This window comes from Notolepis coatsorum, assembly GCF_963971535.1.
Source record: "Notolepis coatsorum genome assembly, chromosome: 14".
NCBI lineage: Eukaryota > Metazoa > Chordata > Actinopteri > Aulopiformes > Paralepididae > Notolepis > Notolepis coatsorum.
The window spans coordinates 27,023,644-27,095,732 of record NC_140178.1 but is presented as its reverse complement, the minus strand read 5'-3'; the positions used below and the strand labels follow the sequence as shown (position 1 = coordinate 27,095,732).

General features: G+C 43.2%; 2 protein-coding genes across 2 annotated transcripts in view; one reads left to right on the top strand and one right to left on the bottom strand.

Annotated features, from left to right (window-relative positions):
• The first annotated feature begins 19,212 nt into the window (after positions 1–19,212).
• On the top strand, positions 19,213–55,798 carry hlfa (HLF transcription factor, PAR bZIP family member a). Its single transcript, XM_084328429.1, has 4 exons — positions 19,213–19,460; positions 21,411–21,734; positions 49,879–50,096; positions 52,177–55,798. Exons 1-4 carry the CDS (start codon positions 19,346–19,348, stop codon positions 52,390–52,392), a joined length of 873 nt encoding a protein of 290 aa, XP_084184555.1. The 5' UTR covers positions 19,213–19,345; the 3' UTR covers positions 52,393–55,798.
• A 9,266-nt stretch (positions 55,799–65,064) lies between these two features.
• Positions 65,065–72,089, bottom strand: part of mmd (monocyte to macrophage differentiation-associated) — a 16,824-nt gene continuing 9,799 nt past the window's right edge. The window contains exons 6-7 of the mRNA XM_084328383.1: positions 71,766–71,835; positions 65,065–67,544 (exon numbers count right to left, since the gene is read on the bottom strand). Of these exons, the coding sequence (XP_084184509.1) occupies positions 67,341–67,544; positions 71,766–71,835 (274 nt within the window). The 3' untranslated portion in view covers positions 65,065–67,340. The remainder of the gene's footprint in view (positions 67,545–71,765; positions 71,836–72,089) is intronic.

Here is a 72,089-nt window from a genome sequence, read left to right as displayed (position 1 = left end):
ATGAGTGCTCCTGCTAGAGTCTTCAGGGTATCCTTGTTTACCAGAGAGGAGATCCGGTAAGAATCTTGTTCGTTGGTGGCCTTTTTTGATTTATTGGATGCCATTTTGTCACAGGAAAGAGGAGAGAGACAGAGGGAGATTCGAGAGAGAGAGAGAGAGAGAGAGAGAGAGAGAGAGAGAGAGAGAGAGAGAGAGAGAGAGAGAGGAACAGACAGAGAGGAATGAGAGATGAGATAGAAAGAGAGGGAGATGAGAGAGAGCCAAGGAGAGAGAAAGAGAGGAACAGATGGAAAGAGTGAGAGATGAGAGTGAAAGAGAAACAGAGACATGTGGTGAGCAACGTGTCTGTCCTCCATGCTGAGGGATGCACAAGGGAGATAGAGTGTGTGTGTAGCGTTGTGCATCTGTGTGTGTGTGTGTGTGTGTGTGTGTGTGTGTGTGTGTGTGTGTGTGTGTGTGTGTGTGTGTGTGTGTGTGTGTGTGTGTGTGTGTGTGTGTGTGTGTGTGTGTGTGTGTGTGTGTGTGTGTGTGTGTGTGTGTGCGTGTGCGTGTGTGTGTGTGTGTGTGCAAACGGTAAAAGGACTATAGCGCTTTTAACCAAAGCTCTTTAGAACTTATGTCTGACAATCACTCATTCACTCACACACAGACGGCGGAGGCAACCGTGCAAGGTGCCAACCTGCTCATCAGGAGCAGTTAGGAGGTTAAGTGTCTTGCTCAAGGACACTTCGATGCTGGGAGGAGCCAGAACCAATTTAATTAGGGCAAGGTGTAACACTAAGGACATGGTGTAACACTAAGGGCAGGGTGCACTTCAAGGGAAAGGTGCAATATGAAGCTTTCTGAAGCTTTTTTTTGTTTACCTACTTATGCATTTTGGTTGTATGTCTCTATGCATTGTTATATTTGTCTGATGTCCCTTTTACTAACTGAATGAATGGATGATTGTATAACTAATCTTTCCGCCTGAGATAATTACAACTAACCTCAGGCCGGACCCGGTCTTGTGGTCAACCTCCCAGAAGTCTGTATTCATTGTGGAACTAACTGTACCATGGGAGGCTGCAGTTGGTGAAGCATATGAACGTAAACGACTGAAGTACTCTGACATAGCAGCCGAGGCAGAACAACGCGGCTGGCGTGCCCAGGTGCTTCCGGTGGAGGTTGGTTCTAGAGGATTTGTTGCCATGTCCACAACCAAGCTTCTTAAGGGGATGGGAGTGCGAGGACAGGCATTCCGACAAGCTGTCAAAACACTGTCAGAGGCTGCCGAACGAAGCAGCAGATGGCTATGGATTAAGAGAAAGGACCCCAACTGGGCTGCAAAATGACCATCGAGGGGTAAAAGCAGAGGGGGGCACACCTGGGACGCCAGGTGTTGCCGTTGAGCCCTTCGGAGGTGTCGTGACTCGTGGGCCTGTCAACGAAACACCAATGAAGGAGGGTGCTCACCTGAAGACCCCAGTGAAGCTTTTACCACTACCCCATTCAAAAAAGTGCTGATTATCTAAGGGATTGTAATATCTAGTCCTATAAGCTCAACCAATATATATATATATTTTTCACATGTTATCGCAGACTGATGCAGCACTGATGTTCTTAGTAAATGTTCCCCTCTGGGACAATAACGTTTATTCTTTCTTATCTTATGAGTATTTTGTTCCTCGTGCACTCTTCTCAGTAAATCGATTTTTAAAAAGAAACTCAAATCACACTTTCAGCTGTTGCCTTAATGTGTGTATTGCATTTGTTTATGGGTTTTTACCGATCTATGCATTCATTGTTTTATGTATTATGTTGTGTGGACCCCAGGAAGACTAGCTGGGAGCCACGGCACCAGCTAATGGGGATCCTTAACACTTTGAGCACCACGCCGGGTTTTCCTTTTTACCGGCTGAATGCCACCATCGGCGCCAATGTTAACGTTAATATCGCCTAATCTATGTTTTAAATGATGGCTATGTGTCTAATCTGCCCATCGCATTATCAAAGACTATTTTCCAGTCAGTGCTGTCAAGGCAGATTGTTTTTTTATGGCGGCATTTCCGTTTCAGAGCATTTAGAAAAGCACCCGTTTTCAGATAAAAAACAGCCCATTCTGGAGCATTCTATGAAAATCGCCTTTTACTGGAATATTCCACAACGTTGATATTCGTCTGCCTTTTTATGAATCGTTTTCAAATAAACGCTAGATGATCAATATTATACGTGCACGCAAGCACATTCGAGCCGCGCACGGATAATCACCCCGTTGATTTCCTCATGGACTTTTACAGTGAAACCGAAAGAAGACATTTCACAAAACAGCTTATAACTTCATCAAACTTACTCTGATTATCCTAACACTGATAACATAGAGTCCTTACCTGACATCAGATGGTATCCAACTGGTATATTCCAATTCCTGATCACCATTCGAAAAAATCGATACGTGTATGGATCCAACGCGATACAGTAGAACTCCATGATCAGCGGGGATCTGAGGTTCCAGAATGAACTGTGGTAACCCCGGCTGGATCAGTGGACTGGAAAATGTGGAGTACCGGATTTTTTTCCACATTCATTTTCATTGAGTCCATTCCAAAATCACTTATGTCATCTGGGAGACGACAGGGGGCGCTTTTTTCCACAATGATCGCCGGCGCCGCTCGGCTATACTCGGGTAGGCTCGGGTGATGCAATATGATTTCAGATCGCTAAAAAAATTAAATAAAAAAATTCCGAGAAATCTCGTGAGTGGCTTTCAACCACCTATAAAAAAACACGAGATATCTCGTGAGTGGCACGGAAAGAGTTAATAAATATATATTTTTTTTTTAGACAGACCCTGAGAGGAACACCAGATATCTCTGCCTCAGACGAACAGATGGGATGGGACACAGGGCTGTGTGCCATTCTGAAAATGTAAATGATAAATATAACATACAATAACACCCTTGTCCTATAACATAGTACTTACCTCAGCGTTTATGTGGGGTAGAGCTTCCCTATAAGCTGCAAGCTAAGGGATTCACCAAAGCAGCTTGATTTTTCCTCTTGCAGGTATTCTCAGTTGAATCGAATGTTCACCCAATGGAACATAAGCTACTCCATGATGCATGGAAGGCGCCGCAGGATCAATCAATCAATCGACCGACTCAGCAACAAATCAGTCGGTAATCAATATGATTGTGTATTCCATAAAAGCCATCATTTCTGCACCGGTCGATACAATCCAATGTGAATGTAATATGTTAAGGGGTGGTAGTAAATCAGTTTCAATTCATTTCTCCAGTGACCTTCTGCAATTCCTATATCAGTGTGAGTCAAATGAAATGCAGCTTGGGTTTGTACTTGTGCAAATATCGACCAGACCTTGAGCTGCGGGACTTGATTTGAATAGTATTGACCCAGTTTCCAACAGGTATTGTTCTCTGGGTTTAGTCCCTGGTGCCCTGGTCATCTCTCCAGAGACAACTTAAATAACATGAGAAATAAACAATAACAACGTGAAACTTGAATAATGTGAGTAAATAACTTAACTAATGTGAACACTTTATTATTGTGGGTGCATATTAAAATGTATGCATGTGTATGTGTATGTGTGTATATATGTATTTAATATAATATGTATTTAATATAATATTTCTTCCTACTCCTTTCCGGGCATGTTAAGTTAACACTTTGGCGACCGATGGGATGCGTCTAATATAGTGGTTGAGGACCAGGGAATGTAAACAAACATGTGGGTTTTTGTACAACTATATCTATGCTTTATAGTGTTGCTATCTGTCCATTCTCATTGTCAATTGAGTTCATAAACCGTCCCTTCAAAATGGCTTAAAGAAAAAAAAATGCATCGGTAGGTTGTCATTTTATAGCGCCGTGAATATAAGCTTTATCGCAGATTTTGTCTCGTATATTTTCTGGAAAGCTAATTATGGAGCTAATAGCTACTAACGTTATATTCAACGGCATTTCCGTTTTATATATGCTAAAGAAATAACACAAACTGCATATGATCCGGGCTGTCCCAGAACATGTATACATGAAAGGGGGGGGGGGGGGGGGGGGGGGGCGGGGGACGTCGTTTAGTATTATTGATTACCAATACAGTGTCCGTGTAACTAGCCACATTCACTGATCGACTGCTTGCGTGCCACAGCAAGCTCTGATCCGGCTGTAATTTAGGTGAAAAAAGTCTTACTGTGAGTCCGTGGGATACCCCCGGGCATTTCCCCGTTATCGATCGGCATCTGGTAGATCGATATGTCCATTGGCTGATGATAAATCCCATTATTCCATGGTGAAATCTGCTATTCGAAACGTAATCCACGGTGTATTGTGTTGGTTCAGGATCCGGCTACGATGAAACTGAAACTGAATGAAAAAAATTAAGTTTTTCATTCGCCCACAGGGCATACTGCAGTGGAGCGATGGCGCCCCTAAGAGGATCTGGCCGGTATTGCATGTTCTCGATTCCACAGACTAGGGTAGATCTGCAGAGCCGGTCGACGACCTTGAGCCGGTTATTAAAATGGAATAACAGCAATAACAAATGCCACGGCTATATACGTGCCTCTGGTCCACAACGCATGGCACCGAAACACGTATATATACGTGGACGGTCCTTAAAGTGTTAATATTGTTTATTTGTTTTTAACTATTTAGGTTGTTATTATTATTATTATTATTATTATTATTATTATTATTATTATTATTATTATTATTATTATTATTATTATTATTATTATTATTATTATTATTATTATTATTATTATTATTATTATTATTATTATTATTATTATTATTATTATTATTATTATTATTATTATTATTATTATTATTATTATTATTATTATTATTATTATTATTATTATTATTATTATTATTATTATTATTATTATTATTATTATTTCAATTCTTTAATAGCAGATAAAGATTGTATTCAATAAAAAAATGCAAGATTCAACAACAGGTCTCTTATGCCGTATATTCAATGTATCTGTCCCTTTGAGAACAGTATCATGGGGATCAGGATCATATTATGTGAGGACAGGGATCTCGTATGAAGGCTTTACTGTGCCTGCACCTGAGTACATACATTGCATGCACTCATCTGTGTTTCACTACACACATGAGTGCATGCTTACCAACTGTCCGTCTGCAACACTACTATCACCGACATCTAAGAAGGGAGATCCCCCCTTGAATGGCCCTTCTAAGGTTTCTCTCCTCCACATTGCCTGTGGTGCATTTTTTCCTATTGTTAGGTTTTAGTGAGTTTTTCCTTACCTTCTGCGTCTGTCTGGGAGTGTTCGCATTGCATTAATTTATTTTGCGTTTATTTAAAATGTGTTGGACCTTATGGTGTTCTTGTTTTGTTTCTTGACTTATTGTGATGTTTCTTCTTGACTTGTTTAAAGAAGACGTGTCCGGCCCATGGGGACATTAACGTGTGTTGTCGGGCCTTACAAATAAATTTGATTTGGTTTGATTTGTAACCCTATAGAGCTGGATTCCCCCAACAAACCTGGGTAAGCAAAGGCTGTACTGTACTAGCCGCACAGTAGCTTAGTTTCCAGGGCACAGAACATGAGAAACACAGACCATACCCTGAGTGAAGGAGGGTAATACCTAGGCCGGGGCTTCAATTACACGATATATTTATACTCACATGTATGCAGGAGGAAAATGTGATCGCATCGACTTTTACCTCCACGCTCCCAAAGTGTCTATTAAGTAGCCCACCCGTTGACCTTGTATTCAAAGGCCAAATCAATGCAATTGATTCTCTCCGGGTCTTCGGAGACAAGCTTGACTGAAGCTGACCGATGGGTCAGTAAACAGCATTTGTCAGCAAGTTGACATACGGAAAACACATGTGTTGCAACTAATCCACAAGATCATCACAATAAGGATTATCTTTCTTGACTAATAACATTTAATACCATGCATGTAAAGAGCTATGCAAAGAGCTATCTAAAGAGCATGTGACACTAAATACCTGCATGCTAGATAGCTACATATCAAGAGTGAAGAATGGAGTAGCATCCATCCATGCAGCCTCTCCCTCTGCTGTTTCCACAAGAGTAACTCTCACAGCAGCAGGACAGGCTCCAGGAATAGACACAGATTGTGTATATCTGTGAAACGCTTGTTTCACCTGCACCTCTCTTGACACGTGTGGGCAATGGAGTGTTTAGGGGCTTGCTGAGTGCTTAATGCAGTGTGTGGGACGTGACGAACAGCCTCCACCTGAACATCTCTCATCTCTGGTGAAGGGGGGAGAGGGGCGGGCAGGCAGCAGCACCAGGCAGCAGCACCAGGCAGACAGCACCAGGCAGACAGCGCCAGGCAGCACCAGGCAGCAGCACCAGGCAGCAGCACCAGGCAGACAGCACCAGGCAGACAGCACCAGGCAGCAGCACCAGGCAGACAGCACCAGGCAGACAGCACCAGGCGCAGACAGCACCAGGCAGACAGCACCAGGCAGCAGCACCAGGCAGGCAGCACCAGGCAGCAGCACCAGGCAGACAGCACCAGGCAGGCAGCACCAGGCAGCAGCATCAGGCAGACAGCACCAGGCAGGCAGCACCAGGCAGGCAGCACCAGGCAGACAGCACCAGGCAGACAGCACCAGGCAGCACCAGGCAGCAGCACCAGGCAGGCAGCACCAGGCAGCACCAGGCAGACAGCACCAGGCAGCACCAGGCAGACAGCACCAGGCAGCACCAGGCAGCACCAGGCAGCACCAGGCAGGCAGCACCAGGCAGACAGCACCAGGCAGCACCAGGCAGACAGCACCAGGCAGCACCAGGCAGACAGCACCAGACAGCACCAGGCAGCACCAGGCAGCACCAGGCAGACAGCACCAGACAGACAGCACCAGGCAGACAGCACCAGGCAGACAGCACCAGACAGACAGCACCAGGCAGACAGCACCAGGCAGCACCAGACAGACAGCACCAGGCAGCACCAGGCAGCACCAGGCAGCACCAGGCAGACAGCACCAGACAGACAGCACCAGGCAGACAGCACCAGGCAGCACCAGACAGACAGCACCAGGCAGACAGCACCAGGCAGCACCAGGCAGACAGCACCAGACAGACAGCACCAGGCAGACAGCACCAGGCAGCACCAGACAGACAGCACCAGGCAGACAGCACCAGGCAGCACCAGGCAGACAGCACCAGACAGACAGCACCAGGCAGACAGCACCAGGCAGCACCAGACAGACAGCACCAGGCAGACAGCACCAGGCAGCACCAGGCAGACAGCACCAGGCAGACAGCACCAGACAGCACCAGGCAGACAGCACCAGGCAGACAGCACCAGGCAGCACCAGGCAGACAGCACCAGACAGCACCAGGCAGCACCAGGCAGACAGCACCAGACAGCACCAGGCAGCACCAGACAGGCAGCACCAGGCAGGCAGCACCAGGCAGCACCAGGCAGCACCAGGCAGCACCAGGCAGCACCAGGCAGGCAGCACCAAGCAGACAGCACCAAGCAGACAGCACCAGGCAGGCAGAACCAAGCAGGCAGAACCAAGCAGGCAGCACCAAGCAGACAGCACCAGGCAGCACCAGACAGCACCAGGCAGCAGCATCAGGCAGACAGCACCAGGCAGGCAGCACCAGGCAGGCAGCACCAGGCAGACAGCACCAGGCAGACAGCACCAGGCAGCACCAGGCAGCAGCACCAGGCAGCACCAGGCAGCACCAGGCAGACAGCACCAGGCAGCACCAGGCAGACAGCACCAGGCAGCACCAGGCAGCACCAGGCAGCACCAGGCAGGCAGCACCAGGCAGACAGCACCAGGCAGCACCAGGCAGACAGCACCAGGCAGCACCAGGCAGACAGCACCAGACAGCACCAGGCAGCACCAGGCAGCACCAGGCAGACAGCACCAGACAGACAGCACCAGGCAGACAGCACCAGGCAGACAGCACCAGACAGACAGCACCAGGCAGACAGCACCAGGCAGCACCAGACAGACAGCACCAGGCAGCACCAGGCAGCACCAGGCAGCACCAGGCAGACAGCACCAGACAGACAGCACCAGGCAGACAGCACCAGGCAGCACCAGACAGACAGCACCAGGCAGACAGCACCAGGCAGCACCAGGCAGACAGCACCAGACAGACAGCACCAGGCAGACAGCACCAGGCAGCACCAGACAGACAGCACCAGGCAGACAGCACCAGGCAGCACCAGGCAGACAGCACCAGACAGACAGCACCAGGCAGACAGCACCAGGCAGCACCAGACAGACAGCACCAGGCAGACAGCACCAGGCAGCACCAGGCAGACAGCACCAGGCAGACAGCACCAGGCAGACAGCACCAGGCAGCACCAGGCAGACAGCACCAGACAGCACCAGGCAGCACCAGGCAGACAGCACCAGACAGCACCAGGCAGCACCAGACAGGCAGCACCAGGCAGGCAGCACCAGGCAGCACCAGGCAGCACCAGGCAGCACCAGGCAGCACCAGGCAGGCAGCACCAAGCAGACAGCACCAGGCAGGCAGAACCAAGCAGGCAGAACCAAGCAGGCAGCACCAAGCAGACAGCACCAGGCAGCACCAGACAGCACCAGGCAGCACCAGACAGCACCAGGCAGGCAGAACCAAGCAGCACCAGGCAGCACCAGACAGCACCAGGCAGCACCAGGCAGCACCAGACTTCCAAACTTCACAACCATAAGAAGCAACAATAGATGAAACAGACAATGACAACACAATATGTGTTACGTGGAGACAAACCGGGATCCACAAACCGGCTGGGAAAATGTCTGATACGGATGAGAATCGATCTGCTGTTACCATAACAACTACCCTTGAGCCCTGCATCCCCAGTGGCTCCAGTGCAGTATGGGGTTGTAATGGTGTCCAGTTGGGAATGTGTGTAATTGACCTATTTCAAGCCTATCTCAACAACATTTGCTTCCCCTTCGGACAGACCTTTGTCTGAGTTAAGCAACAGTTATGATTGGAGGATCAAGAAAAGAGGGCGTGGCTTGAAGTAGGTCAATTGTGTAAGAGTGAGCAGGGTCTCGCTGGAAGAAAAGAGCAACTGCACTGCAGTCCAACTTCCCAGGATGAGTTCAAGGGATAAAATTAAATAAAAGTTGTAACAGAACATTTAGTGTGTTACAGTATTCCTTATGGCTGACGTCTGCTATCTGTTAAAACCCTGTCCCTGCTTTTAATCTCAACGTTCTACTGATTCTGAGAAGTGTCCGCTAATGAAGCAGGAAATCGATATTGGCGGCGCAAGGTTTGCAATTATTCTTGTTTTCCAAAACAAGGCAGATCTAACCTAAGAGTGGGGGGGCGGGGGGTCGATATGATGTCACACAAGCAATCAAACAATCTATCTAGTATTAATCAGTGTATCCGAGACATCTGGGTACTTTCATCATATTGCAACGTCGTCACGGTGCCTCCTCTCAGTCTCAGGTTGCTGTGTGGATTTAAACGCCTCACGCCTCACGCTGGAGACCCAGATCTGCTGTGAAATGTTTGCAAAAGAAAAGGACATCCAGCCCACTCACTCGCCTAAAAATAACTAAAACTATGTGAACAACACAAAACAAATATATATATATATATATATATATATATATATATATATATATATATATATATATATATATATATATATATATATATATATATATATAAACGGACCCAATTGACCACATTCACACGGCGGCCATTTCTCCTCTTATGTTGTGCTCAGTTTGTGATTCCTTTCCCAACCTGAGCACAACATAAGAGGAGAAATGGCCGCCGTGTCAATGTGGTCCATTGGGTCAGTTTTTCATTTCATTTTTTATGTTGTTCACATTGTTTTAGCTGAGCACGACACACAAGAGCAAAATGGCCACCGTGCGAATTATGGTCAACGCCTGCAAGGGATCAAGAGACGCTAGACGCCAAAAAGATTTCTTTCTCTGAAAAAAGGATCATAGGAAACGTCATAATCCTGCAGGGCCTGAAGCCGAGGGAACGATGTTGGAGCTGTTCCAGCGCAGGGGAGATGAAGAGTACTCCTGTTATATAACACTTAGCACAGCAATTACACGGACTCCGTGGTTATCCGCTCGCTCGCGGACCAGCTCTCTCTCAGAGTGCTGCACTGCGGGGCCCTCCCTTCCTGGGAAAGCGCTCTAATCGCCGCCGGAGTGGAGCGTTCACTCAGGCTTCTCTGAGGTTTTTGAGTTTATCAGTCGTTATAATTGTCTTGCACATGTTTCTGCATTGTGTGAATATTGATGGGGAGTCATCTTAGGCTTTGCTAATCACTTGCTTTGGTTAACCCTTTCACTACCACACTACAGAAGGTTAACTGTGCGACGGCGAGCTGCTCGCACCGGGTGCCGTCTTTGCAAAGGCACACAAGTTCCCGTTGGTGCTTTAGAGGTGAGACGACAGATTAAAGGCACAATCCAGGGTTTCTTTTGGGTCGTGTGAATATGGGGTATTTTCTCAAACGCTCTCGTAGTTTGCTGCGGTATCTATTTTACTGCAAGTTTTACAAAAGAAATATAGATGTAAATAAACATTTCACAGCCAGAAGAATACAGCAATTCCAATTAAAAGCTTGTATTCACCTGGTGTCTAGTATTAGTCCTTGTATCGAAAACTCTATTAGATACAAATATTTCTCCATTCCTACTTTTTTGGTGATGGAGCTATCCATTTTGTTTTTACATTTGGATTATGGATAATGGATTATGGATTGGGTCTTTAAATCAGCTGTGAGATGTGAGGAATGGATTGTTTGAGGAATCGATCCACATTCTGACAGGCTTCAACTCAGCTCCTGCCATGGATGACAACGATGGAGCTCCATTCCTGCTGAGCTGTCTCTTCTTTAGGCCGGAGCAGCCTCAACAGGGAGCCAACGCACAGGGCCAGCAGCTCAGAGCAGCCTCAACAGGGAGCCAACGCACAGGGACAGCAGCTCAGAGCAGCCTCAACAGGAAGCCAACGCACAGGGACAGCAGCTCAGAGCAGCCTCAACAGGAAGCCAACGCACAGGGACAGCAGCTCAGAGCAGCCTCAACAGGAAGCCAACGCACAGGGACAGCAACAGTAGGATTAACAGGTTTAATTGCACCATCAGATTTAGATCATTATTGTGAGTATGTCCACGTGTACCTTACATGGGTTACTTATTTTAAAGTAGTATTTGTATTAATTAATTATTTAAAATATATAATCATTATTTATGTATTATTATTATTATTATTATTATTATTATTATTATTATTATTATTATTATTATTATTATTATTATTATTATTATTATTATTATTATTATTATTATTATCACCGTTACTTTTTCCCCCTTTTTAAAATTAATTTATGTATTTATTTATTTATGTATTTATGTATTTATGTATTTATGTATTTATTTATTTATTTATTTATTTATTTATTTATTTATTTATTTATTTATTTATTTATTTATTTATTTATTTATTTATTTATTTATTTATTTATTTATTTATTTATTTATCTATTTATCTATTTATTTATTATTATTGTTTATTTATTTTGTATCACCATTACTATTATTTATTTAATTTAGTTTAGTTTGAAAGAATATTCATGTAATAGAAGCACAACAGTGATATGATTTGTCATGAACGTGTAGCATTGAGGCCTTGCACAGAATGTTTGTGTAGTCCTCTTTCTTCCAACATGGCTAACTGTAACCACTTGGTAACCACTTTCAAAACAAATGCCTCGTTTCTGTACAGCGGTAGAGTATGGTAAACATTAGAAAAGTGTGATATTACTGTTCTACTGTGAATTGTTTACAAGATCCAGTAATAAGACACAGCAGCAGATTTCTGTTTAAATATTTCCCATAGATCAACACATGATTTGCACATGGAAACCATTGTTTCTTCCAACATGGTGGACTAATGTGTTGCGTTTTTTAATAACACTATTTCAACAGCACCATGGAATTAGAATCAGAATCTAATATTTGAATTATATGGTCAACACGCCCAAAATTCAGATTTTAATAGAATTCACCCAAATGCAAATATTTTCTTTATCTGTACAAGGAACATGAATGAAAATTAAAAGAGGGAAATAAGCTTAGAGAATTCTTAATAACGTGATATGCTCATCCTGTGAGAGGCAATTACTTTCCATGAAATCACATAATCTTTCTGCTTCTTTAGATGACATTGCAGGAACACACACACACACACACACACAAACACACACACAAACACACACACTCGCACGCATGCACACCAAACACACACACTCGCACGCACGCACACACGCACGCACACACACACACACACACACACACACACACACACACACACACACACACACACACACACACACACACACACACGCACACGCACACACACGCACACAAGTCAAGCTTTGTAGTACAAAGTCATGGTAAGAAATTATATATTTTTTATCTGCTCTTTGAAATTCCCTCCATATCTGTCCTTTATCAATGCTGCCCCAGTGGTTCAGAGACGCGCCGCTGTGTTCAGATTCACACTCTATATCTACAGTCACACATCAGACTTTTGATGATAGGCTTCAAATTGATATCACTCTACTAGTACAAATAAGAATAAAAGGAATGATAATAACAAAAAAGAGAGAATTCCCCCCCCCCTGTCCTTCATCACGTAGACCTACAGGAAGATGATGGGCCCATAGAGAGAGAGACCGAAGACGCCCGAATTTCGCCAAGAGGATCGATAAAGGAATATCTTATCTTATCTTATGACTCTACTATGATCTCTGTACTATCAGAGAGCGTAACATATTACATGGAGGCACACTAGAGGACTATATAAGATAATAGAAGTATTTCAGCGTTCCCACTTTGCTTGCAGCTGATTGACGGTTTGTGATGAATCTATGTATCTGAATGGAGTTCTTCTCCGCACGAGGAAGATGCCCTGTGGTACCGCCCCTTTGCCCTCATTGGCCAAAGTGCTCCTTCTATGATATGAAATTATTATATTTGTATATTTTATTGTAGTTATTCTGATCTCAAACATGAATGGCTCTCCTCTCCTCTCCTCTCCTCTCTGAGATGTGTTGAAATCACATTGGATAAACTCTGGATATACTGTTGGTAACAACTGCTAAGTCGAACCCAACATATGCCACTGTATGGAGACTTTCTACGTCGAATCCAACATATACTGTTGTGCATATTTCCCACCCATGATTGATTGATTGATTGAAAACTTTATTAACAGATTGCAGAATGGGTACAATACAGTACAGCTCAATACACACAATTGTTAAGGGGATGCAGACCAGAGAAAGACTTTCGTCTTTTTTACATCAGGGTCCCCCATTTTCAATTCATCAGGACATATATGACATACATGACATACAGATAGACAGTACTGCTACATCTATACATTTATGACATACCAGATTTGCAAATACAGTACTGTTTGTGATACGAAAAGAGTCAAGAAAAGGGAGTATATACATTTGACGTAAAAACTGTACATTGGAGGAGGTTGGGTGGGGTTGTGTGGGGGGGGTTGGGTACATTGGGATATTGACAACCATACTGGGTAATTTACATTGGAGGGGGTTGGGGGGGGGGGGGACACTGTACAAACAAGCAAAACTGTACATGGGGGGGGGGGGAACACACACACACTGTACAAACAAGCAAAACTGTGCATTGGAATATTGATACCTGCCCAGATGCTCCTGAAGTTGTTTAGCCCTTCACCCCCTCCCCCCCAACTATCAGTCTTGGAAGTGAATACAAGTTCAAGTTGTCTGTCTTTCTGAGTAGCATTAAGCAACATTTCACTTTGGTTCAATGCTAACATGAAGAAGAGCTGATGGCATCAACCTCTAACATCACCTGCTCTGTGCGTATTGACCAACAGTATTCAGGCTTTCTGAACAATGTGGATCCCGACCCATAGTTTAAGAAACATTGGACCTCATGATCGAACAGACTTACAAGAAAGTTACGAAGATAGTTACGTACACGTTCGATCATGAGGTCCATTGTGTTCAAGTGTACATTTGTACAGCCCTGTCTTATTTTCTATTCTATTGTATTTGTATTCTAATTTAGTTGATATATTCCATTTTATTTTATGCTACTTTCATTTAAAAAAATATTTAATATACTCCTACTTGCTTTGTAAGTGTTAATATTTCTCTGTTAATCTTGATACACTGATTTTTACCATAGACCTCCAAATAATCAGGCTATGAATTTACATATTGACACTGCCACAACATTTCGCACTGCATTCTGTCTAAATGTTTTTATATATACAGTATATATATATATATATATCCTCAGGTTATGGCAAATGTCTACCTAGATCCTAGACCTAGCCAACCCGTCAGCTCCAGATCCCTCAGATCAAATGCCCAACTGTGTCTGAGGGTCCCGTGGGCCAAACTGGTGACAAAGGGTTACCGGGCCTTTGCAATGATGGCGCCCACACTGTGGAACAAGCTCCCTCTCAACATCATGTCTGCCAACACCGTACAGACTTTTAAGGCCTTGCTTAAAACCCACCTTTTCGCTCTGGATGATGACTGAGTTACTTTGCTGTTGTGTTGTGTGTGTCTGAGGTGTACTTATGTTCTCTGTCTATCCGTCTGCCTGGTTCCCTGTCTCCTTTGTCCTGTCCATTTATTCGTATTTTCCCCGGGCTGCGCCCCGGACCGATGTAAAAATTGGCTGGGGCGCGCATTATAAATTAAAATATCATATCATGTCATCCATGGGAATTGTGGCTGACGAATACATCCCAAACACAAACCACAGTAGCCTGTAGCCTATGTAGTGTAGCAAGGCCTTTGCCCCTCCTGTGGTGTTCAGGTCTGTGAGACCTGTTTTCAATCTTTACTAAAAGAGAAATGATACAATAATAATATTTTATTATTATTATTATTTTTTTTTACCTGAGACTCATTGGCCTTGCCTCATCTTCTGTGAGCACATTTCTATTGAGTGCACACTGTGACCCCCTGCCCCCCTACACATTTATATTATATATGGTGTTCAGGTCCACTGAACCCATGTGGAAATTGTAGGTGAAAACAATTAGATATGGTAAATAATATTAAACAAAAGGGTTCACTGTGTACCTTCACTGTCTGCCTCTACCTTGTTTCATTTATAGTTTTCAAGATAAACATGATTTATCACGTCTTTAATTACAATGGATTATTTTTGTTTTTTTAACAGACATCACATTTGATCACAAAAAACAGATAGCACTTTTATTGATTTAGTGATCTAGTAGAGGTAAATGGCTAATATTAACCATATGCTGTCTATATTGCGTGTCATTGAGATAAAGTTAACATCTGTTATGTATTTCTTACATGCATTGTTATGGCTTTATTGTTTTAAAATCCCAGTAATGCTGTGGGTCCACCAGACCCGTGAACATTGAGTGACAAAAACGTGAGCGCCACACACAGGGTTAAATGTATGACTCAGCCTCTCTCTTCCAGGCGGGGGAAGCTGGAGCACACGGTGTGTCAATGTGCCACAACCTGCTGGGCTAGAATTACAGCCATCACCTGCTTAAAACTGGGTCAGGTAAAAACTCTTGTGACCTCGTGAAAAAAAAAAGGTAAAAAGAATAAAGTCCAAACACTATACAAAATATACAATATACAAACTAAAATACAAAATGAAGTACAAAATGCAAACAACGAGGTACAAAATGCGAACCTTTTTAAAATGCAAAAACGAGGCATGGATGTAGTGCAAATCTTTTTGTAATAAATAGATAACATATGGTGTAGTGTTAAAAGTGTTTAAAGTGTCTAAAGTGAATGTTAAAGGTGAGTGTTTGTTTAAAGTGAGTGTGTCCATGTGGATGTGTGTGCAATGAATGTAGATGGATGGGTTAGTGTTCCGTTTGAGAATGCCATTTTTTTATCATGCTTTCAAGGACACAAGTAGAAAACCTCCCTCTCTCAGAGATATTCCTTTGAGTTCAGTCTACTTTTATTTTTATTTTTATTTTTTTTAACTCTTCCCATCCAAAACAAGAAAACAATGAACCAAGACTCTCAGCACCCTGCTACAATGAACCAAGACTCGTAGCACCCTGCTACAATGAACCAAGACTCGTAGCACCCTGCTACAATGAACCAAGACTCGTAGCACCCTGCTACAATGAACCAAGACTCTCAGCACCCTGCTACAATAAACCAAGACTCTCAGCACCCTGCTACAATGAACCAAGACTCGTAGCACCCTGCTACAATGAACCAAGACTCGTAGCACCCTGCTACAATGAACCAAGACTCGTAGCACCCTGCTACAATGAACCAAGACTTTTAGCACCCTGCTACAATGAACCAAGACTCTCAGCACCCTGCTACAATTAACCAAGACTCGTAGCACCCTGCTACAATGAACCAAGACTCGTAGCACCCTGCTACAATGAACCAAGACTCGTAGCACCCTGCTACAATGAACCAAGACTCGTAGCACCCTGCTACAATGAACCAAGACTCGTAGCACCCTGCTACAATGAACCAAGACTCGTAGCACCCTGCTACAATGAACCAAGACTTTTAGCACCCTGCTACAATGAACCAAGACTCTCAGCACCCTGCTACAATGAACCAAGACTCGTAGCACCCTGCTACAATGAACCAAGACTCGTAGCACCCTGCTACAATGAACCAAGACTCGTAGCACCCTGCTACAATGAACCAAGACTCGTAGCACCCTGCTACAATGAACCAAGACTCTCAGCACCCTGCTACAATGAACCAAGACTCGTAGCACCCTGCTACAATGATCCATAGTGTCTGTCCGTCTGTATTTAATTACTCTTCAATGAGGAGTCTATCCGTGATAGATCTGTGCCATTGACAAAGAATGAAGGACTGACTCAGTCCATGGACCAGACCAGACATCAGAAGCCTACAATGAACAATGAATAGATTGCATTTCTGTGTGATAACGTTTCAACAAAAGTAGCTATGTGCCTGTTTATTGCATCTTGTGTTGTCAGCATTGTCTCTATAAAACTCTCATTGTCTCTCGTCTGTGATTCAGCTGACATTACTGTCTTTCAGAGGCTGTAGAAGGCAAAATTCTAAAATTAAAGTGATGATAGTGATCACCTGAAACTGGACATATTGAATAATCTGTAGATAGTATCCGCCATTTATAGGTTACTGGGAAAGGGATGGAAACATTCTCCAACGTTTAACACAATTTGACTGGGAAAATAAATCTGTATGGCCATTTACTTTGGCCTTTCACCTCAAAATATCCGAATGAAATGTACCTATCTTGAGTCCTGCCCTCTTTTCTTGATCCTCCAATCACAACTGTATCAGCCGTTGCAGCAGCTGTAAAGATAAGACTCCTGTAGATCCAAATTGCATCCATGTGTAGTCATAGTAACCATTTCAATGTGGTGACACAATAATGTCTTTTGGAAACTTGACTTTGCTGTATAAAATGACCTACTGTACAACCTTGTGCAATCGGGTGTATACGTTGAGGACTACCTTTTCCAGTATTTGTCACCTGTTATAGATTATAAACTTGAGAAATAAGGTAGATGACAAATATCTTTAATACACACATTTGTATGTGGTGAATAGTTTACACTTTAGATTAGAGGCTGCAAAAAGCTTGTTTAATGATTAATAGATGATTTGTTAAAACACATACAGATCATTTATAGAGAAATGTTCTGTAAAAGGTAGTCCACAAACAACATAAACTTAAGGGATTCACTAGGAACCAATAGGCAGTTATGATTAATTAATTCATTACATTTATATAGCGCTTTTATAGACACCCAAAGCGCTCCCCACAATGTAGGGTGGACATCGCCTCCATCACCACCACTGGTAGCACCCAACCTTAGGCTACGTATGCAGGCTCAATGGCTGCCATACACTGGCACCCGGCACACATCATACTACACAATGGCTGAACGGTTCAGGAGACAGGGATTGATATCAGCCAATTAAGGGGAAGGGATGATTAGGTGGCCTTGATGTCAAAGACCTGATTGGGAATTTGGCCAGGAACGTCGGGGAACCCCCTACTCTTTACGATAGGCGTCCTGGGTTGAAGGTTCTTTAATGACCGAATTCAGCCAGGACCTCGGTTGGTTTAGCATCTCATCCGAAGGATGGCACTCGCAGATATACGGTGTCCCTATCACCGTAACAGGGGCATTGATACTGACAGAGTGCCCCCTTGAGGTTAAGGTTAGAGATGAGGTTATGGTTAGGGTTATGGTAAGGGGTGGGTTCATATGATGCTGTGTATGAGATGCCTGGCTTTTACGGTGATCCATGAACTTAATGAGACATTTAAATGGTAGATCGTAGTACCACTTTAGGCTGCAAAAACCTCTACAAATGGTGATTAAAATTGAATAAATCATTTGGTAAATGTAAGAGAAACAAAGACGTGTCTATAGTGTTGAATGTTTCTCAAAAGATTTGTACATTGTTGAAAGCATTTACAAGGTTACCACACATTATTTGTTAACATTATTTAATGCTGAACAAATCATTAATTGTTACAAATTAGAATAGTTCTAATGGTTTATAGCGTACAAACGTATTAATAATTTATAAATGTAGCCCATGCTCTGTTGTCGATGATTAGTTTCCACATAATCTAGTTTGAACATTAGGCTAATGTTATTCAACTAATAGCTTATAAATTACTTATAAGATAAGATAAGATATTCCTTTATTGATCCCCTTGGGAAAATTCAGGCATCATATCAGCATGGGGGGGGGGGTACAGGTATGGGCATGGTAGGTAATAGTAGACATAATACAGGCAATAAAATTATAGTACAGTAGAAAAGTAAAAAAAATAAGCAGTGTAAACAAAACAATATAATTAACTATGAATGTACACATAATGAGCAAGTAGGCAGTGTAATCAAGGTGCAGATGAGGGTCCACCGTATGCCCTAATATACTAACTAATCGTGTGTATTAAGTGTTAACAAAGGGGGGCCTTGGATTATCTTTGCCTACAAGATCCAGATGCTTCAGGTCCTGTAGTTATTACAGTGTAGTAGAGGGTCAGCCCCTTCTCCCTATCAACTGTGTGACGTCACGACGAGCACATGGAGGGTCGCGTCCTACAGGCTGGTCCCTCCTCCCTCCTCCTCCAGCTATTTGCCAGAGACGCTCCGACGACGGCCGACCAGTCTGCAGCCTCGGATATCAATTTGTGTTCTCCAGGTCGGGTCGCGCTTTTCAAGGATTCTACCGGGTGCTGCTGACAAATTGAGTTGCGTTTTGGAAGTACTGTTATTCTCCCGTCGCCCTTGACAACACCACCTATGGAGAAAATGGCCAGACCTCTTTCTATAAACTCAACTTTCCTACCACCGACCCACGGTGTGCTGAAATCCCTGTTGGAGAATCCTCTAAAGCTACCGTTTCATCACGATGAAGGTAAATAATAATACTTTTCACGAATGCATTGTGAGTCTTGATTTGTGTTTGTTGTTGTCACTCAGGGGCAGGGCTGTGTGTGTAAACATGCATTGCTTGTAGAGGTGCGTCCAGGAGGTTAGACCCTGCAGGCTTTGACAGATATCAGCCGAACGAAGTGAAGGGTTCATTTAAAACCATCAGAAGTGACCCAATGAAAGTCCTAATCGTTTTAGGCCATTCGTTAAAGAAAGGGAAAACAGACAGAAAGAACAAGAAGTAACGTTCGTTTCTTGAGATACTGCATGAAAAACAAGTCTACAACAAGCAGCACTGCTAAAAATAAATCGATCGCTGATTATATCCAATGAATCTTGTTTCACGAGAGGCATCGTCTAAAGAACATTAGGCTAATGTTATTTACTTTGTGCAATATTCATTAATATACTCCGATTATTCATAATGGAGGTAAGGGAGACCAGGGGTAAGTGTAACACCTGCAATTGCACCAAACCAAAACAGCAACTTGTGAAAGTCACTCTGCACACATGCAGGCTATTCCTTGGTGTAGGACAAACTGATGTCTGCAGATTTCTTGGACAATTATCTGTTTTTTTGTCTGTCAACTTTATTTTCCTCTTGCTGTTTTGATATTTCATGAAATGAATCATGTATATTCAGTGTCTGAATATGAATATCTTGGTCAAGGGCCAGTGATACAGTTCCTTTGCTGTACAGTAAGTTATAGCTAGTTTGCAATTGCCCTCAACAGTGTTATAATGGGGTTAATGCATTATTTATTTATGTATCATAAATACTGTATATATATATATTTCTTAAAAGAAAAGTACAAGACATGGGTTTTATAGATATTACATAGCGTTATTTATCATGAATTAATATGGTATAACCTAGTAATCAATGGGAGATTAGGTCTAGATTGAAGGAGACAGTAACTTTATGTCACCATTCATTGTAATTCAGGAAATGTATGACTAAAAACTGTTTACTTATACTAAATGCCTGAGTCCAGGTCAAACAAACACATAATATTATTGGGGAGTGGAAGCACGTTTGATTAGAAGCAGGTTTGATTAGAAATCCTTTAAAATAATCAATTGATGTTAGAAAGTGTTAAAATGAGTTCAGAACTAAGCTATACAAATCTTCTAATAACCATTGCTATTAGGAACATAATTAATAATAAAAAAAAAATCTACAACATTTGGATGAAGTTGTTACATTTGCAATATGGTGTTACAATTGTCCCTGCATGTGGGGACAAAGATAACATTTTGTCTTAAAATCACAATGACCACAATGTTATATTGTTAGAATGTTAGATAGAATAGTTTTAAATCACATAGATAAAGACAAAACAGATACAATTTCCTTTACATAAAGGTTTGGTCATTTCAAAATGGTCTTCAGGTATGAAAATTGTTACAATTTCCCCTAATCTCCCCATGACACTGACATAGTATTTACATTCTGATCTGCTGGAGAAAGTCTATTTACATTTCATCCTTGGGTTTTAAGGGTTGTCCCATGTGATTCAAGGAGAGCCCTCTAGAGGGCGCATTTCCTATGCAGGATCTCAAGTGCAGAGAGGCATTTCATCGGCACTTGTGTGTTCCTGTGTGTCGCCCATCTTACATGTGTGTGTTGCTGCATGACAAATAAAGACTTCTTCTTCTTCTTCTTCTTCTTCTTCTTCTTCTTCTTCTTCTTCTTCTTCTTCTTCTTCTTCTTCTTCTTCTTCTTCTTCTTCTTCTTCTTCTTCTTCTTCTTCTTCTTCTTCTTCTTCTTCTTCTTCTTCTTCTTCTTCTCCTCTCTCCTCCTCCTCCTCCTCCTCCTCCTCCTCCTCCTCCTCCTCCTTCTTCTTCTTCTTCTTCTTCTTCTTCTTCTTCTTCTTCTTCTTCTTCTTCTTCTTCTTCTTCTTCTTCTTCTTCTTCTTCTTCTTCTTCACAGGGTTTGGAAAAGAGAAGGAAAAGGACAAAAAGCTGGAGGATGAGAGCGGCACAGCCAGCCACCCACAGTCCGCCTTCCTGGGCCCGACCCTGTGGGACAAGACCTTGCCTTACGACGGGGACAACTTCCAGCTGGAGTACATGGACCTGGAAGAGTTCCTGTCTGAGAACGGCATCCCCGCGCACCAAACCCGCCAGCATCCAGCACAGGTGGTGCCCACGCCCCCCGCAGCCCCCACGGTGGTCGATCTCAGCAGTCGAGCGACCACCTCCATGCACAGTGCCATGGTGCCCCAGAACTGTCTCCACAGCCCCAGCAGGCCAGGTAAACACCACAGACGATGCCCAGTGATCTGAATCACACACACACACACACACACACACACACACACACACACACACACACACACACACACACACACACACACACACACACACACACACACACACACACACACACACACACTGTCTTCCATTCACTGTTACCTGGAGGTTGTGTACACACACACATTATTGTTGTCTTCCATTCACTGCCACATACAACGGCTGTGTACACACAAACACACAAACAAGCAAACACACACATACATGTGGATATACAGTACATGCACATTCCTCCTGCATTGATCACTAACGTCTCTTTGGTGAAAAGAGACGAAGACAAGATAATTTGGGTCAATCAGGCTAAGATGCTGTTTGTTCACCTGGCGCACAGCGCTTGCCGCTCAGCTCATCGTCACGGATAAACAGCCGCCGGGGATAAAATGATTACCGACTGTAGTATCGATAAACTCAGACATTTACTGGTTCTGCTATCTCCATCTCTAATTTGCGTTAAGATTGAGACATTAGTCTGTTAGGCTGTTCCCAATCCAGAAGAGAGGCTGTATGTATGAGGGGCGGGGTCAGCTCTCTCTGCTTCTCTCTCTCTCTCTCACACACACACACACACACACACACACACACACACACACACACACACACACACACACACACACACACACACACACACACACACACACACACACACACACACACACACACACACACACACACACACACACACACACACACACACACACACACACACACACACACACACAAATACCCTGCTCTTAGTGATAATGGCGAGAGAGGACCAAATGCTAAAAAGTCTGGTTAACCTTCGACACCGATGAGTCTTTTGCATGTACAGTAAGGGGCGGAAATGCAGGCGATGTTTCAAAACTGCCTAGCTATCATCCCTCATTGCCCCATCCACCTCAGGTGTGTTGTGAAATATTTGAGAATGTCAATTGGAAATTCCTGTTTCAGTTTAAGCTATCACAGCTTTCATTATCACGCCATCCAATATGATGAACATCAACTGTGATACCTAAGCATATATATTATGTATATAAAAAAAAGTATATACATTTCTTCCCATATCGCCTAGTCGTGCTCTATTCCCTATTAGGGATGGGCGTGATTAATCGATTACTCGTAGCTATGAGAAAAATCGTAAAAAAAATAAATATCGAAATTATACATTTTTATGATATTTTTATTTGTTTTAATTTTTTAATTTTTACATATCTTTTTACATGTATAGTGTAAGATTATAACTGTTTGTTGGTTTCCTTAAACATATATACGTGAATGAACAAAAATAAGTAAAAGAATTTAATAAAAATAAATATTCTAATATATTCTAATACGTTTTTTTCCCCTTTTCGAGTAATACACGATCAATCGAGTATAGCATGCGATCAATCGATCTGGATTTTTCTTTAAAATACCCATCCCTATTCCCTATGTTACTTGGCTCTAACTACCACCCCGCCCCCCCTGCAGTGAAGTAGCCTACACTTTAACCTTCCTGTTTGACATGTCACCTGCTGAAAGGCTCTTCCATTGGCTGCTGCTGAGCCGTTTAGTGTGTATTCGCCGCAGTTTGCACACATTGCAGACGTACGTTGGTTCTGTCTGGTTCTAGCCCTGGACTTTGGAGCCATACGTCATGGGTTCAGGTCCAAAGAGGTGGCCGTGTAGTTAATTAGGCTTTGTTTGTTTAAAGGTGGAAATGTTGTGTGTTTCCGCCTCGCCTCCAGCATGCTGTCAGGGCTTAACCCGTTCACTACCACACTGCGAAGGGTTAACCATTTCACTGCCACACTACAGAAGGTTAACCCTTCCACTGACTACCACACTACAGAAGGTTAACCATGTCACTACCACACTACAGAAGGTTAACCCTTTCACTGCCACACTACAAAGAACACTTTCACTACCACACTACAAAGGGTTAACACTTTAACTACCACACTACAGAAGGTTAAACCCTTTCACTACCACACTACAAAGGGTTAACCCTTTCAATACCACACTACAGAAGGTTAACCCTTTCACTACCACACTACAACGGGTTAACCCGTTCAATACCACACTACAGAAGGTTAACCCTTTCACTACCACACTACAACGGGTTAACCCTTTCACTACAACACTACAAAGGGTTAACGCTTTCACTACCACACTACAGAAGGTTAAACCCTTTAACTACCACACTACAAATGGTTCTGTTTCGTTATGGATCTCGCTCAGCATCAAACTGCACTGTACTTCACTTCGTGCACGTGCACTGAATAAAGAATTCCACCATGTACCTTTACATCCCAACATTCGTCTGGCCACACCCCCATCCGCTTACCTTCATAAGCAGGTGTGTGGTCACCTACTCGCCTCCTTTTTCACTTTCACCACAAGGAAGTGCCTTCGGTAGATCCCCACTTGACGAGGTTGTTAGCTGAAGAAAGTTGAGACGTGTTTACATTGTGCTTATTTTTTTCTTCTCTCATATTTTCGACCTAAGTCATAATGTCTACTCCGGAGAGTCATGTTCGCAACGCTACTCTTCACCAGCGGTTCTCCATTTCCGCCTCCGTCGTACGTCTTGGAGCGGGGCTGTTACCTCTCTAGTGGTTGACAGCCACGCCCGGTAGGCGTCCGATGGGTAGTTTGCCTCTCCAAGGAGCTGGTGCACCGGTGCTGTCGCCTGTGCGATGGCCTGGTTCCGGCTCTGGTTCCTCTGTTTCCGAGGAATCGTCCGCTGTTGGGCGGCCGGTTCCCTTGGTTGCAGGGGATTTGAGACGCAAACCTTTTGCGTCGGCTCGCTTTTGGTGAGTTGCTGGAGCCAGGTGAGGATGCGTCGGTCTCTACATGCCCGATGGAAACAGAGGACTACATGATAGAGGCGGACGGGTTCTTATTTGAAGGCCCGGTGGAGACAGCTCTCCTGCCCGCCCAGGTAACACTGGAGGGGGGTGAGATGTCTCCTTGGGGCGCCTCGTTCGAAGACGTTGGGGAAGAACCTCTGACTCGTCGGCGGGATGCCCTGCTATCAGCCACATCGGAGTGTGGCTCCTTGACCAGTGGTAGCCTGCTGTATGTGAGGGATGCGGGCTCGGTGGAGGAAAGTCTGCAGGGGGAACTGCAGGCTTTGTTTCCCGAGCTCATGGCGGTGGCGGCAGTCGCAAACGGCGTGCCGCTGCCGCAGCCACTGCCTGTTCCTGTCCCTGATGATCTCATAGGTCATCTATGGCAGCGTCGCCCGGTGAGAGGGGTGGACGTTGTCTACCCATTTTTCCCCTCAATGGCGGCCTATGTTCGTCAGGGCCAGGTGGTCTCCCACATCATAGGCCTCACCCCCGCCTACGTGCCAGTCACGCGGGTGGCGGGTTTGGTCGACGGTATGAGGGAGGGCGTGCCACGGCTTGATAGGCCGATGGCCACGCTCCTTTGTCCGGAGGTGGTGTGGGAACCGTTACGGAAGCCGGTTCCCCAAGGGAAATCGGCGAGGCGGTTGGCATACTGGAGTGACCAGTCATTTATTTCCGGAACACAATCTCTAGCTGCCGCGTCTAACATCGCGCAGCTGGCAAGATTCATGTCCGGGATATTAACGGGCGGCATGGAGCAGAGTGATGTACAACATGACCAGCTCTCCCAGGCGGCAGGAGCTATCCTGCATCTGACTCAGCCGCAGGCTATAGCCGCTGGGAAAGTGCGCGCCCTGGCAACTCTGGTCCAGCGCCACCTTTGGCTGGAGCAGGCTCGTGTACCGGAGAAGAAGAGACTTCTGACGGCACCCCTCTCCGATGCTGGACTATTCGGGAAGGCCCTGCAGTTGATGACCTCGACGTGCAGAGAGATGCAGGAGGAGCGCTCCGTGCTCCAGCCTCATTTTCCCCCTCCCGATGTCGCCGGTGGAGTCAGACGGCTGCCACGTCGTCGATCAACTTCCGCCATGGCCGCTGCTGCCACCACCGCCACTGCTGGTCCTTCGAAGAAGAAGGCCAGGAGGAGAGAGGGCGCCTCCGCTACAGCCGGCCCATCTACGCCCGGAGGCGACGGTAGGGACCGTCGTGACCAGCCGCCGATTGTTTACCGTCCCTCCGGTGCTCCCTGGGGTGGCAAATCCCGAGCGGCTCGTGGCAGGCGTCGCTAGACCCAGTGACTTTTTTCCCCTGCGGTCCCCTTTGTTCCTTTCCCGGCCCACCATATTATGATTTTGTTCAAAAATAAAGAGTCCCCTCTAAAGGGGGACTGTATTTTTTGTTAACAAACTGTGTGTTTCTTCACCAAACATATGATGGGGTTGCAACGTGTGAATCTTCACTAGTATGGGTTGATAGGAGGGTTACGTTCATGTTAAGAGCTTAAGCAAGGCCTGCAGCCTACACTCGGTTGAAAAAGGGTTTTTTCTGCCTCGGCCTGAGTCTCCACATAAAGGTAGAGGCTACTTGTATGTTCTGTTGCTTACACAGTGATGTTGAGCTACAACACTGTTGTGTTGGGTTTGCAGTAATGCTCGTATGAACACGTACCACGGCTCAGCCGTTCTCTCTCTCTCTATCAGTGTTTTTTCTGTGTTACAACATGGATGCGGGTGTAGGATTCACACACACACACGACTTGGTCTTGTTGTAAACCCTGTTCACAGATTGTCTGTGGTTAGCGTGCATTGTATTAGCTTGCGCTATTCATTAGCATTGCTACTAAAGGTATCATATGGCTAAAGTTGTTGTTGTATGCAAGGGAAGGGCTTGTGAGGGGGTACCGGATAAACCCCTCCTTCCCTCTTCTGATTGGTCAGGGGGTTTATTCCTCTCTTATCAGTCCAGTCGGGGCCAAGCTGTTAGGCGGCTTGGCAGGGAGGGGGGGGGGGGAGGGTTTCCCTGACTCTGCACCTATTAACAGGCGTTGAGTCTTGGGTTTCCCCCCGTCATAGCACGCGTCACTACGCACGGTGCTATTGACGATGGCTTCCGTGAGTTAGACCCGTATGTAAGGTCTGTTATTGTCAAGTGTCGGGATAGAGCGTAGGAATTACGGTTCCACTTAGGGCTGGGCGATATGGCCTAAATATGATATCACGATATTTTCTGACCTTTCGGCGATACACGATGTTTTTCTTTTTTTCCCCAAACAATTCATTATGAGGCTTACCCAGACAGTATTTGAGTTTGCAAGCTAACATTAAAGACAAAATAAAATACCCATGCATTTAGCATTTTTATATTATATATTAGATTTAGATTATTGGATTATTAGATTATATATTGCATATATTTAGCAATGAGATATTATATGATTTAGATATGAAATATGATGAATTGAAAATAGGGGACCCTGATGTAAACAAGACGAAAGTCTTTCTCTGGTCTGCATCCTCCAGTCCACTGTTGATTGTTGTTGTATTGAGCTGTACTGTATTGTACCTATGCTGCAATATGTTAATAACGTTTATATTCATTCAGTCGGCAAACAGAATCATTTTGATTGACAGTCGCGTCTGCCAATTACGTCACATCGCTTGCACCCGCCCTGCTGTTCTTAGCACCAATCGGCAAGCGCGTATTAATTTTTTACTTCCGCTATTGGAGAGCTCAATGAAAACAACAATGGCAGCGGTAGCTCGCCGCGGCCGACGTTTAGCTTTTAGCTCTGCAGAATGACTAAACGACTGGAGGCATAATGATTTTACTGCAACGGATGTTATAATAAAAGCCTTTCCATACATCTGTCTGATTGAAAACGTTATTAACAGACCGCAGAATGGGCACAACGGAGTCAGCACGGGCTGAGATATGAACGGCTAATGCTTGCTATATCTAGGTCGACCTCGGTCGTTGCTATGTAAATACGCTGATGTTATTGAAAGTGTAACTATATAACGTCAATGCCACAAAACGAATGCCTTTGTTATCATAAGTAGTAACTTTTGATGCAGTAGTGTGTGTGTGGGGCGGCGGCGGCGCTGTTCAAAAGTTTCAACGTGTGGACCAGATTGACGCGACACAAGCCTCTTGGGCAAAACATCACGATATCCACGATACGTTTAAAAAGTGTATCGTTAATGAACTGTACCCGATATTTATATAATATCGTCATATCGCCCAGCCCTAGTTCCACTACGCTCGATATATGTGTAACTTGAGTCGGTTGGTCACATGACTCAAGATTACCATGGCTTTTTCACTCTATGACTCACGTGGGAAGTCTCTCTGGGGAGTACCGTCTATCCTCTGTGGTGGGGATGACGGGATATAAAAATGTAAACAGTTTTTATCCTCAGCTGTGTCAAGTGGGATTCATGTCAGTCGGTGTTTCTTTTCTTTTTTAATAAAAGAGTGTGGAGTATATGAAGCACCACACCCTTCTTGTCGTTCTCCCAGGCGCCTTGAGGATTCAATGAGGGGTCTGGTTAGACTGTTCATTGATGTGGTTTGTGTCCCGACGCATGCATGGTGCTAGCTCGGGGTGTTTCTGATAAGAATCATGCGGGTAGCTAGTGCGCCTTGGTTGCTTGTTATTGAAACAGCGTTTTTATAAAGCAACTGGGATGGGGTTTTTTTCCTCTTCCGAGAGCCTGTTACTGGGTCTCGACGGATTCTCGTTCATATCTGGGGGATGTTAACGGAATAGATCAGAACATAGGTAGAGGGGTCTCACGCCCTTGGGGTGGGCCACCAAGCACGGTTCACACCGGCCCGTCTGGGTGGCGCCCTCTTTTCATGTTTTAGATCAACACGTATATCTGCCCCTTCTCCTGGAGTAGGCATGTCGGCGTGGTTAGGGCACGGGACTGGTTCTGGTCACGCTGGTCCAGGTCAGTTAACCCGTTTGTCCGCCGGGGATGCAGATCTGCTGTTCTGGTACCCTGAGGGACTTGGGCTTTTTTCAGGGGGAAAAATGCCGGGTCAGCCCGGGGTGTCACAAGGTTAGGCGTTATGGAGACCCTTGTTGGGTACATGTTGTACTCTGCACTATCATAAGGGGCTGGTTCTCTTTTCTTCGCTCCTCTCTCACGCATGGCGAAGAGGGGGCTGTTGGGGTGGTCTTCTGGACCTCCTCTGGTAACCCTGTGTGCTTCCCGAGCCGCCGGGCCCGGTCCGAAGTAAAGTTTCATTGATACCGTAGGCCTGGGATAACCCTTTTTTCTTGAGGGGTTATAGGAACAACCACCGTCTGTACCAAGAGGGTAGTTGATTCCCTGGTATGTTGGAGCAGTGTCAACTCCCGGGTTGCCCGGTTGAGTGTGCCCCTGCACGTTCATGACGTCTGCCAATCATGTCAGTCTTCTCTGCCTCGACCCCTCTGGGTGGGGTCAACAACGCCAGCATACGCCCCTTCCGCCGGGGGGGCTGTTTTCAGCTGACTCCTTTGGCGCCTGTCTCGTCCGCAGTGCTCCAGGCTCAGGTTACAACCTGCTGCCTGGTTTCCCCGGTGCACTGCCTGCTTCCGTTGGTTAACCTTTTTTGAGTGCTTACGGCCATGCTGACTGCCTGTTCTGCAGGGTCAGTGTGCCAGGCGGTGTGCTATTGGGGGGAAAGGGCCCGCTCTTGGGGGGGCCTTATCCGAATACGCTGGCGATGTGGGGGGCGGTGTCACTAAGTGACCGCCTGGTGGGGTCTTGATGCCTGGCGTCATTGACCTCTCCGGGCCCCCTTTTTCCAGGGGATCCAGTCCCTTCGGTGGGTCTGGGTCTTCCTTCGCGCTCCGCTGCTACAGCCTTGCCACGGGGTTGGGTTGCTCTTTTATAATATTTTATTTTCAGCTTTTATAGTTTCACAAACACACATCAAGACAAATCACAAATACAAAGAAAATAAAAAATAAATAAAAAGAACACAAACAGTATGTTGCCAGACACTGTCACATCAATGAACAAACATACACCATGTCATATGCTATACACTAAGGACGCAAGGGGCTGATTCTCTGACATATATACACATACATATATATATATATATACATATATATATACACACATACATAGTAGTGTTGTCGAAAATATCGAAAAATCGACACATATCGATTCTGAATACCCAAAACTGTTTCAGTACTCATTTCCCGAAATATCGACACCTAATCATTTATAAAAAAAGATAAAAAAAAAAAAGGAAGTTGCATTGTTCACTTCAATACCCGCAATAGTACAGCAGTCCACACACACACATGTGCATTCAGTTAAGTCGGAACATGACTGCAATACAAACAGTTCAGCCCGTCAGGCACATGCAACACAGACCAGTGTTTACATCTGTCTGCCTGAGAAAACACCATGCTCTGCAACAAAAAACGATTGAAGTGAGATGAACAGTTATTTCCAAATGTATGATCTAAAGATAAACAAAGGGTTTCAAAAGTGCCATATCTATCCTCTCCTACAGTACCAGAGAGAAGCTGAGGAGAACCAACCAGCAACAGAAGCAAAACCTATCAAAAAAAATTATAATTTAAGATTGAACCTTTTTCCCTGTGGTATCGAAAAAGGTATCGCATCGAAGCTCGAAATTCCACTATCCTGACAACACCAATACATAGTACAGAAAATACACAGGAGGACATTGAGAAGCACTTATGTTCTAGCTAAGCATTCCAAAAAGGGACCCCATATCATTTCAAATTTGTTCAAGGTCTCAGACCTACTGTGACGAATGCTTTCCAGCTGCAGAGAGGAGACCATCTCAGTGAGCCATCTTTTAAAATTTGGAGACGACGTGTCTTTCCATTCCTTCAGGATAATTCTTTTGGCCACAGCCATACCAAACATCAGGGCCTCCTGCTCATTGTAAGGTAATTCTGCAGTGTTAGCTGAACAGCCGAGTAAAGCTAGAAGGCAGTCTGGGGCAATCTCTCTTTTGTACGCCTTGGTATACCAGTCAAAAATGTCTACCCAGTACTTAAATAGCTTGGGACAAAACCAAAACATATGTGAAAGATTACCCTCTGCGGACATGCAACGATCACAGATAGGCGATACAAGGGTTGGGTTGCTCTTGACCCCGTGATTTTTGGGGGCAGTAACGAGGTTTGTTCCTTCCGTTCGTTCCCGGGTGGCATGCGGGTTGTGCGTGTGTGTAGTCGTGGGGTCAAGCCATGGTCTGCTCACCCTGTGCGTTGAGTTGCTTGAGTTCCTCTTCGCACGGTCGGATCCGTCTCCCTCCCGTAAGCCTCCAATAGGGGGGGTATCCTCCATTAGGGAGGGTCGGGGGGCTCGGTCCTCCCCGGTCTGATGGTTGTGGGGGGCCTCAGCGGGGTACATTTGTCGGGCTATGGCTCTCGCTCAGCCTCCCTTGTGCAGTTTGATGCTGAGCGAGATCCATAACGAAACAGAACGTAAGGTTATGTATATAACCAAGTTCTGTGAGTTATGGTGACGCTCAGCATCAGACGCCGCTGCGGCCCTTGATCTCGCCTTGTGGTGAAAGTTTGGGAAGGAGGCGAGTAGGTGACCACACACCTGCTTATGAAGGTAAGCGGATGGGGGTGTGGCCAGACGAATGTTGGGATGTAAAGGTACATGGTGGAATTTTTTATTCAGTGCACGTGCACGAAGTGAAGTACAGTGCAGTTTGATGCTGAGCGTCACCATAACTCACAGAACTTGGTTATATACATAACCTTACGTTAACCCTTTCACTACCACACTACAGAAGGCTAACATTTCACTACCACAGTAGTGTGGTAGTGAAAGGGTTAACCTACTGTAGTGTGGTAGTGAAAGGGTTAAGGAAAGTAAAAACAGCTAGTCACATGCTCCGGTTTGACCAATCATACGTTTTTGCAGTCAGCTACATTAATGTGTTGTGAGAGGGCATTGTTTTTTAAATTTTATTTTTATCGGTTGCTAGTGTTAAGTTTCCTTCTTGGTTTGGTTCTCCATGATTAATGGCAACTCATTAATGTTCATAACTTGAAGCCTGACCAGATGGATTCTCGCGTGATCTCGCGAAGCCAGCTACCACGCAAGGTTATACACAGCATATCATTGAATCAGTGTTTGGGGGTTTTGAGGAGTTTCAAACCAGGATGATCGTTGCACCAGACCTCAATATGAGCTTTAGTCTACACTTGAACAAGCTGAAGCATGATGTAGGAGGCAGCTCTTCATTCTCTTACATGTGGCAGTTAAACAGTTGAGACACGTGTTCAGTCATTTGACGTTTTGTGTGGTTTTGTTTACTTGCTTGTAAACTGTGTAGATAAGTAGACATTTCTGCTGAAGTACATAGTCTAGACATAGTGATGCAACGACTAGTGCATGCAATGATGCTGGACGTAGGGGTGCTGGGGGTACAATAGCGCCCTCTATGTGGACAGCTTACCCTTACTGCACTCACTTTATTCTATTTTATTTTTCTAATAAATAATTGGTGCTTAATTAAAGAAAAAGCAACAATGCAATGAGGCTGAATGAAGTATGCATCTGGCATAGACAAGAATACAAAATGTTGTATTTGGTTATTCAATCTGACAGTCTGACCTGAGTCTGACCTGAGTCTGACCTGAGTCTGACCTGACTAGACCTGAATCTGACCTGAGTCTGACCTGAGTAGACCTGAGTCTGACCTGAGTCTGATCTGAGTCTGACCTGAGTCTGTGTATTCCAGGTTTACTTCATGTGTAGCTCAAAGACGAGAAAGTGGGTAGTTAACTCTACTAATTAACTCAGACTACTAGTTAACTCACAGACTACTAGCTAACACACAGACTACTAGCTAAGTTAACTCACAGACTACTAGCTAACTCACAAACTACTAGCTAAGTTAACTCACAGACTACTAGTTAACACACAGACTACTAGCTAACTCACAGACTACTAGTTAACTCACAGACTACTAGCTAACTCACATACTACTAGCTAACACACAGACTACTAGTTAACTCACAGACTACTAGCTAACTCACAGACTACTAGTTAACTCACAGACTACTAGCTAACTCACAGACTACTAGCTAACACACAGACTACTAGTTAACTCACAGACTACTAGCTAACTCACATACTACTAGCTAACTCACAGACTACTAGTTAACTCACAGACTACTAGCTAACTCACAGACTACTAGTTAACTCACAGACTACTCACAGACTACTAGCTAACTCACAGACTACTAGCTAACTCACAGACTACTAGCTAACTCACAGACTACTAGCTAACTCACAGACTACTAGTTAACTCACAGACTACTAGCTAACTCACAGACTACTAGCTAACTCACAGACTACTAGCTAACTCACAGACTACTAGTTAACTCACAGACTACTAGCTAACTCACAGACTACTAGTTAACTCACAGACTGTCCCCCCCCCCCGCATTCCAAGAAGAAACAAATGTTACAGCATCCTTCCCAGAAAAGACGAGTGCTGTTGATATACGAGAAATATAATATAATATTTATAATATAATAATAAGATAAGAGATGAGATAAGATAAGATATTCCTTTATTGATCCCCATGGGGAAATTTGGGCATCATAGCACCACAGGGGAGGGGAGGTATGGGCAGGGTAATCGTAGAAAGGCGTAAATAGAGGCAATAAAATTCTGAGTCTGAATCTGAATATAAAAATATCAAAGAAATAAACAGTGTAAACCATATAATTAACTCTTAATATAGAAATATGAGAAAGTAAATAGTGTAAACAAAGGTGCAGATGAGGCACTGTATGCCCTATCGGTTCTATTATACATTCCAATAAATATACTGAAATATATTGAATCTGAATATAATGAGTACGAGTAAACAGTATGTAGGTGCAGTATACACACGTTTTAGGTATAGGTGCAGTATATACAATCATTTGGTGTCTTATTACTGGTTGTCTGGTCATCAGAAAGTTCCCGGTTCGTTTCTTGAGCAAGGCACTTAACCCCTAACTGCTCCCGATGAGCAGGTTGGCACCTTGCACGGTTGCCTCCACCGTCGGTGAGTGAAAGTGGCTCTATAAATGCAGTCCAAAAATATAAATGGTCAGTTAAATGAATACTGTCAACAGAATGTAGAATTATTATTTTAATCACCATAATGCCACCATTATAACCATCACCGATAGCTTTATGGTGTATGACTGAAAGGTTAGCATTATGGTAATCAAAGCCTATCATGTTACATAATGAAACACGTGCGCTAGGTCTTTTAGGTGTAATCGGTAAATTACTGGGGATGATACATTGTCTGTTAACATGTATCGCTATCGAAGGTTTTGATTAATTCAAACATCTTGTATAAATATGTTTATGGTAATAAGATTAATAAGAAGCGACCTTTAAGAAACTCTCTGGATACAATCCGGTAATGAAATACCGGTAACTGGTATTTGATTGAGTGAAAGAAACAAAAGACGTCAAAAATACACCAAATTTTTTTTTTTACTTGGAGCTCAAGAAGACTACACAATTTTGTACAGGTCATTGAATTGAATTGAATTTATTTGTTTATTTGTCAGGGACAATGCAAAAGAAAACATTGTAGCGAGTCACAATGACAAGATACAGATGCATTGCATGTAGGATTTCTAGCCAGGGCTAATTTGCAACCCATGTCCCTGGTTAGGCTTTTCTACTTAAAAGTGGTATCTTGTTGTGGTACATATCATCATTACCAAAAGTACATTAGTTAAAATGAGCACATAATTAATAGTAACACTCTTTACATGATCATGCAATAATTACAATAATTACATCACATTACAGTAATTTTACATTGCGTATTGCGTATGTGTGTGTGTGGCATGGCAATAATATGTGTATATGTTTATAAGTGTGTGTGTCCTTCCATGCAGACATGGGTTTCTGCTGGTTTCACTCAATCAATCAATCAATGTCACATCAAACACATGTCAACCAAAGTGCTGTATAGAGGGTAGATACACATAGATACAGCATAATTCTGTTTACATAGCCCACTGCACCTCACTGTATATCCTGTGTATATAGCCCATAGCTTGTGTAGATTTTTCTTACCATTGCACATTGTGCTAGCCATTGCACTTTACTGTACAGATTGCTCTATATATACTGTGTTTCATTGCAACTGATTGTTGATTGTCACATCCTGGTTAGACGCACACAATTTTGTTGCACTTGTCTTGCACTGTGTAATGACAACAAAGTGAATCTAATCTAATCTAATCTAATACATCTAGACCAGGGGTTCTCAAACTTTTTTATACCATGACCCCATTTTATTTAGGACTTTTTTTGGCGACCCCACACTTAATGTATTGTGTAATTTCAATGTGGAATTAAGGAATATCAAAATAAAAGTAGACGTTGTTGAACTTGATCATGCATATTTATTAGACATTTTAATTACAGCACTATGTTATCAATACACATTAATAAAACGAGGCATATTTAGCCAAAATCAAAAAAAAATTTCCTTTTTTTTATGCGCACTGTCACCTACCCACAACCCCACTTTGGGTCACGACCCGTAGTTTGAGAACCGCTGATCATCATATACAACATATAGACAACAATCACATCTCAGTTATACAGGAGGACACACAAGCAAACAGGGAAGTGCCACTGGCAGTGATCAATCACTTCTAATAAATTATTAATGAGTAGAATACTTTGTTAAGATGAATTACTAGACATTCTGTGATATTATCATTGAGGCCCTTTAATGTATCAGATAGACTGTGCCTGATAACTACATTCTGACTTAACTGAACAAACACAATGAACAAGATGATCAGACTGTCGTTTGTACTGGGAAGATAAGGAATAACAACTATTTTCATACCGTCAGAAATGTGAAAAATATTGTAATATATGATATTTCGACCATAATGGCAGTATAGTCTTCTGTGGTATACATAGCTTACAATGTTCAATTGATTGATCAATATACTCAATGTTATTTTAGAACATAGTCTTTGGGTGACATTGTAATTGTAAATTATGTTCTAAAATAACATTGAGTAGTAAAATGATCTAGCAGTCCTGTACCGTTCATTTTGAGTGATTACCGTCCTTCCGGATTGAATCATTTCAACGCGTGTATTGTTTACAGTTTATTTAGGCTCCACTAAGGGCAGGACATCAATCACCAGCCGTTACTGTTGACGACGGCATAATTACCCATGCAAAATTCTGACACGCCGTCTATTTAAATAATCTACAAAGGTGACCTGCCACAGGGGCCAAAGAATGTTTCCACGGTAATGTTGTCTGTTGTAGTTGTACACACCGAGGACGGGGGGCCCTGGCGGTGGTATTGTAAACATTCTCTTGCCTCATGAATATGTCATGCAGCAGGTAATGGTACAACCACCAGACACGAATCACTTGTCCAGACAACAGTGTAACGTATTCTAATGTGTGAGTGCAGTGTGTAGATACAACTCAGCCTGTGTGTGTGTGTGTGTGTGTGTGTGTGTGTGTGTGTGTGTGTGTGTGTGTGTGTGTGTGTGTGTGTGTGTGTGTGTGTGTGTGTGTGTGTGTGTGTGTGTGTGTGTGTGTGTGTGTGTGTGTGTGTGTGTGTGTGTGTGTGTGTGTGTGTGTGTGTGTGTGTCTGTGTCTGTGTGTCTGTGTCTGTGTGTCTGTGTGTGTTTGTCTGGTACACTACAGTACACTCTGTCTCTTCCCTCAAAAAAAGTTCACATTATCTCTCACGCTTCCTGCGGCGTGCCGCGCCATGTGCAGACGCCGGGTACAGCTCCATGCTGCAAAACGGGAGCTTGTCACGGCATGAGTCCCCTCCCTCACCCACTCACTCTCACTTCAACCCCTCCCTCCCTCATTCACTCACTCTCACTTCCAGGGCCTAACAGCCCTGGGACCATGACGGAAATAAGGGTTTTACTCTTTCTCATGTTATCCTTTGGATCCTTGTTGTGTGTTTTTTAATCCATCAATAAAATAAAATAAAATAAAATCCCTCATTCACTCACTCACTCTCCCTTTAATACTCTCCATTTCCCGGTAATATCATTTTATATTTTTATATTCTGTTTTTATTATTTTCATTATTTCTATTTATTGTCATTATTGTTGTTATTATTATTATTGCTGTTGTTGTCCTGTGAAGTCTTGTTTATTATTATTATTATTATTATTATTATTATTATTATTATTATTATTATTATTATTATTATTATTATTATTATTATTATTATTATTATTATTATTATTATTATTATTATTATTATTACTGTATTGTGTTTTGTCTTGTTTCATGTGAAAGAGAAAAAAGGAAATACTCTCCATTTCCCGCGGACTCTTCCTCTGCCTCCCTCCCTCCCTCCCTCCCTCCCTCCCTCTGCTCTAGTCCACAGGCCGCGGCACAGGCTGTACCCTGTTTGAGATCACATGGACCACGGTGTGCTCTGGTCACATGTGCGCAGTGTTGTTCTAGCTAGCCTAGATCCCCCCCCCCCCCGCCCACAACATAACGGCACAGCGACAGCAACAACAACGACCACAATCCCTATTCCGTAATGTTTGCAAGCAACACAGCAGGTGGCAGATAAGGTTGTTATGGTGACGGACAGGCTGTCCAGCGCTCGCTCGCCTCCTTCACAAGGCACTGTGTGGACATTGGATTTGGATGGGGACTGTCCCCGCAACTGGTTCAGCAGTTGGACCACAGTGTATTGTTGGCAGCCTGGGCCAAAGGGGAAATCAGGCAGAGGCGAGGTTAAAGGTCATGGTGTGTGGTGGTGCTTTACCAATACGTTAGTCAAGGAGGTGTGGTGCAATCGGAGACACGATTGAGCAAAGTTTGAGGCCACACACACACAAAGCGTGTGCTTTTAGACACCGGGCTGAATCTAGTGTTCTGTTTCTGAATCTAGGTTTTGTTATTCTTGAATGCATAGGCCTGTCCCTTTAAGGTGTATAGCTAGTATTGTCAGTGTTGTAACTTCATACTGATGTTTGTGTATGTAAAGGCTTCACGGCGAGGTTGCAATCAGCTGCAGCGCCCTCTCAAGCTGTGTGGCCCGTGGGAAGGATCAGAATTCACTCAGGTTCTGCCTCTGTGATTTCCTGGAATGAGGTGGTCTTGGCTTGCGTGCCGTGGTGGAAGTGTCTGATAAAATAGTTCTATGGAAATCCTGTAGGTTATGTCTGCTCATTCTAAATCGACATGTCACATGACACACTATAGACAGGCTAACGTTTTATCAAAGGGAGCTGTCCGGTTGAGCCTCGGGTTTAGCATTGATCAACTTTATAGACCTGAGCTAAGGAACAGTTTAAAGGATTATAGACCGGGGGGGGGGGGGACTGGAAGCTATTGTGCAAATTTGAAGTTACATATAAATCCCTTTAATCCCATTATTTTGGTCCCTCAAGGACCCGGCAGGAGGGAAACATAGCAACATGTTGTCTGAGTTCAGTCCAAGGTCAGAGTTCCACATTCTCAACACTATTACAGGATATAGAATAGCTGCTTCCCAAACGTCAGTGAATTCCACGACCACAACACCAGAGGGAGTTCCACAAATCATGTTCAACCCAGATTCGTCTCAAACAAGGGACTAAACACGTTTCGCAATTATGCCACAACAATGTGGTACGCCCTACCCACAGCTGTAAAATAATGTGAATCCCTACCCTCCTTCAAAACTGCTCTCAAAGAGCACCTACGGGTGGCTGCAATTAGAAACTGGCCCCGGTAAATGTCTAACCCCCCCCAACCCCCTCCAATGTACAGTTTCTTCCCCCTCGAATGTATATATGAATGTATATATTTTATTTTATGTATATATTGTCTTTTATTTTACAGTACTGTATGTTTGTATATCTTGTATGTCATAAATGTCTGGATGAAACAGTACTGTATATCTGTATGTCGTGTATGTCATAAATGTCATGATGAATTGAAAATGGGGGACCCTGATGTAAACAAGACGAAAGTCTTTCTCTGGTCTGCATCCCCTTAACAATTGTGTGTATTGAGCCGTACTGTATTGTACCCATTCTGCAATCTGTTAATAGAATTTTCTCTCCAGGTCTAACACATTGCATTGCATTAAAGAAAAATTTCCATCTTTTTAGAGATACTTTTAACTCCCATAAAACCATCAAAGCCAGATCCTTCAAACACTACACAGTTGCTAGTTTTAGCAAGGAAATGAGTAAATTGAACTGGTCTTCCGTTACAGGCACGGACAATGTCAATCAGGCCTGGGCACATTTTTAATCCTTGTTTTCTTCTGCCATAGATGCAGTAGCCCTTTCTAGAACCATTAGAGTTAAGCAAAGATCTCACCCGTGGTTCAATAAGGTGATTTTTGATGCCATCAGTGCTAGGGACAAAGCCCTTTCTGTTTTTAAGCAATCGGGTGACCAAGCCGACTTCTCTATTTTTAAAAACCTCAGAAACTCGGTCCAGTTCAAAGTCAGAGAAGCAAAATCCAATTATTTCTCAGAACAAATCCAGGAAAATCAGGGCCCCGTTCCTTGTACCTGGATAACTGAGTTAGCCGGATAACTTTAACTGGATAACTGAGTTAGCCGGACTTTCCGGTTCCCCGTACGTGGATTTTCCAAATCACCATGACAACAGATCCAAAAGTTTGAGCCTGGTCGAAAGCAGAGTTTAAGTTCAAGTTAGCCTGAACCATCGCCACGCCCCCGCAAAGAAGTGACAGCCCGTTTCCTGAAACTATTCCCACAGTCTACGATCTGCATTATACCATTCTGAATTACGTTTTTGTGCTCCATTCTTCCAGAGGGGGCTTTTGAAATGTAAAATAGACCCAAAATGCTGATACTAAATTCACTTTGTCCTAAATAATGCACGTTATATATACCGTGGCGCTCGCTCGTGCGATGTACACATTATGTGGTTATTTTAATTGTAACTGGGATTAAGATGTCTGATGAGATGCGCTGTTTGACGGATTTGAGAAATTGAATGAGCCGTTGACGTCACATTAATGAATGAGGATAAAGAGATAAACTTCATTCAAAACAAAGGATATTCTAAACACGGGTCTCTCGTTCATTAATGTATAAACAATGAATTTATCCCATCTGGCACAGTGGTGCAGCGGTAGTGCTCAAGCCTGCCAACCCAGCGACTGGGGTTCAAAACGCGGTGTTTCCAATATGATTTTTTTGAATATAATATTAATGATTATACGCCAAAGTAGCCTGGTTTTAAGTTAAAATATTATAAATCTACATGCATTGAGGATGTCATTCTTTATATAGCTCTCAACGTGCACCAAATTGAATTATTCCTATATTGCAAAAAGAAGGAAAAGACTAGGGTCTCGAACCCCGGTCGTCTGCGTGATAGTCAAAACAACAACCCGTTAGACCACATTGGAGATAAGTTAAAGATCGACTATACATCAATCAATGGGTAAGAGAGCCGTATCGTAATTCTGTATAAGTTTAACTAATTATTTTATTCAATCCAGCAGGCAAGTTTAAAGAAATATAATCTGATTGATTGAGGTAATGAGGGACTTAAAATTAGCCTATAGATAACGCATTTAACTTGTCGGCGAGGCGATTGAGCCGTATTGCAATCTGTCAATAAAGTTTTAAATCAATTAATCAATCAATGCCGTTAGAGAATCAGGATCTCTGCCATCGATACGTGCTGGCTTTTCGCCTGAAGCGGCCGCGCGCATTTAGCCTGAGTCGCAAGTCTGGCTTGAGTTAACGAGACTGAATCCACCTTCGAGGAACAGGAAAATCCCGGCTTCGAACATCGGGTTAACTGAAGCTGGATAATGACATCTTGATCGACTTAGTTGAACCAGGTACAAGAAACAGGGCCCAGGACAACCCACAAACACTGTGGAAAACGCTTACAAATTTAGGATGCACGACCAAACCCAACAATGATTCCAGCCCCTGCATTTCACTGCAGATCGATGGCGACGACATCAGCCACAAGAAACAGATTGCTGATATTTTTTTTTTCTTTTTTTATACTTCAATTGCACATAAGCTAGTTGACCGTCTGCCCTCTGGCCCTCAAACCTTTGGGCAGGCCCACCTCCATGAGTTTTATGCCCACTTGGGTGTTATCCCTAACAGCTGCTCTTTTAAGCCAGTCTATGTAGTTTACATGATCACTCTTTTAAATGGTCTCAAGTGCTCCAAGGCAACTGGTTTAGACAATATCCCAGCCAGGTTTTTAAAAGATGTAGCTGAGTTGATAGCGTCACCTATTACACATGTGATCAACCTGTCCTTGGCGCAGGGCATTTGTCCCAAGTGACATGAAACATGCCAAATTCATCCCCCTTTTTAAAAAAGGGAATAGGTCTGACCCCAATAATTATAGGCCCATTTCGATTCTTAGTGTCGCCTCCAAAGTTTTAGAAAAGGTAATTCACGAGCAGCTCTATGAGTATATTACAGACTCAAAGTTATTATATACATTTCAATCAGGTTTTAGGAAATCACATTCCACTGATTCTTGTTTACTTTTTTTTAACTGATTTGATCAGAGCTGAAATGGATGCTGGCAAACTGTGGTATGATTTTAATTGACCTTCAAAAGGCTTTTGACACTGTCAACCACAGCCTTCTTTTTAACAAACTGTCAGCCCTTGGTATCACCCCTGTTAGCCTAAAATGGTTCTCCTCTTATCTCTCCGATAGAGACCAATTGACAGACATCCATGGCCATCACTCATCTGCCCTACCAGTGACTTGCGGTCGCGGAGTCCCTCAAGGGAGTGTCCTGGGCCCGTTATTGTTTTTAATTTATATTTAAATATTTTTAATTTATATTAACGATATGCAAGCTGCCTGTAATGTGAACCTGTTTCTCTACGCCAGGGGTAGGCAATCCTAGGCACGCGTGCCTGCATAGGCACGCGGGGGCATTTTCATAGGCACAGGGGGCAGCATAAAAAGAATAAAAAAATGTTTTTTTTTTTTTTTTTTTGCTTTGAAATATTATAGTGAAATATTTTGCACTGTTGTCGCATTTATCTTGTTGAAATCCTCCCACAGGTTCTTTTTACTACCACATATTTAATTGAGACCCTTTATTTGTTTATTATTTCAATTTAGCTGGAAATACATTGCTACATCATTCAGTAACATTTGCAGAGCCTTATAACAAAAACATTATTACGGTCACCATTGTGACCAGTGGGATTAATCAACACATTTTATTATTTATTTTTCTATTTCATTGAACATTGCACATGTTAAAAGCAATTTTTTTTACTCAATGTGAGTATTACCAAGTCAACTTGTGTTCTTAAAACAATGACAATAAACATAGTTTTATTAGGTTGAAATAATGTGGTTGTGTACTTATTTTTCTGTTAACTTATTATGGATTGAAAACTGAAAACCTTAATGCACAGTAACTGAACTCAATATGTTTAAGTTCTGGTAACTTATTATAATTTTTTTTACAGTGTAGTCTTGCAATCAATCAAAACTTATTTACACGATATACCTCACATTCACCCTCCATTCACATCCTGGTGTTCTCCTGGTGTTCTCCATTAGGCCTGTAGGTGGAGCTATGACAGCACACGTACAGTATGTGTCCAAAAATGAATGGGCAAATGTGAGTGAAATGGTCGCACTGTATGCAGCTGTTTGTCTGCATTGCACCCCCCCCCCCCAACTCAGATTTAGGGTTGATACAACCATCATAATAATATTGTTAATAATAACAATAACAATAATGATGTAATAATGTAAAAATTATCATTAAAAAGACCTGATTATGAGAAAAAATATTACGATGCATGGAATATTGTTGAGGCACACTAGTTACAACTATATTTCAAACAGGCACTCCATGTCAAAAAGGTTGCTGACCCCTGCTCTACGCAGATGACTCTGCTATCTTTTCCTCCGATAAGGATGTGGACAAGCTACAGGCCACTCTCAGTAAGGAATTCTCTACCATAAAACATTGGCTCATTGACAATAAATTATCTCTGCATATGGCCAAAACAGAATACATCATCTTTGGTTCCCAACCCAGGCTGCGGAAGCTGGTCTCGCCCAGCATAAATCTCAAGGGCCAGCTTTTTGTGGCAAAAAAGCGTATAAGCCATCTAGGTTGCCACCTAGACAGCAGCCTGAGCGGGGAATCCATGGCTCTCTCAAAACTATGAGCAATGCGAATGACAGAACAACATTTCTGGCCAGGAAAGCACATTTACTAGACCCTGAAAGTCTTCGCATTCTGGCAAATTCTCTTGTTTCTTGTTGCTTCGACTATGCTATCTGTTCTTGGTATGGAGGTCTGACCAAAGTTTTAAAAGATAAGTTATAGGTTTCCCAGAACAAACTCATCCGATTAACTCTAGGACTAGCCTCTAGAGCACATGTGGGCAAATAACACTTCCAGTTGCTGGGCTGGCTCCCTCTGGAAGCCAGGTCCGTTCAACTTCAGCTCAACATAGTTCACAACATTTATAATAATAGGGCCCCCTCTTATCTTACAAATTATTTTCAGTGGAACAGGGACATGCACCAGAGCCAGCATTGCAGACCTGCGTATTCCAAGGTTCAAAACAAATTATGGGCAAATGTTCTTTTAAATTCTGGGGAGCCACAAATTGGAATTTGCTACCTTCACAGCTAAAATGCATCAGTAGCCGACACAATTTTAAGAAAAAAGTCAAATCATGGCTCCTCGACAATGTCAAAAACTAGATTTTAAAATGCATGAAAATGTTGTCTGCTACATTGTTGTCTGTGGCTACGTTTGTACTGCATTTAAAATGTTCATGTCTATGTAGTTTGTCAAATTGTTATTTATGGTCATGTTTTGTATTGCTTGTCTGTCTGAGACCAAGGACCACAATGGAAATAAGTCTTGACTTTTTTGTGTAGCATCCTTGAAGCTTTTCTGGAATCTTGTATTTTTTCAAAATGTCTAATCAAATCAAACAAGTTATTAAAATGGAGATCTTCTTCGCCGCATGACTTGTCTTTGACACCATTCCATAGAATGCTGATCATGAAATGACCTCCATAGATAAATATGCTTCTCTTTTATTGAGCGTAGAATGCAATGCACTTCAGTCTAGGCTGCTCGTGCACCCCACTAAAACACTGCACACGGTGTACCCTTTGGGACGTTTTCTGTCCCATGTACTTTACATGTAATATATATATATTTACTTATGAATTTCTTTTACATTTTTTTTTATGAATACCATTATTAACTTCAGTCCTCAACATACATAATAATATTCATTCACTTAAATACCAGTTTGTGTGATTGAAGCGTGGCTTATTTTCAAGACAAAAAACACTAAGGGTTAATTATTTTCCATCCCATAAATGCTAATGTCATTTATTTTGGGGTGGGATTATGAGAGCCTGGAGTGTCGAAGATTGACAAAAAAAAATAAGTTTGATACATAAAAATTATAATAAATGCTTCATCTTTTGCCCCACAAAAACTGCCTGACTTAATTTCAGGGGATATGCAATAAATCAAGACAAGGTTATCCCAAGTACAGTATGTACAGTATCTACAGTTGGGACGTTTTTTATCCCAGGGGTGCACGAAGGTAAGCAAATAGTGTTATCAACAGAGTCCGTGTCTACAGATCAGGATAATGTTAATTGTTCATTTGTAAATTGGCTCATATATTTTCTGGCCTGTTCGTTTATGTTTTCTAGTTGGAGGCTATTTTGTTTTCCTCTAGTCTGAAATGTATTGTAAGGAGGCCGTGGGTATTATGGGTCAATGACCTGGCCTTTATACTTTTTGTCTTTGGTCACTGTTTTAAGTCTGTGTCTATTTATAGACAGTGCAGCATGTCACACTGTATTTTTACACCAGTAATCACAAGATCAAGGTGAATGACTCAAGTGATTAGGCTTGGCCAGCTATTTCCAGAGGGAAAGTTTGGGCTGCCGTGCTTGTTATGTACACAGTGATCCACTCCCGACAGATTGTCAGGAGACGTGTGTCTGATATAACTTAGTAAGTAGCTTGCTGTCAGGTCTTAATACCAAGGCTCAGTTTGTGAATGGCTGGGGATTATGTAGTAATTAATTACATAGACTAATACTAAATGAGGAGACACATTTCCCTGGATATGTTGTTTATGTCGCTGGTTTAGCCTTGTGTTTCCTGGCAGCCATTTTATGTCAGTGACATTTAATGGCATTGAGAATACTTGAGTACTGTGGCAGAGGTACCTCAGGGTTAGCCTTAACACATTGGACGCCAGACCCGAGATAAGTCAGGTTAACTCGCCATCGCTTGAGCGCCAAACCCGAGAAAAGTCGGGTTTTGGTCGTTATTTCTTTTATTTGCTATTTCCATTCATAATCCATCGAGGGAGCCTGATGTTATCATTGGGAATGGGTCTGAGATTGCAAACATCCAATACCGCCACCTAACGCCTTGTGGCCAGTATTGCACATCCTTGGAAACCCTCTGGCTCAGCCTGTATGTCGATCTAAAAAGTCCGGTCCGGGTTTTCCTTGTCGGGCAGGAGTAACGTTTATAACACATGGATTGGGGAGAATCAAGCACCGTCGATTCATGTTCTTTGGTGGATTATGTTGGCAACACGATCGACATCAATACTTGGAATGGCGATCAGATAATTGGAATATTCTTTTTGAAGTACATCCTAGTCAAGGTAAGGGGGGGCTATATGCTATAAATCTTGCATTGATCCAATATTTCCTTCCCCGCGATCGGAGCATGTGTCTGTAATGTACTGTGTAACGTATTCCGTTGGTGACGATCGAAGCATAGAAACCCCCCCACCCTTTCATGCATGCATGATGAAACATAATACCAATAATATAGCGTTGATTTCAGATTGATTGTTGCTCCAAGCGAGGAATGGCACGGTTTCTAGTGAATGCACTAAACGCTCCTTAGCGGCGTTTCCTGGGATTACACAGAATTACTTTAAAACTATACTCATATTCACCACGGTATAAAACGGGAATGTATGGATGAAAAAATTATTTCTTTTTCACAAATCGAACGATAGATACTCGATGTCAAATGGGCAATAGTTTTATATCCATAGCTATGATATTTAATATAGTTTTATAGCGCTGGCACACACGGCCATACGGCCCACAGCGACCTCTGGCGCTGAATGTGTTAAGTGTAAAAGTTAGGTAAAAGTAAAAAACCTGAAGAGTCAACACACCTAACACTTAAGTAAAAAGCCTGAATCGTTAACACACTTAAGTAAAACGTCTGAAGAGTTCACACACCTAACACTTAAGTAAATTACCTGAAGAGTTAACACACCTAACACTTAAGTAATAAAACTGAAGAGTTAACACACCTAACGCTTAAGTAAAAAACCTAACACTGTCTGTCATGTAGAGATGATGTTTTTAATGTGTGTAGGTTAGTGTTTCCTGATGTTAGGGTTTCTAAAACCTGAACAGGTCTGAGTGATTAATCCTTTAAGGAGCACAGCCCAGTTTGAAGCTGACGTTCCCTTCTTAATGTTCACCAGCCAGCCTCCCAGAGCCAAACGCAATACACCATGTTCTGTCTGATCAAAGGTCAGCCATATTGACTCACTGTCACGGCCAGTTTAGAGCACACAGATCTGGGTCATGGCGTGAGAGCTGACAGCAGCTTTTAAAAATGTTCATTGAACGTGTTGAAATGCTTCCTGTAGTTGCAAGCCTGGATACAGCTTGACCAGGGTTTCAGACGTGAATGAGAAATATTGGATTATTGCTGTTGTTGTTGTTGTTGTTGTTGTTGTTGTTGTTGTTGTTGTTGTTGTTGTTGTTGTTGTCGTCATTGCTAATGTTACAAGACATTATTTTTTGAAAACCTGCCTAAATCTGCTCAAATCAGGAAATTACTATCTTTTAAGTAGGATAATTCCCTCCCAATGAAAGGCCAAAAGCCATCTTCCTGTGTTGACCTGTGACCTGCGATTTAAATCAATTCGTGGAATCTTGCACAACAGCCACAGAGATCGCAAAGGCACACGTGCTGAAGCTTGTCGATGACTTGGTTGCCTTACAGTGAATTTAAAGACTACGGTCGCTTTCACACAGGGGCTGTTTGGTCCGGACTATCGGACCAGAATTCGATTGTCCGGTTTTTCGGGTTTGTGTGAATGCGCGTCGAACTCGGTCCGCGGACCAAACACACGAACTCTGGTCCGACCAAAAACATAGGTCTCGGTTCGCTTCATCGGACCAAACGCGGACCAAATATAGGAAGTGATTATTATTACCACTGCGCACGGCATTCACTGCAAAACAAGCACACTGCATCTATCTCTCTATCTATCTATCTATTTATATATCTATATATCTATATATCTAACTGTGCATCTTGGGTAGAAGGAAGAAAAAACGCGGCTTATTATATTATTACCGAGGCGCTCGGCATTCACTGCAAAACAAGCACACTGTACACATATGGGCAGAAGACCAAATAAAACAGCTACTTGTGGGCACTCATAAAAACAACGCGGTGTACAAGTTGTTTAGCGAGAGGATGGTGGTAATGGGCTTCAATAGAACAATGGATCAATGTCACGTCAAAATAAAAAACTCCGCCTCCGCTGATCTGGAGGGCTCGCAGTCCACACACACAGACACACACGCGCGCGCACACACGGGCTCGCAGCCACACACACACATTTCCGTCCAATAGACGAGCGCCCTTTTCGACCGCGTGACATTGTTCAGAAAGTTCGGTGCACCTGACAAATTGCTATGTGAACGCAGACGAACCAAATCAAGAATGCAACAATGTTGCAACTTCACCACCAGAACAGCACCGAGTCCACCAAAACTATATGTGAAAGTGACCTAAATCTGCTTGTCTGTCTGAGATCAGCTGACAAGAAGTACTGAACCTGCCAAAATATCCCTGCTTCTTTCTCTCCCAGTAAACTTGTGTGTGTTCAGAACCAGTGTGACATCGCCACCTGGTGGTTGTATCACGCAACCCGCCTAGTTTTTTTTTTAAATTGCCTGCTAGTACAATACTTTTCTTCAGGAATGATCCTCTTGATAGCTGTAATGAACAGTTGCATTAGACATATGTATATCTTATACTACATGTACATTTATAACATAGTATATATCATAGTGATATAGTCCTCTGGTATCAATTCAGATTCATCACTAATGATAGATACAACACTCGTCACTGTGTCCTTTATGAGAAGGTTGGTTGGTCTTCTCTGACGGAGAGGTGCAACAAACACTGGTATTTGTTCATTTGTAAGGCCCTTATTGGTAAGCTACCTCCTTATACTACATTATTGGAATGGAATTATGGAACCCGTTTTCGTGACTGGCTGGTCCTTAATCTTAGCAAGCGCCCCCAAAATTGGCAATTTTAGTTTTAGTTTTTGAGGACTGCATACTTTATACTTATAGCACATGCATGAGCCTGGTCTCTTTTGAAAGATGACATTCTGAAGTTTCTGATTCCAGAAGAAAAATGCACTTTTAGTGCTAACGTAATAGAGTACCATAGGTCTGAACATGAGTTGTAGAAAAGCTTGTTACTCAAGTTTTTCTGTAGTAGTTAGTAGTCCAGAGGTAGTATTTCCCCAGAAGGTGGTATGGCTTATGAATCCAGACAGAGCCATAGCCTGAAGCCTTATGTAGTACATATCCAAATTTCATAAAGATCCATTCAGAAATGAGTGATTATTTTGGTAAACTGTGTACAAAGAAAAACTCAGTTTTCTCATAGACTTCAATTAATTTGGCTTCCTGTTAAATAATTTCGTTTTTCACCTAGATCCCTGATTCATACATCCCCACATGGGGTATCATTGGAGGCCACACTCATTGCCTACAACGATCCACAATCATTTTCAAGATCGGATCTAGATTGACGGAACTACTGCAGCCTGAGTCGGGAGTGGTATTTTGCGCAATACCGTGTACTTTGCACAAGCCTCAAATACTAGCATGTAACTCGAGAACCGCTGAATGGATTTTGTCACCTGAAAGGGCAATCCACAGGCAACAAATGGGGTTTTAATTCGATATATTGTATTACAAAATATGCACACCCGAGCCACTAGGGGTCGCCAAAGTGCCGGTGGGCAAATCGTCCTAAAAAGGTCCCTGATATGGGCTGTCGCAGGCTAAGATTATATAAGTTAGCTCAGAACAGGGTAAATCTGCATTTTGCTATGATGCCCTTAACTCATGCAATAAACTCCAACAGTCCTTAAAGCTTGAGATTCTGTTGCAGAGTTTAAAACCTTGAACTCCTTGAACCTTTGTCAATCAAGTTGTACATGTTTTAATTGAATTGTTATCCTTACTCTTAGGGTAAGTCTAGCCTTGTTGTCTTATTGTTATAATTTTATATACTGTGTGATTTTATATGCCTTTTTTTGCTTATTTCTATATGTACACTCGAGGTGACTGTAAATGAGGGAAACCGAGTTTAAAAAAAATAATGGTTTGAAATGAAATTAAATGAAATCCCTGCAACAGACAAACATATGAGGGAAAATAATGACAGGATACTCTGATGTAACCACCCGTACAGGATGACATCACAAAAGGCCCCTCAGGAGAGCACACTGTTGTTCCCCCGCATCCTCTGTCCTCCTCTCTGGGGTGAAGAGGTTTGCTGATGATGTCTTGTTTGTGACATTGTATAAAGCAATTGGATTCGGTGGAGTGCTTCACCTCCTGATCCCATCATCTCTGTCCATAATTAGGGACCTTGTTGCTGTGTGTGGTGCGTCGCTGTGTTGTTGCTGTTGTTGTTGTTACCTTACCTATTGAGTGCACTCCTAGCGCTTGAGTACTAGGCCGAAAATAGCCAAATTGGAGGGACTGAATTGGGTCGTAACTTGGACATCAGAATCAGAAAGGTCTTTATTGCCAAGTAGTTTTCACATACAAGGAATTTGCTTTGGTCGTTTTCGGTGCGACATTGGCGGACAGACATTAACAGAGAGATAATACAATAAAGAGGTGGAGTAAGATAAAATGAAATATGAACTAAGTTAAGCACAATAGAATAGAATAGAATTATGGAATAAAAAAAATATATAGGCGGGCTGTACAACTGTCGAATAATATTAAATGGGATATAAACAAAATGAAATATAGCACAATAGAATATAGTACACGTTTTTTTATAGGAATAGGCCAGGGCTGTGCAATTGGGCAGTTATGTGCAAAGAGTATGAGTAATTTTTGTGTCACATTTGTGTCTCCTTCCTCCAGCGGCACTGCACAGTGCTCGGGACAGCCCCGGCCCCATCGACCCAGAGTCCATCCAGGTCCCCGTGGGCTATGAGCCTGACCCAGCAGACCTGGCTCTGTCCAGCATTCCCGGACAGGAAATGTACGACCCCAGGAAACGGAAATTCTCAGCCGAGGAGCTGAAACCGCAGCCCATGATCAAGAAAGCGCGCAAGATCTTCATTCCCGAGGATCTCAAGGTAACCTGTCGTGGGCCTCCTCTTTGTTTTCAGCTCAGGGAGGTTGATGGTAATATAATAATACAACATTATTTGTATAGCACCTACCTAACATTTCATACAATAATTGCAGCTCAAAGTGCTTCACAACAGTGGGGGAAAAACTGTTTCGAAATGCAACTACAAGTGCTGACATAAAATAAGCATAAAATTTGCATGAAATAGATAGCAGAAAAACAGACAAGGTAAGGCATAGAACGTCATTAAATCACATCGTTTTTCATATTAGGATATAACATCTTAAGACATTGGGCGCCGGGCATTGTGCCCATCATTGTACCTAGTCTGCCAGCACTGTAACCCTATGGAGATGTTTACCTTCTTTGCAGGGCTATAACTTTTAAAATGTTATTGCTATATTGACATTACTATGGCCCATTCAACAACGATTATCTATCGTTCCGGATGTGGGAACGTTATATTTTTTTATTCATACATTGTTGTGTTAATACCTTCGAGAATATAAGTATGTTTTTAAGCTTTTCTGCTGTAATTCCAAAAACGCTAGTTATAGGCCCTGACGCATATGATAGATTATCGATTGGCGTTTCTTTCCTATACACGCTATATTAAAAAATGTAAATGTATATGATCGGTATACATTATGCTTCATCATGCGTGAAGGAAAGGGGGGGGGGGGTCATTTATAATTCCTTGATCGTCAGTAACGGCTTTATTTAGTATGGGTTGATATATTGATCAGACTGATTGCAAACAAGGAAATGGACAATCGGGCTGAAAATAACGTTAGTGTCCTCTTACCGTTCGCCGATGAGACTGGAGGAAAAAGATCCCAATTATTTGACGCCAATCTCCTAGATCCATTTCCGGTTTGTATGGCGCAATAAACGCCGAAATCATATAGATTATTGCGTTTAGAAAGTGATCCAAATGCACTCGAGTGTTTGTCTGGAGTCCCGTAACAAGATATGACTGCCGGAGGGATTTCCTCGATGCACCGACCGCCACTTCCGGTTTGACGTGAGTGTAACTCGCCCGACCATCCACCAGGTGGCGGTATTGAGGCGTTGCAATCTCAGACAGGGTGCCACTGCAGTCCGGAGGGAGGCTGGATGAATTATGAATGCCATGGCGAAAAAATGGAATATTGATCCCAACGCATGGTGGGCAATAACGACTTACACCGTTTATGGCGCACAATGTGTTAATAGGCCTCTTTGTTTACGGTTTGATTATCACCGATACACATAATATAGACATTTAGATGTTTCGAGCTGTCAGAGCCATAGGTCTTTCTCATATACTCCACCCTTTTCCCCCGTTCTAAGGTACATTATAGAACAATTACAGTTCTGAATTACTTTACAGAACAGTTCTGAATTTCTTTTTATATTGTTTGTGGGGAATGGGAGAGTAGAGCTCTTGTTTTGAACAAGGGACCTAGTTTTCCCATGTTATGTAAGACCTATTCAAGCTAAACTGCGAGGAATAGTCTATTTTAAGCCGCTCTATAAGGAGAGATCCTGGCAGACAGTGACACACAAACCCAGATGACCCACCGTCAGAGAATCACCTGAAGGAGAATGAGAAGACTATTCACGTACAGCTTTTTAAACAATATGAGATTAAGAAAAACAAATCGCTCAGTGTTAATTTAAAATGTCAAATGTCTGGACTGCAAGTTTATAGCTGTCAATCTTGCAATATGAACATAGCTGTAGACCACTTAGAGAAAAGAATAATTACGTGACTTACAGAAAAAACAATAATAATAAAATAAAGAGAGAGACTGCTGAGAGAGTAGGATGGACTATAAAAAAAACAATCAATATGAATGTGAAAATCCAACTGCATGGTGATCAATTTGATCACCCAAATTGGAATGGTGTGTGATTATTCATCTAATTCATAAATATCCAGTTATTTTACACTAAACATCATAGGCGCACATTTTATGCATTTCACATGTCGGGCGTGACGGGAGTCTTCTGAGCTCAACATGGGGTTTACCTGCCATAAACGCTTTGAACTGGACCGCTGTCCTAATCCACGTTCCCTCTGTCTGCTTGTCTCTGCGCAGGACGACAGGTACTGGGTGCGGCGCAGAAAGAACAACGTGGCGGCCAAGAGGTCGCGGGACGCCCGGCGGGTGAAGGAGAACCAGATCGCTATCCGGGCCAGCTTCCTGGAGAAGGAGAACGGCGCGCTGCGCTCCGAGGTGGCAGACTTGAGGAAGGAGCTGGGCCGCTGCAAGAACTTTGTGGCTAAATACGAGGCCCGGCACGGCCCTCTGTGAGCCCCCCCCCGCCCCCCCCGGAAGCACCCCCACACCTCCCGCTCCCTCAACCCCTCGACCCCTCACCGACTCTCCCATGAGTTTGAAGGACAATGTGTCTCTTTTTATTTTGTGACACTGCCCCCTCGTCCGTCCCCCTTCCGCCTTCACCCCCACCCCTCCCTCCACACTCCTGTATGATTCTGATATAATTGTCATTTAGAATTTTTACTCAGTCATAAGAATCTGTCTGTTTGTTCCCCTCTTCTCTGCTCTCCCTACTCGCCGTTCACGATATATATACAGTACATATATGCATACTTCCATCTTACAAGTACCACGAAGCACTTCGAGTGTTCATGAGCCAAGCTACTAGCTGAGTCCCCCCCCCCCCACCCACCCACCCACCCAGCCAGCCAGCCAGCCCCACCCCCCTCCACCCATTGTCCATTTTGAAAATGATGCCATTGCTGTTTGTCATCTTCTTTCGTACCCGTTTTACACATATGATTCAGGACTGAGAACAGTTGTTACCTTGTTACCGTCACCCTCATGTTAGCCATGTGTTGTGTGCTAGAGTTAACAGGTTAGTCCTAGTCCTCTCGGGTCATTATGCCCCGTTAACATGTTAGTCCTAGTCCTCTCGTGTCATTATGCCCCGTTAACATGTTAGCGCGTCGACTTTTTTCTTCTCGTCGTCCTGTCATTTTCATGTCTGCCTCCCGCCCTCGACGGAGGCGTGCAGGTATTACATTTTTGTATGACTTTTACAGTTTAAATAATTCATACGGTTCTTCGCCGACGTCCACGTTGTCTTTCTGCTGTTCCACTCTTACCTCTATATTCCTCTGCAGACTGATAATCCATTACTGCGGCCTCCTTGATTCCCTGAGAGCATCACTGACTATATTTGCATAATAGCACTTAATGTTTTTTCTCTCTAACCTTGGCATAATTATATAGGACTACATCAATCCAGTGTTTTTCTCACCATTCCCCTGACACTTAGCAATAATTCTGTCAAAAAAACACGATATATATAAACTTCTGCTATAGTGAGATTGTTTCTCATCTGTGATTAACCCGTCGTACTGTTTGAAAAAAATATACAAGATGACTAATTAAAAAAAAAAAAAAAAAAATTGACCAATTGAGAGTAAAAAGTTGTTGGTCGACTAAGACCGAACTGAACGATTGATGGACTCATAAAGGGGGCAGCCATACTCGGACCATTCTCCACAACTCACTTAGCCATAACCTCTCTGCACTAATGCGTGGCTCACAATCTGACCTGGTGCAATGTTTTCAGCTTCTGCATACTTCACACAAATCTACCCTGCCTCGTATTGATCTACCTTTGATTTCTCAGACGGAAGATTATATATATTTTTTTTAATATTCAATTGTTATCGTTGTTATTATTATTATTATTATTATTATTATTAATACTACTCTTGACATTGTTATTCTTTATCATTTTTCATCCTCTTTTGTTTATCGAAGGGTATCAAAAGGATTTATTTCACGTAACACAAACTGGCTGATTTGCAAATAATTTTATTTGTTGCAAAATTGTTTTATTGTTTTTACTTTTTTTTTTTTTCTTAGCATGATTAACATGAGTGGTTATTTTAGAAATCAATACAGATGTCTGTAGTCTATTTTTTTTATTTTATTTTTTTTAGCTATGTTTGCCTTCTTGGAAGATGGCTGTATGAATGTAAAACAATGTGGGGGAAAAGTTAGATGGTGTTGTCCAATACTGTGGTTAACCCAATCAATTTCTCTATTATACAGACCAAAACGACTCAGAACAGAGATGATATATTAGTTATGATGAGAGATATGTTTATATGAAAGCTATTCTATGAGTTGTTGTTTTTTTGTACAGTATTTTTCCGATTACATTACTGAATGTGTATTTTAAAGGCACAAACAAATCCAGAATAAGAGTTATTAAAGAATGCACAAATATATTACTGGACAAGACAAATAACTAAGTATAGCCGTATTTTGATATTCTATATTAGTTACAACGTGGTCGTTTTACACATATTCGTGGGTCTTCAGCAGCACCCGGACCTCTTGGGCATTATATTAGAAAGACACTCCTATGCTTGTGTAGGTGCATCCTTTCAGAACCTCATGTCGCGCAAATAAAGTAAGAGTCCATAAGAGAGAATGTATGGAAGGCTCCTCAGCACTATGGGAACCTCCAGAGACTTGCTCCCGTTTCGACGCAGGAGAGAATAACGCTTTGTTCAATAACGCGTCACATGTAGCTCTAGGCTTCTCGACATAACCGTATGCCCCCACACACACACACACACACTCTCAGTGGAGTCACCTCAGAGCTTTTGATTCAAGACGCTTTTTTTGATCTTGGTTCACGCTTGCTTAGCTTGTCGGATGGGTGATATTTATATATATATACATATACACACGTACATGCAGGGCAAGGTTTCTCTTAGCCATGTGGCTTGTCAGTCGAGTGCATGTGATGTCTGATTGATGGGAGGAAGTTACTATGAAGGAGAGGGGATGATGTCTATAGCTGGTTATGAAAGCTGCTCTCTGTGTGATTGGTCAGTCGCCCTGCATCTGAGTGGTGGCGGGGGCTTTACAGTGGAAGACCCCCCCCCCATTTGTTTTTGTTTTTGTGATTCCAGTGTTGCTGTGTGTCGAGTTCTATTCCCATACGTTTCTTTTCTGCGAACATTTCTGATGATCCGGTCCAGTGGTTGTACGTACCGTTATCGGGTATGAATGTGTTTGGTTTGTTGGAAGGCGGTTCCCTTGACTTGACTTGCATCCCTATAGTAAATCCACACGTAGATACATTCGATTGTGAACAGGGTGCGTCGACAATAAAGACTGGAATGTTTTTAGGTCTCTGGAGCGCGTAGTCTCTCTCTGTGTGTATGAAAATAATAGGATAAAGCCAATATTATTAATCCATATGTGTATCCTAAAATTACCTCACTGCAGAGTGATTTCACTACCTCACCCATGAAATGGAAAAAGCGCCCATAAATCAGAGTCTATTTCAGTGCCTTGAATACACTGACTGTTCCTCTCAGCAATGTAATGTCTCATCGCAAAGCACCACCCGGATTGGTTCAGATCCGCACTGAACTGCTTAGTGCATCGAGAGAGAAAAAACTAAAAAATATATATATATATTATATTGACAATTCTATTTTTATTTCTTATTTTGGACACTGCAATGGACTTATAACCATTGTATTCATGGCAACACCAACGGACTGTTTCAGAGTGTATGAAAAGTACAATGTTAAATGAGTGATCTGTCTTGTACGTCATGGGGTGAATGCGTAAGGTTTCATTGTGCTGTTCAGCCCTGGGCCTCCTCTCTCTCTCTCTCTCTCTCTGTCATTTGTAGTGTCGAATAAAAACTCTTTACCAATCTGTCTCTTGGCTTCCTCTGTTGCTCCTCTGGAACCTTTATTTAACCAGGTTAATCCCATTTAGATTAGAAATCTCTTTTTCAAAAGAGACCCTGGCCAAGATGGCCAGCAGTAGGCTATACAGTTTCAAACACACAACATAAAAAGCCCACATTGAATGAGTCCAATAATACGAATTGTTTTGATGCATAAATTACAAATGTAATGATAAGCAATGTGTAAATATTGTAGCTCAGCTACGATACCCTAATGAAGCATCAGGGTAATATATAATATATATCTGATATAATATATCAGAAACCAGATGTGTAGAGGGAAACCGTTTAGTCACTCTTCACAATATTTCACCCTCAATATCGTGAATATCTCCACATCTTATCAGTGTTCAGGTTCTTGTATATTTCCCACATTTAGTTTACCACAGATTGCAATCTTCTTTTTTTTTTACCACAGATTACAATACTCACCTGCAATCTTGATCGTCAATGTGATGCACAGTGTAGTATCTTTTGAGGGACTCTCAAAAGATCTTTTGAGGGGCTGAGAGGGAGACAGAGCTGGGGAGATACAGGAGGAGGTTCTTTATTAAGACAGCAGGAAGGCTGAGAGGATAGAGTAGGGGAGAGACGGTTCTTTATTGAGACAATAGGAAGGCTGAGAGGGAGACAGAGAAGGGTAGACACAAGAGAGACAGTTCTTTATTGTGACAGCAGGAAGGCTGAGAGGAGGATAGAGTAGGGGAGACTGAAGAAACTTGGCTTGGCTTCAAAACCAAATTTTCATCAATACTAAACAACATGGCCCCCCTAAGAACCACCAGGGTAAAAAATCGCGCTGAGCCATGGATGCACACTGAAATACTGACCGCTATGAAAGCCAGAGACAAAAAATGCTCTGAGTTTCGTAAAAGTCAGTCAAAGCTTACCAAAAGCACGAGCAGTGAACTCCAAGACCACGTGACTGAACTCAAACTAGAAAGAAACAGACTAAGAAATGACGTAAACTCCATGATCAAAACTGCTAAAAAAAATTTCATCAATGACAAAACCGAGGAAAACAAAAATAAACCACGTGAACTTTGGAAATTACTCAACAATCAACTAGGCTCCAGTAAAAAAACTCAAAACCAGGTTCTCAAACATAAACATAAAGACGGACAACACGCTCATCACAGACAAGCTGGATGTAGCCAATTACTTAAACACTTTCTTCACAAACATAGCCACAACACTGGTAAACAAACTACCCTCCCACTCAGGGCAGTATGGGGTAGAACACATAGTAGCATACTACAAGAACCTAGGCGTCCACAAAGACGACTTCAAACTGGAAATAGTAACTACAGATGAGGTACTCAAAAAACTGAGCGCCCTCCAACCAAACAAGGCCACTGGCCATGACAACATCCCCTCCAAATTCCTCAGAGACTCAGCAGCAGCCATCACCCCAGTCATCACACACATAATAAACCTCTCCATAAAACAGGGACACGTCCCCAAGGACTTCAAAATTGTGAGAGTAACACCCCTGCACAAAAAGGGCAGCAAATTAGACCCGGGTAACTACCGCCCTGTTTCTATCCTTACATCCATCTCGAAAGTCATGGAAAAAATAGTATACGAACAGATCGAAAAGTACCTCGCGGAAAAAAATCTAATCTACGAATTCCAATCTGGCTTCAGAACATCCCACTCCACTGACACATGCCTTCTCTACTTGAACGACCACATCAAACAAGAGGTGGACGCGGGCAAATACTGCGGCATGGTCATGCTGGACCTACAAAAGGCCTTCGACACTGTCAATCACACCATTCTGATTGACAAGCTAAAAGCAATTGGTTTTGATAGTTTATCAGTGAGCTGGATACAATCCTACCTGGAGGGGAGGGAACAGATGGTGGAAGTAAACGGTACCCTATCCCCCCCCCCTCACAGTGAGCTGTGGTGTTCCACAAGGAAGCATACTAGGACCGCTACTATTCCTAATTTATGCAAATGACATGTCGTCAGCTTGTGACTGCAACTTGTTCCTGTTTGCGGACGACTCAGCCCTGCTGGTCTCTGACAAGAACAAGTTACAGGTTGAAAAAGCCCTCAGCTCGGAACTAGGCAAAATCTGCATATGGCTCGCCGACAACAAGCTATCATTACACATGGGCAAAACAGAGTCCATTCTCTTCGGTTCAAATAACAAACTCAGCAAGACCGACGGCTTCTCGGTTACAGTGGGTGACAATATTATCACAAGGAAAGATGAAATTACCTACCTGGGTTCCATCCTAGAGGCTAATCTTTCCTGTGACAAAATGGCATCCAATGTAATAAAAAAAGTCAACCAACGAACGCGTTTCTTGTACCGGATCTCCTCTCTGGTAAACAAGAATACCCTGAAGACTCTAGCAGGAGCACTCATTCAAGGGTACTACGACTATGCTTGCACCTCATGGTACCAAAGCACCTCAAAGGCACTAAAAAACTAATTACAAACATCTCAAAACAAGCTAGTCAGACTACTACTTGACCTGACTCCTAGAACCCACCTCACCCCTGCCCACTTTGACAACCTAGGATGGCTTAGAGTAGACGACAGAGTACAGCAACTTGCAATGGGCCTGGTCTACAAGATACACTACGCGACCAAGGTACCCATGTACATGTCAAAATACTTCCCAAAGGTCAGTGAATACCACGATCACAACACCAGAGGGAGCTCCACAAATCATGTAAAACCCAGATTCGGCTCAAACAAGGGACTAAACACGTTTCGCAATTATGCCACATCAATGTGGAACGCCCTGCCTAAAGCTGTAAAGGAATGTGAATCACTACCCACCTTCAAAAACACTCTCAAAAAACACCTACGTGAGACTGCAATTCGAAACTGGCCCCTACAAATGTCCTAACCTAGTTGTACAGTAAATGACCAAGTAAGGCTTTGTCAATATTCCAATGTACAGTGTAAAATGTGTGTGTGTCCCCTTCCCAACCCCCCCCCCCCCCACCTCCAATGTACAGCCCTCACCCAACCCACCCAACCCCACCCCACCCAACCAACCTCCTCCAATGTACAGTTTCTATGCCAAATGTATATACACTCCTTTTCTGGACACTTTTGTATCACAAACAGTACTGTATTTGCAAATCTGATATGTCATAAATGTATAGATGTAGCAGTACTGTCTATCTGTATGTCATGTATGTCATATATGTTATGATGAATTGAAAATGGGGGACCCTGATGTAAACAAGACGAAAGTCTTTCTCTGGTCTGCATCCCCTTAACAATTGTATGTATTGAGCTGTACTGTACTGTACCCATTCTGCAATCTGTTAATAAACTTTTCAATCAATCAATCAATCAGACAAAGGGGAGAAGGTTCTTTATTGAGACAGCAGGAAGGCTGAGAGGAGGATAGAGTAGGGGAGACACAGGGGAGAAGGTTCTTTATTGAGACAATATGAAGGCTGAGAGGGAGACACAAGAGAGACGGTTCTTTATTGAAATAGTAGAAAGGCTGAGAGGGAGACAGATTATGGGAGACATAAGGTTCTATATTGAGACAGTAGGAAGAGGGAAAGAGTAGTGGAGACACAGGAGAGAAGGTTCTTTATTGAGACAGCAGGAAGGTTGAGAGGGGGACAGAGCAGGGGAGACACAGGAGAGAAGGTTTGTTTATTGTGATGTTTCTTCTTGACTTGTTTAAAGAAGACGTGTCCGGCCCATGGGGACATTAACGTGGGTTGTCGGGCCTTACAAATATATTTGATTTGATTCTTTATTGAGACAGTAGGGAGGCTGAGAGGAGGACAGAGTAAGGCAGACACAGGAGAGAACATTCTTCTGACACAGTTCACAGTAGGAAGAGGGGGGAAGAGTAGTGGAGACAGGAGGTTCTTTATTGAGACAACAGGAAGGCTGAGAATGGGATGGCATGGGATAATTTTTTATTATCTTTTCCCCCCTTCTTTTTTTCGTTTTTCTCCCCTCCCAATGTTAGTCGTTATGCCAATTCCCAATCCCCTTCCTGGTCGTTGCGCACTCTACCCCCTACCGTCGGTCTGGGAGGGCGGAGATTATCACATGCTTCCTCCGACACATGTGTACCCAGCCCACCACTTCATTGAGTATCCTGTATCGCATCCTGTATACATATGCTTGCAGTAGTTCTTAGTTCTATCTATTACTTTATTTCACAATTATCTTATATACTTTGATTCTATTGTCACCATGTATGCATATATATGCTTATTACATGTATTTATTGCTCCAATTCCGCCCACTACAAACATGGGAACTCTCTAACCCCTGTCCCCATCTCCCTATCTCTCTGAGTTGTTGTCTCGTAGTGTTGGCCAAGGTGGTGGATGTCTCGGGGTGATGGCCAAGTTTGCAGTGACTGTTCTACCCCCACATTGGTTATGTGCACCACTGAGATCATGGATTAGCTTCATATCCCCTTCTGTCTGACCTGCAACGTCGAACCATGGTGGTGGTGATGACCAAAATGGTGGAAGTCCCGTGGTGATGGCCAAGAAGATACGATCCTCTCTACGTCGCCCCCATACCTCAGCCCTTCTAAGGTTTCTTCCCTCCACATTGCCTGTGGTGCTTTTCTCCTATTGCTACGTTTTTTGTGAGTTTTTCCTTACCATCGCGTGGGGTATGTCTGGGAGTGTTGCATTTATTTATTTTACATGTTTTTTGTTTTGTTCTTGATTTATTGTAATGTTTTTTAGTAGGACAGTGGGAAGGCTGAGGGGGAGAAACAGGAGAGAATGTTCTTTATTGAGACACGGTGGTGTAGTGGTCAAACACTGTCGCCTCACAGCAAGAAGGTCCAGGGTTCAATTCCCGCTTGGGGACCAGGTTTCCATGATGCCAGTTACCCAGGTGGGCTATCTCCCAGGCCTTTCTGTGTGGAGTTTGCATGTTCTCCCCGTGCTCGCAAGGGTTTCCCCCCCGATAAGATAAACCCAATGGAAAAACATGCACAACAACAAGATCGCTAACGCTGTGGCGTCCTTGACGAAGACGGACAGGAGCACTTGGATTGGTCCCCTGGCGCGGCTCACGTTGACGCCTGTCTGCTCCCGGCTGCCCTTGGGGGGGAAGGACGATGGGATGGGTTAATCGCAGAGACGAATCGCATGCATGCATCGCATGCGTGCCGATTGATGACCTCTGAGCAGGTCCTAAATTATTATTAATTATTATTATTAGGGAGGCTGAGAGGACAGAGTAAGGCAGACACAGGAGAGAACATTCTTCTGACACAGTGGATACAGGAGAGGTTCTTTATTGAGATAACAGGAAGGCTGAGAGGGAGAACGAGTAGGGGAGACACAGGAGAGAAGGGTCTTTATTGAGACAGTAGGAAGGCTGAGAGGGAGACACAGGAGAGGTTCTTTATTGAGACAGTAGGAAGGCTGAATGAATGAATGAATGAAAACTTTATTTAACAGATTGCAGAATGGGTACAATACAGTACGGCTCAATACACACAATTGTTAAGGGGATGCAGACCTGAGAAAGACGTTTGTCTTGTTTACATCAGGGTCCCCCATTTTCAATTCATATAGACATTTATGACATACACAACATACATGACATTTATGGCATAGGGACATATAGGTGTTTAGTACTGATACATTTGTGACATAAACGGTATTCAAATATACAGTACTGTTACCCCTAGATCCTGACAGAGTATATACATATGATGGGGAGGGGACTGTACATTAGGAGGGGGTGGGTGGGAGAGAAATATACATACGGCGGGGAGGGAATATATACATGCGGTGGAGAGGAGATTGTCTATTAGGAGGTGGTGGGGGTTTTGGGCATTTACTGTGGCCAGTTTCGAATTGCAGCCTCCCGTAGGTGCTCTTTAAGAGCGGTTTTGAATGTGGGTAGTGATTCACATTCCTTTACAGCTTTGGGTAGGGCGTTCCACATTGATGTGGCATAATTGCGAAACGTGTTTAGTCCCTTGTTTGAGCCGAATCTGGGTTTAACATGATTTGTTGAGCTTCCTCTGGTGTAGTGGTTGTGGTATTCACTGACCCTTGGGAAGTATTTTGACATGTACATGGCTGAGAGGGAGACACAGGAGAGAAGGTTCTTTATTGAGAGTGAGACAGTAGGAAGGCTGAGAGGAAGACACAGGAGAGAAGGTTCTTTATTGAGACAGTAGGAAGGCTGAGAGGGAGACACATGAGAGTTGACCAGCAGGATACATATTATGGTTACAGAGGTGTGTGTCTGAACAACTACACTATTTCTGGGTACTCTTCAAGCGAGGATGAAGAGGACACTAAAATCTGGTGCTAACCGCAACTGGCTGATATGCATAGAACAAGGACATACTGTATGCCCCTGGATGATTGACATATAGCCCTTCTGGGCTACAGTGAAAGGTGCAGCACTTAAATCTTGTTTGATGCATTTGTAAATCAAATCTGACACTCCATCTTAAAAGAAAAAACTATTAATGAGATTTATGAACATGGCTGATAATGCAAGGCTCACTTGTGGCAAGGCTAAATTTAAAGGGCAATTATTTGGATATTTTTTTTGTCTGAGTTATACTGAAACTGCAGAATTCTGAAAGGAAATTTTTATTATATTATATGAATGTGACTTCCTTTTAGGTTGTAGCTAGTTATAGTGTAAACAATACATACATAAAGTACATACGAGTACAATGGAGTTATTTTATTAAGAGTCACTAGTCCCTTCCAGTCATAGCTGAGAGCAGGGGACACAAACAGGCTGGATAAGCTGGTCAGGAAAGGCCAGTAGCTTGGTTGGGGTGGAGCTGGACTCCCTAGCAAGGGTGGCGGAGAGGAGGAGCCTTGCTAAGCTCCAGGCCGCGTGAATACTTTCGGCAGCCCACTTGTCCTTCCGCATTGCTCTGATTGGCCGAGCGCGCGCATGAGCCGCGACGCGCTCCTCAGCCAGGCAGGAATACTACGCTCCGCTTAACCCAATTTATACAAATGGAAGTATTGATTACGCCGTAACGAATCATTAAAAAAATATACCGTTAACTGGAATATGTTGTTTCTTTACACATATGTTGGATTATGTAATTGGTTTGTCATGACAAACCAATAAAAAATTGCGCAACTCGGGCATCGCTGAGCTCATCAACGACACTGAGCTCATCAACGACCCTCCGTGCTCTCTCTCCCGCCACCAGCGCAGCCTCGCAGACCGGCGTTGGCTCCAGTAGCTCCGGCAGCAGAGAGGATGGCTGCAGCCAAGACCGTGAGCGGCATCGCTGAGCTCATCATGGTGTCCGCTGGACGAAGCCAGAGACGGTCTTATTATGGGGCTTATGCCGAGAAGCAGTAACACAATAAGACCGTCTCTGGCTTCGTCCAGCGGACACCATGATGAGCTCAGCGATGCCGCTCACGGTCTTGGCTGCAGCCATCCTCTCTGCTGCCGGAGCTACTGGAGCCGACGGCGGTCTGCGAGGCTGCGCTGGTGGCGGGAGAGAGAGCACGGAGGGTCGTTGATGAGCTCAGCGATGCCCGAGTCGCGCGATTTTTTATTGGTTTGTCATGACAAACCAATGACATAATCCAACATATGTGTAAAGAAACAACATATTCCAGTTAACAGTATATTTTTTTAATGATTCGTTACAGCGTAATCAATACTTCCATTTGTATAAATTGGGTTAAGCGGAGCGTAGTATTCCTGCCTGGCTGAGGAGCGCGTCGCGGCTCATGCGCGCGCTCGGCCAATCAGAGCAATGCGGAAGGACAAGTGGGCTGCCGAAAGTATTCACGCCTCCAGGCCATCAGGGAAAACCCCTCCCACCCACTATACACAGACTTGGCTGACAGGAGGAGCATGTTCAGTGCTAGGCTCACACTACCTAAATGCAGCACTGAACGGCACAGGAAGTCCTTCATTTCAACAGTGCATCACTGAGGGCGGCTATGTGGTGTAGTGGGCAAGGTGCTCGGCACCAATGCAGGAGATGCTGGGTTCAAGCCCAGCTCTCCACATTGCTATCAGCTTGGCTGGTCGTTCATACTAATACAATTGGCAGTATTAGGGGGTGGGAAGCTGATGGGTGGGGATCGGACGTTGTGGACAGCGACTCCTACAGGTCGGTTGGTGCGCCTGTGCAGCAGAATCAGGAAGCGACGGGGGCAGCGTGTCCCTCCCACGCAGACCCCCGCCGCTGAGAGATCGCGCTGTGCAGGTGAAAAGATGCGACAGCTGCTTCCTCGAGTACCGGAGGGGACACGTGATGTAAGGCTTCGTCCACATTGCAGCCGGCTTGTGGGAGGCATGGCCTAACAACGTTCGAGACAGGGGAGGGTAGAATTGGGCGATACGAAATTGGGATGGGAGAAAAATAGAAAATGGGAGAAAAGGTAGATAAAAAAAAAAAACAGTGCATCACAGAGCAGAGTGACAGTTACCATCTTCCTGGACTCTTAGCTTTTGAAACAGCACTGTGCAATATTACACCTACAGTAGACTTCAGTATATTTTTTACTGTATATTTTATTCCATTTTTATTCTATTCTTATCTTAGGCAATTTGATTTGTTATTCTTATTCGTGACCTGTTCTGTCTAAATGTTTAATGTTGAGCGATTTGCAGTGTAAAATTTCCCTCTGGATAATAAAAGTATTTCTATTCAATTCTATTATGAGGTTTACATTGGTTTGGTTTCCCTTACAGAACCAATACAGTATGATCCAAGGTGTCGACCTCTAGCGGTCTCCATAAGCGACTTGTCAAGACTGATCCCTCCACACACAGGCACACCCTGCACTCTCTCACACACAAACACACTACCGGTCACTTTAAACACAAGAAAAGGTCACCAAAAAAAAACATACCGGTAACTGTTTTTGTATAGTATAGTTAGGATAGTTTAGTATACATAGTATAACTGTATATTGTATAGTAGTTACCATTACCTTTTAATTCGTAAGCTTAGCATTGTATTGTATCTTAGTACTTTTTATCATGTCTATTTTATTCTATTATTTTTATTCTTTGCACAATCAAGGCGGGCATGGCCACCTTCATTTCACTATATGTCTTGTGTATGTACACAGTATGTGACGAGTAAACCTCTTGAATCTTGAACAAATCGTATTTCGCCATTTTATGACCAAATATGCATCGTATTTACGGGGGTTTCTTGGAACGAAAGGTTTGGGAACTCTCGTTATAAGTTATACGTCGTGTACGTTCAGGAAACGTGGCACAAGAAGAAACGTGTGGATATCAGGCGTTATCGTTTTATTTTATTGTCACATTAGAAAGGTAATATTCAGTGTGATGGAGGAGCATTCATGATGTACGTACAGCACCAGACAACAAGCGGTCTTCCCCTACGAAGGCCAGAACAGTGAGATGATCCAACACAAGATACAGACATTACAAAACAGAGTGGTTAAGGAATTCATGATACATTTCACAATAAAAAAAAAAGAAAGAAAGACAGCATTCAAAATTATGTTCAGTCGACTCCCAATAAGAAATATACGCACTATATATTTCATCCTTTGATCCAGAAAACATGTCGCGATTAAGCACAAAAAAGAGAATCAACAAGTCCATCATCAGGCAGCGTTACTCGTCGGCCAGCGGGGTCCAAATCCCCAGGCGCTCCGTGCAGAATATCAAGTGTTCTAGTGGCACGACATACAAACACTTCAGAGAGAATCCTAGAAACCTAAACACTGAACGACTAGAAGCTCTTAAATACAGTACATGCACCCCGCTGCCCCGTTCTTAACACCAAACAAAAAGAAAAAGGAGAAGAATGGGATCATTTAGACTGTATAGGGAGGTGTAGTGGACGTGGTTACGTCATTGTTGTCGTTTCCGGCCGGTCCACCTCGCTTGAAATTGCAATGTATTTCCAATGGACACATTTCTAAATTGTCTCGTTTAAAACAAATAAAGCATGAACATTGGCATGGTGTACCTTTCTGTGTGTATTCATCCACAATCTATAGCTCAACATGAAACAATTCACAATTAATCGTAAAATAATTATGTATAATTTTATTTCAACCAAAAATGCGTAACAATATTGTTAGTGATAGAAGGGAACTCATTTTGTGCAAAAATGGAAAGCTTGCCAATGTTCATGAGGCAGAATTATTACAATAGCCGATAATACATTTTCCCAATGATAAATCCCTATACGGGGTGGACTGCGCAGGAAACTAAAGTGACGTCAGACTACACCTCCCTATTGTATCGATGTGCTTCAGTTTCCGTCATACAGCACGGACTGAGAGCTCGCGGTGATCCGTTTGTGCGGACTTGCAATCCCAGTAGCTCGGATCTTCTTTCGAATATTTTTGGCTTTTAAGTCAAGATAGCGCATCGCATCGAAGGCTATGTAGACATATCCTACTTTAAACAGCAACTGAAATGCTTTATTCTGTCGTCCCGCCTCCTACGCTACTTGGCTCACACTAACCCACACACTTAAACATTTTAAATAAAAAAGAGAGAGAGAAAGTGCTAATTATTTACAGAAACACGAATGTGATTCTTAAAATGACCAAAGCATCTCGACAAAGCATCAAGACCGCGTTTGGATGTCGATCGAGAAACACAGTGACGTGTTGAGACACAAACCGTAAAAGCCGCATTCGATGTGTACAGTGCAAAGTGAGGGGGGGGGGGGGGGGGGGGTTAGGTCCGAGCTCTCCGCTCACAGTCTCAACCGTTCCAACTCGGTTAAGTGACAAATGCTAACAAATCTTTTTAGAAGCTTCCGTGTTCCGCGTGCCGCTTCCAAGGTTCACATGGATAAAACGTGGCGATCTGGGGGTCGATGGGACTTCCATCAGCTTCAGAAACGCCCCCGAGCCGGGCTTGAGAACTTCATTCAACATCCCCCCCTCGGTGGAAAGGTCTCGACAGAAACCCACGAGACCAAAGAGATGACACCACAAATGACACAACGTCAAGAGTGGAACGTGACTCACGCCACAAGTGATACAAAACACAGATATCAAATACTGCACACATATTCATCCGACGTGCAGAGGCTTATTATAATTATAATAATAATAATTGAGTCAAAATTCACTCGTCTTCCAGGAGTTGTTTTTGGTTCCAAATTGAACAAACGTTGTACGAAACAGCATCAGGAGCACAGTAGCAGTAGAGCCTGGAGGTTTGTACACACGTCGGGGGGAGAGATGACAAATTAAAAATAAAAACTGTTCTCCGTCTCGTTAGAAAACAGTAAACAATACGTGGTCATTTTCCGTAAACTTTTTTTTGGCTGTTACTGCAGCCTCGGTGGGCAGGTGAGGGAGACTGACGCATGGCTGCTTCGACAAGAGAAGCACCAAGGGGGGAGCACCGAGAGAGAGAGAGAGAGAGAGAGAGAGAGAGAGAGAGAGAGAGAGAGGGGCCCATCACCACCAGGGGGAAGGGAGCACCAAGAGAGAGAGAGAGAGAGAGAGAGAGAGAGAGAGGGGCCCACATCAAGCCTCCGCCCCGGGTGACTAAAACCTCCGGCCCCAGCCGTCAGGAGTCCAGGAGGGTCTCGGTGGCCGGGCTCTTGTAGAGGTACTTCCAGATGGCGTAGTAGTGCACAGCCGCGGCCAGGGCCACGAACACGTGCCAGATGGCGTGAGCGAAGGGGATGACGCCGTCGGATTTGAAGAAGAACACGCCGAGGCAGTAGATGAGTCCTCCCCAGGCCAGCTCGTGAAGCCCATCAGTGTTGTTCTGCAGGATTACAGGACAGAGCGTCAGAGACCATGTAACAAAGAGAAGATCCGCCACAAAATAGCTCCGTTTCGATGGTGAAGATTAACAAGCCCCCCCCCCCCCCCTTTTAAAGCTGCGGCCGGCAACTTCTGAGAAATTAAGCGAGTGTGAGTTGACCTGCCCAGCGGATATTCAACTGCACTCTTGCTGAATTGAAAATGGAGGACCCTTATGTGTAAACAAGACCAAAGTATTTTTCTGGTCTTCATCCTCTTAGCAGTTGTTTGTATTGAGCTGTACTGTATTGAACCCATTCTGCAATCTGTTAATACATGTTTCAATCAATCAATCACTCACTTTTCAAGCCTGTGCAACAAAGGTGTCCCAGACTCCCAGAGGCACCAGCAGCTTGAAGCTGGATTAAAGAAAATAAATCTTTCCCAACCTCCTTTGCACGCTCTTTGACGAGGAACGTGATGGTGGTCTTTGTCTTCCGATGCGACCCTGGAAACACCACTTGACAGGCCAAAACATCCGATTGGTTATTGATGCAGCGGGCTGATGTTTTTGGCCAATCAGGTGATCCCAGGGTTGGGTCGAAAAACTAAGACCACCATCGCATTTCTCATCAAAACTGAAACACAGTGTGCAAAACCAACTGCCAATCAGAGGCTGGGGAAATATTGTTTTTATATTGAGAGTCTGTGGAAAACCTTTATCACGTGTGCATGGGCTTGAAAAGTGATGCAGAGCTCACTCTATTTCTGCTGGGCAGGTAAACTCACTCTTGCTATTTTCTCCGAAGTTGTCTACTGCAGCTTTAAGATGAACACCAGAGAGACAGGGCTCTACTTGATGATGTCATCAATAATCAAATCCTGGAGCAAATCCAGTGAATCATGCAAAAGGCCCTACTGCCTAGGACAGTATGACGGTACCAATGGTGGTTAGTGGGATAAAATATGGGTACATTGAAATAAATGTAATTTGGACGTAATGGCTCAAACTGAAAACTCAATGCACAAAGTCAGTCACCAATTCATCGTCACTCGATGACGTCACAAAGCCTTGATGCTCCGACCATTTGAAATGGTCCCAAATCAAAAGTGAAATTGTTACTTTTATTGCAGTTTTTATTGATTCTATTATACGTCACATCGCCTTTATTGACAAACGAATCATACTCTGTAAACAAAGCCATGTGTTCCTGCAGGTCAGCCGTTATTGGACATAATTCAGAATCCTAACAAAAATATATTAACAAAAATAATCCTGTGATCTCCACTTTGGCTTGCACAAATGTTGTGAAATAGCAAACGTTTTCAAATTAACGGTCCACCTAAAACAGCAGCGAAGATAATTGTGACGATGAAAATTCGGAAATATATGGAAAATATTTGAACTAAAATCAGCATTTAAATGTGCACTTTTTCGGGATCTTCCCACTGTTGGTCCGGTTGCTTTCTCACCTCAAACAAACCACTCCGGACCAAGACACGGACTGGAGTTTGATTCCGGTGTTCACACAGACCCAAATGAACGGCACCGAGAGGGTGAATGCCCCCCAACCACACTAAACAAGGCAGGTGTGTGTGAATGCCCTCAAGGGTAAGGGTACACTATTCACAGATCACCACAAGGGGGCAACAGAGACTGCAGAACTGAGGTTTTAACAGCATCACCACCACCACACATACACACTTTTTATAGTAGGAATATATAGTTTGTTTGATGGAGCAGACATACAGCTGGAATGTAGGTAATTCTGACACTTTCCCAGTTCTTACTGTATTGGTAGCAGCACTGGGAAACTAATGTAAATGGCTGCATTCCAAAGTGCTTTTACAATTTGTTCCTCACATTTTACCCATTCACTCACACAATCACACACCGACGGCGGAGGCAACCATGCAAGGTGCCAACCTGCTCATCGGGAGCAGTTAGGGGTTAAGTGTCTTGCTCAAGGACACTTCGACACACCGCCAAGGAGGAGCGGGAATCGAAACGAGAACCTCCGGATTACCAGACAACTGCTCTACCATTCTCTTTGGATCAAATAACAAACTCGGCAAGGCCAACGGCTTTTCTGTTACAGTGGGCGACAATATTGTCACAATGAAAGATGAAATTACATACCTAGGTTCCATCCTAGAGGCAAATCTTTCCTGAGACAAAATGGCAACCAATGTAATCAAAAAAGTCAACCAACGAACAAGATTCTTGTACCGAATCTCCTCTCTGGTAAACAAGAATACCTTGAAGACTCTAAAACAAGAGCACTCATTCAAGGGTACTACGACTGTGCTTGCACCTCATGGTACCAAAGCACCTCAAAGGCCCTAAAACTACAAACATCACAAAACAAACTAGTCAGACTACTGCTTGACCTTACTCCTGAAACCCACCTCACCCCTGCCAACTTTGACAACCTAGGATGGCTTAGTGTAGACGACAGAGTACAGCAACTTGCAATGGGCCTGGTCTACAAGATACACTACACCACTAAGATACCCATGTACATGACGAAATACTTCCCAAAGGTCAGTGAATTCCACGAACACAAAACCAGAGGGAGTTTGACAAATCATGTTAAACCCAGATTCGGCTCAAACAAGGGACTAAACACGTTTCGCAATTATGCCACATCAATGTGGAACACCCTACACACAGCTGTAAAAGAATGTAAATCCCTACCCTCCTTCAAAACCGCTCACAAAGAGCACCTACGGGAGGCTGCAATTCGAAACTGGTCCCGGTAAATGTCCAAACCCACCCAACCCCCTCCAATGTACAGTTTCTTCCCCCTCGAATGTATATATTTTCTTTTATGATCTCCGTCTCTTAAACAGGACTGTATATTTGTATATCTTGTATGTCATAAATGTCTGGATGTAACAGTACTGTATATCTATAGAAAAGAGTTGAAGTCCAAGGCAGCTCTACACATTTTTAAAAGCCTTTATTTAATGGCTCACATTATTTAGAACATTTAAAAGAAACCAACATGTTTCGGCCTACATAGGGCCTTCATCAGGGTATAGGTAACTAAGACCAAACAAAACTCTGAATAATATGGAGAATCCAGAACTCTAGGAGAGTCTAATTGCAATGAGAGACAGCTGGTGCTCAACAAATGGAGGCACAGCATATACATAACATGACAGTCAGAAGGGGTCAGCAAAGACACAATCCACTTAATGGTAGGCTATGTCAAAAAATATATCACTGTGGAAGGAATATACAATAATACTAAATATATATCAAATAAAAGATGAATACATTATATATGTATATATACACACTCAACGTATTGAATCAACATAAGGAAATGAGTCAAATCAAACAGAATAGAAAAAATAATAAAGAAAATATAAACAATTATCAATGTATGAGCAATGAGCAATGCAAAAAAATACAAAAATTACTATATATATTGGTTTTAGCTGGTATTACAGTGGCTAAAAAACTGATAGCATCACGATGGTTTCAACCGGAAAAAATGTGCCGAAAGGTCTGGATTCTTACATATCTCGATGTGATTTATCTAGAAATATCTACAGCAAGAATTTTGGGTCTCAATGAATCCAAATTGACAATGTGGTTAGAAGTGGTGGAGAGAATAAAAGCTAGCATTTAATGGTAGTGTTTGGTTAGGAGCGAAGGATAATGGATGGATTATCCATGGGGGGGTCCAGGGCGGGGGATGCGAGCAGGAGCATATGTGTGTAGGGGAATAGATAGCAGGTATTAGGGGTATATCTTGTATAAGACATTTATCCAAACGATGAGTTAACTGATGTACACTGTTTTACAATGCTTGTATATCTAATCGTGTGTTGTCATGTTTGTTTATGTGTTTGTTTAAAAAAAAATTAAAAAAAAAAAAAAATTACTATATAATAAAGTAACCTACCTTGAGTACTGTATATCTATCTGTATGTCGTGTGTCATAAATGTCATGATGAATTGAAAATGGGGGACCCTGATGTAAACCAGATGAAAGTCTGTCTCTGGTCTGCATCCCCTTAACAATTGTGTATTGAGCCGTAATCTGTTAATAAAGTTTTCAATCAATCAATCTCCTGAGCCACTGTCGCCCCAATGTGCCGTCTGTCTCCACGAAGAGGAAGTAACAAAAGCACAAACACTCAGGCCTCGCTGTGATTGGCCGACGTTGGATAAGCAAGAGCAGCGCAGATGAGACACGGCATGCAAATGAGGCTGATGGAGTATAATTACCATTGATGTCACGACCAGCGCAGGGAAAAACCCCATTGTCAAATAGAAGGCCAGCTCGACAAGTTTATATCTGGGGGAACAAAGAATTGACAGAACTTAGAGGGTTCATATGGCTTTTCTAAAAGTAACATTTCAACCAAACCAAAGGCAGCAACAGAGGAGTGAACAGAGAGACGGGCAGGAGGGGGAGGGGCAGAGCAGGACCGGGAGGGGGAGGGGCAGAGCAGCGCCAGGAGGGGGAGGGGCAGAGCAGGACCAGGAGGGGGAGGGGCAGAGCAGGACCAGGAAGGGGAGGGGCAGAGCAGGACCAGGAGGGGCAGAGTC

Excerpts from the sequence above, each read along its gene's own strand:
- hlfa (XM_084328429.1), top strand. The coding sequence starts at position 19,346 with ATGGAGAAAATGGCCAGACCTCTTTCTATAAACTCAACTTTCCTACCA. Across the intron at positions 19,461-21,410 it reads ACCGTTTCATCACGATGAAG|GGTTTGGAAAAGAGAAGGAA; the intron begins GTAAATAATAAT and ends TCTTCTTCACAG. Across the intron at positions 50,097-52,176 it reads TCATTCCCGAGGATCTCAAG|GACGACAGGTACTGGGTGCG; the intron begins GTAACCTGTCGT and ends GTCTCTGCGCAG.